This window comes from Juglans microcarpa x Juglans regia, chromosome 5S (genome assembly GCF_004785595.1).
Source record: "Juglans microcarpa x Juglans regia isolate MS1-56 chromosome 5S, Jm3101_v1.0, whole genome shotgun sequence".
NCBI lineage: Eukaryota > Viridiplantae > Streptophyta > Magnoliopsida > Fagales > Juglandaceae > Juglans > Juglans microcarpa x Juglans regia.
In genome coordinates, this window is record NC_054603.1 from 7,926,406 (window position 1) to 7,987,353 (window position 60,948).

A 60,948-nucleotide genomic window follows, 5' to 3' on the forward strand; every position below is an offset into this window, starting at 1 on the left:
TTATTAAGAGTATGTCATGTAGCACGATTGCTTGATGTGGAGGAAAGGGATGAACCCTTCTTCCTACCAAGTATATATGACTTGTTGAATTAATTTTTATCAACCAAGTGGTCATGCATTTAGAGAAACCATTGAAAATGATAGATAATGGCCTTCTAAAATATCACATGAATCAATGTGGGTACTTCTGCCAATTGTTTGGATAGATAAGATCATGCTAAATAAATATATAATAAATATTTTCGAAAAAAATATATAGCTTTTAACTTTTTATTTATTTTTTTTTAAAAATAAATATCTACAAAAAAAGTGTGAGGGAGGTGTGTGAAAGACAGAAGGGATTGCTTGGCACCAACCAACAACGCATCAAAGAATACAAACAACAGGCAGATGCATCAAAATTAATCATTTTTGGTATTTATTTATTTTTGTTTATTCAAAAACGTAGTTGTTGGCATGGACAAAAGAACACCACTGGCCTTCTCAATTATGGCCGATTTCATGGAATTATTCTCCAGCGACAGGTCAGATATATGGCTTATCATCAACTTGATAATTATAATACCTTGAGACAATCAAATGACTATGGACAGCAGTTATATATAAGGTCAAATATTCTTATGCTAAAAACAACCTATTTAGGAGAAACATTCTAAGATTTTAGTAGAAAAATGTTCAGATCTTGAGTAAGGATACGGTATGTTTTTCTTTTCTTTTAATGGCATACTTTTGACTTATATTGTAGTGTATTTTGGACCGTCACATTATTCATCTTGGTGACAACTATTTTTTTTTTATATATAATCCGTCAAAAAATTCAAGACCAAATTATTAATTTAATTATACTTCTCATATTTCTCTCTTTATATATATATATATATATATATTTTACATGTCACATGGTTATGGTATTGTATTGGGTTATTGTTCCTCCTCTTTTTCTAAATGCGTATTTACCTATAAAAATGCCGAAATAAGTTGTTGTTTTCATAAAAACTTCTACAGTGCCAGCAAGTTTCGGGTATGCCAAGAAGGCCTTTAAAGCCCAATCTGTGGCCAGCTATTTTTGCTGTTCAAATCGTCTTTGATGTCCACGGTTGTGATCAATGGAGGTACTGTACTTTACAAGAAATTGACACGGATAATTTTGTTACATATAATTATTTTTATATATTTATTATAGATTTTATTGATGTAATTAGTTAAAACAGTTATTTTATATTAAAAAAATAATACAGTCAATCGTATTAATAGAATGCGTAAAGAATATGCAAAAATGATTTGACATGAAATCTTTCTTGTAACTATTATCCCACTAGTTATGTTAGCATCAAAGCTAAACAAGTCATGACAAAGCAAAAGGCTCACTTCTAACATCTTCAAAACTTGTGAAACTGACGATAAGATATTTCCCCAATGAGAACTAAAAGTTGTCAACACAGCAATTTGAGGGATACTCAATTACGCTACTACACATTGGCTGATTTGATTTTTCTTGATGATGAAATAATTGGCAAGAGTCCGAGGCACGACTTTTCTTTATACACAATCTGCCTGTGGGTCATTTATCATTTAATAATAAAATATTTCCAATAAGAATGCCACGTAGGCAAACTATGTAATAGACATCGGGGTGCCCCGGAATCTGGTCCCGCACCCGTTGGGCGGGGCTCCTTTTCTGGACGTTGGGGCATACATCCACCGCCCACCCACGATGTAGACAATAAAATAAATAAATAAAGCAAATCGAAAATCCACAATAAAGTACAAATTCATGACTAAATAGTAAAATACACAACAAATTGAAAAACAATAAAAACAATCCTAAGCTAGTAAAATAGATATGAGTTTATAAAAAACCACGGCGATAGTCACTCATGGTTGTGAGTTTCCAATGTGGTATGGCCACGAGTACTTCAAGGAGGAGGGAAAAAAAAAAAAGTGGAGAAAAAGTTGAGAAGGAGCATGAGAAGAGGAGGAGGAGAGGACGTGGCGAGAGGGAGATCGCAGGGTGGCTTAGGTTTAACTAAGTTAAACCCAAAACGACGTCACTTCGTTGTTTACTTTTAAACAAAATAAAACCTAAGGTAAAACGACATCGTTTTGGGAAGAACTCATCCACGTTGTTTTACTAATGAATTTTCTTTTATATATAAATGTATATATGTATGTATGTGTGCGCGTGAGCGTGAGTGTGTGTATTTACATATAATTATATTCATAATAGGCTGGGCTCAAAACCTTTAGTCGAGGTGCTAGGTATGATGGGCAGTTGTGGGATGCGGGCAGGGGGCACCTTGTCCTTGCATCTAATGTGCGGGGCGGAGTGGTGGAGGCCAAGCGGACGAGATACGATGCCCCGCCTCCCACTCCTATCGACATTACCTCCAACTCCGAATTCAACTTTGAGCTCTAACCTCAACTCTAACTTTAATAAAAATACGTATTATTTATAGATTTTTTATATATATTTACATAAAAGTCTATAACTTATATAGTTAAATTCAATAATATCAATAGACTAATAATCAATTATATGTACAAACTATACATCATAGTATCATTATCATACATATTATATACATTAGGGTATATAAAACTTGACTAGCTAATAGCAAGTTATGTACCATGTATAATATATATTGTAAGATTATTAATTTATTATCTAGATTATAATATAGTAGTATGTAACAAGATTCTAATATAATATTTGGCTTGTATTTGAGTGGCTGGTTGTGTTTCTTATTTGTAATTATTCAAGAGTGAATGATTGGATGATGGACATTTCTATTGTACCATGATGGCTCATGGTTGTTCTTACTTGTAAGTTGTTATTTGGGGCCTTAGATGTTAGCTTGTGATTTGACTAGATGATTGAACAATCATTTTATTGTTTTTTGTTGATTTGGGAGTATGAGATTATAATATGAAATTATGAATGGATAGTATATCAAATATTTTTAGTTATATTTTAGGTTTTTTCATATATAAAATCAATTTCTTATTTTTTGTAATATTTTTAGTAAACTTGAAATTTGAAAGCCAAAAAAAAAAAAAAAAGGATCTATTATATATAAAGTCTTGTTTAAAAATTGGCCAAATATGACTGGAAAAAAAAAAAAAAATCCAACTCTGCTCTGACTTTTATCCTATAAATTGGAGTCAAAGTTGGATTAGAGCCTATGTAAATCAGAGTTGGATTTCTTGAACATAAACTTTGACTCAGTCTATGCTTGGCCCTAAAGAAAAATAAGATAAGAAATTTGGTTGCGAAAATAATTTCTCAATCGTTTCTCAATTGTTGTGAAAAAAAAATTCAAAAACAATTTTTATGAAGAAAAAAAATTGAGTTTTTCAAAGAGAAATGTTACTCACTATCCCTTCTTGATAAGTTATTTGTTATGTTTTATTTGTGGATAAATTATTTAATGTCACATTAAAGGAAGTTGAGAAAACAATGAAAAGAAATGATAAATATAATTTCTTTTTTTCAAAATACCATAAAATTACAGAAAAATGCGAAGTTGCCCTTGATTTTTTCAAAATACCATAAAATTATAGAAAACTTGCCCTTGATTTTGCTCCGTCAATTTGACTGGTGTGTGTTTTATTACGTTTCATTTGTGGATAAATTATTTAATGTCATATTAAAAGAAGTTGAGAAAACAATGAATTTTTAAAAAAAAAAAACCATAAAATTATAAGAAAATGCTAAGTAGCCCTTTATTTTGCTCTGTCAGTTTGACTGCTGTGGGTTTTATTTTTTTAAAATAATTAAGAAATTAACTAATATATTTTTTAAAAAATATATATTTAAATAGATTTTAAAACTATTTTTTAAAAAAATTAAAAATGAACTGGGGCCACGCCAGCTGTGTATGCTGGGCGGGCACTAGCATTGTCCATCTCCAGAATTACATGAGTGTACTGTGTACGTAATGTTGGTGACTCAGTAGCAAATCCCTAAACCCTCTGTCTTATCTTCCACATGCAGCAAAATACATGTTAGCTGGTTCAAGAATCAAGTGTCTTCTAAATCCAACTCTGTCAGCCTTCTTTTCTTACCTCATTAAACCCACTCCTTTTGCTTTCTTTTCCTTAGCCTCCAATTCCTATCCATGCAACTCCACAACTTTCCAAAACCCAAGTTTTCTACCCCTAAAACCCACAATATTTTCTCCCAATTCCTCATTTATTTTAAATCAAAATCGTGGCGTGCACGTAGAGGTGGATCCGCCGTCGTCGACCGGTGAGATTCACGCCATCGTTGGCCCGATGTTCTCCGGAAAAACCGCAAGGCTTCTTCGCAGGATTCAGTCTGAGAGCAGCAATGGCAGGTATTGGACCTCCTCCTCCTCCTCCTCCTTCTTTTTTTTAATCTTAGCTTCTGTGTGGAATGGTTGAGAATTTTGAGCTTCGGTTTTTGCGGTTTGTTGATAGATGTTGCTCTTTTCGGCGGGTGCCTTTGTTTTGTTCCAAAGATGATGTCTTCAAGTTCAATATTGAATTGGCAAGCTTGAATACCTGACCATTCGAATGAGAAATTGCAATTGTTATTCGCTAATTTGTGCGTATTATTATTATTATTATTATTATTATTATTATTCTAAAGCTCATTGTTTAAGGGGATTGCCATCTGTTTATTATCCTTTAGAACGGGGAAGGAGTATATTTAGCAATGTACTGATTCATTTGATAAAATGCGGTTTACTTATAAAAAAAAGAATTGATAACATGCGGTTATCACCAGCTTTCAGGTTGAGCATTACAAAGGTAACCTCCAATTGGATAAAACACTGAAGGGTCTTTGTGTCTCGGGAAGATTAAGGGAAGCTGTTGGGCTCTTGTGGATCACAGGAGTGCAAGTAGAGCCAGGGACCTATGCTCTTCTGTTGCAGGAGTGCATATTTAGGAAAGAGTATTTAAATGGGAGAAGAATCCATGGGCAAATGGTTGTTGTCGGATATGATCCAAGTGAATATTTGAAGACCAAATTGTTGATTTTGTATGTGAAATCAGGGCATATAGGAACTGCTCACATTCTGTTCGATAAATTGCTGGGGACAAGCTTGGTCTCGTGGAATGCAATGATTGCAGGGTATGTGCAAAGGGGGCTTGAAGAAGTGGGGTTAGATCTTTATTGCAAGATGAGACGGACTGGTTTTGTGCCAGACCAATATACCTTTGCATCAGTCTTCAGAGCCTGTGCCACTTTAGCAACACTTGAGCATGGGAAGCGGGCCCATGGTGTAATGATAAAGTGCCAAGTTAGGGAAAATGTAGTGGCCAATAGTGCCCTCATGGACATGTATTTTAAATGCAGTAGTTTATCTGATGGACATCAGGTATTTGAAAAGTCTTCGAATAGGAATGTTATTACATGGACTGCCTTAATATCTGGTTATGGCCAGCACGGGAAAGTTGTAGAGGTTTTGGAATTCTTTCATAGGATGAAAAATGAAGGTTTCAAACCAAATTATGTTACCTTTCTTGCAGTTATTTCTGCTTGTAGCCATGGAGGTTTGGTTGATCAGGGTTGGGCATATTTTTCATCTATGACCAGAGATTATGGAATTGAGCCAAGAGGGAAACATTATGCTTCTATGATTGATCTTTTAGGTCGTGCTGGTAGGTTACATGAAGCATATGAGTTTGTTCTGAACTCACCTTGTAAGGAGCACTCAGTGATTTGGGGTGCTTTACTTGGGGCTTGTAGGATTCATGGGGACATGAACTTGGTTAAGCTTGCTGCAAAGAAATTTTTTGAATTGGAACCAGAAAATCCTGGAAAGTATGTGGTTTTGTCTAATGCTTATGCCACCTCTGGGTTATGGGACAATGTTGCAGAGGTCAGGGCTGTGATGAGGGAATCAGGGGTCATAAAGGAGCCTGGTCATAGCTGGATAGAGATTCGAAATGGGTCCCATTTTTTCTTTAAGGATGATAAATCTCATAAACAATCATCAGAAATATATGAGATGCTTAGGGATATGACTTGCATCTTAAAGGACACAGGATATGTTCCTGATTTAAGTGATGACTAAATCATGTTGTGGAAAACAGCTTTTTCCTGATGGACTTATCTCCCTTGCAAAGCAGATATATTTGGGAAATATAAGAGCTGTACGCCTAAAACCTCAAGTGTTTTGTGAAAGATAAAGAATCTGGAAGATCCAGTACCCGGTAAGGCACAACACATACCATTTATTTCTTATGCGCCAAATATTACCTAGTTAGTTAAAACAACCATTATATCTATTACTTTTTTCAGGATTATAAAAAAGCTTTTGACTGCCAATCTACGGCAGGTGGCTGCATTTTCCTCAGTTTTGATGCAATTTATCAGCTCTCAAAGAGAGAACCGAGTGTCTTATGGCCAGATAACAATAAGGGCCCTAATGTGTAGTTTTCAATTTATGAACCCCATCTACAGCAGCAATACAGCTCAAATCTTTGCAAGTCCGAGCGTATAGATTACCCTGCTTTGTGTCACCATAATTGTTTGCATCTCATGCAAGTTGAGTTCTTCCATGAAATTTCCAAATTTCTTTAGATGTGCCTTCCTATGACACATGAAGTTTCTAATGAAGATATATATGGCATGGAATCACTTCCTGTAGGCTCCATATTATTTAGGAATTTTTTTAGGCAACTTTCTGGGTTAAAAGCTTCTGCTTACTAGAGGAATGGGAAAAAAACAAGCAATAGCATTTCAGATCTTTGACCCAATTTTCCATGTGTCTTGAACTAAAAATCACAAGTTAAAAGCTAGACAACACGTTTGCAATCTCATTTCTTATTATTGCTTCTGAATCTAGGTTTTTTTTCAATATGTTGCTTCAATTTAGTTGAAGATATTGTTTCTGGGCCAGTCCAAAACCCGATATAATTTTTTTTACCACAGTAGGATCCTGCTTCACTTTGGTATTTTTTTTTTTTTTTTTTTTTTTGTGTGACAAAAAGAACATTGCTTGAAATTTCTCTGATGTTGAATTTATATTTTGTTGGCAGGAGGAGCTTTGGTTCTGTGCTAGATATAATTCCCCATGCTGATTCTGTGACCAGATTAACTGATCATTATGAACTTTGTCATAGACGTGCTTTCTTCACCTCAAGTGGGGCTGGTAGAGATTTTACTGATACAGCAGGGAATGATGACAATAGATCAGAGTCTGACACTGAGTGGGAAAGGTTAATTAAACCTTTTGACCTCAAACAGCTTAGGAAGTCACTTAATCAAATCAGCCCCTATCAGCTATGTAAATTGCTTGAGCTACCCCTTGATGTGCCCACATCAATGGTGATATTCAAGTGGGCGGGTGCTCAAAAGAGCTATTGCCATTCGTTTGATGTGTATTATACGCTGGTAGATAAGCTTGGGGCGGCAGGGGAGTTCAAAGTCATAGATAGGCTGCTGGGGCAGATGAAAGATGAAGGGATTGTTTTTAGAGAGTCCCTTTTCCTCTTAATTATGAAATATTATGGAAGAGCTGGTCTACCGGGACAAGCAACTAGGTTGCTTCTGGATATGAGGGGTCTTTATTCTTGTGAGCCAACCTTTAGATCTTACAATGTTGTGCTGGATATATTGGTGGCTGGGAATTGTCCTAAAGTTGCACCAAATGTTTTCTATGACATGTTAAGTAAAGGCGTTTCTCCCACTGTGTACACATTTGGGGTGGTGATGAAAGCACTTTGTATGGTTAATGAGGTGGATTCCGCATGCTCTCTTCTTAGGGACATGACAAAGCATGGTTGTGTGCCGAATTCAGTGGTATACCAGACTCTGATACATTCACTCTATAAGAGTGAAAGAGTGAATGAAGCTTTGAAACTTTTGGACGAAATGTTTCTTATGGGCTGTGCACCTGATGTTCAGACCTTCAATGATGTTATTCATGGCCTTTGCAAGCTTAATCGGATTCATGAAGCGGCAAAGTTGGTTGATCGGATGCTTCTTCGGGGGTTTTCTCCTGATAATATAACTTATGGAGTTTTAATGCATGGGTTGTGTAGAATGAGGCAAGTTGATGAAGCGAGGTCGTTGTTGAACAAAGTGCCAGTTCCAAATGTTGTGCTCTTCAATACCTTAATCAATGGGTATGTGACCTGTGGAAGGTTTGAAGAAGCCATGGCTGTTGTGAATGATTTTATGCTAAATACCATCTGTGTCCCAGATGTCTTTACATTTAACATACTGGTTCGGGGACTTTGCAAGAAGGGTTGTTTGGCTTCAGCTCGTGAATTGGTTAATGAGATGACAACTAGGGATTGTGAGCCTAATGTGGTTACATACACAATATTGATAGATGGTTTCTGCAAAGAAGGCCAACTAGAGGAAGCTGGTGAAGTTTTAAATGAGATGTCAACAAAGGGTCTTAGTCTGAATACAGTGGGATACAATTGCCTTATATGTGCTCTGTGCAAGAATGAAAAAGTTCATGAAGCTTTGGTACTGATTAGTGAAATGTCTAGGAAAGGATGTAAACCCGATATATTTACATTTAATTCTGTAATATTTGGACTGTGCAAGGTCGGTAAGATGGAAGAGGCAATGAGAGTCCACCATGATATGTTACTGGAGGGTGTAATTGCCAACTCTGTGACTTATAACACTTTGATTCATGCTTTCCTAAGAAGAGGTGGGATCCAGGAAGCCCTTAAGCTTGTGGATGAGATGCTGTTTAGAGGGTGCCCTCTTGATGTAATCACCTATAATGGCCTAATGAAGGCACTCTGTAAAGCTGGGGCTCTTGAGAAAGGGTTGGGACTGTTTGAAGAAATGATGAGTAAGGGACTGAATATCAATAATGTCTCATGCAATATTTTGATCAATGGTCTTTGTAGAGTTGGAAAAGTACATAATGCACTTGAGTTTCTTAGGAATGTGATTCATCGGGGTTTGACACCAGATGTAGTCACATACAATATCCTGATAAATGGTCTATGCAAGATGGGGCGTCTTCGAGAGGCCTTGAATCTCTTTGACAGAATACAAATTGAAGGAATCCGTGCTGATGCTATTACTTATAACACTTTAATCCGTTGGTACTGCACAGAGGGCATGTTTGATGATGCTTATTTATTCCTGCGTGAGGGTGTGGATAATGGTTTCATACCTAATGATGTGACTTGGCATTTATTGGTCACCAATTTTGTTAGAGAAAGTGCCATGGAGAGTCAGACCTTTACCTCAGCTTTGTTTTAGTGTCTACAAGGAAGTGCTGCTCACATAAAATGATCTTTTTTCGGTATCATGAGTTGAGCTTCTTGTTTTGAATTTTCTGGGACATGCATTTGAGAGATTTGGACCCTTGCTCTCTGGCAGAAATTATTCTGATGGTAGGAAGGTGATTCCAACATGGTCTTTTCTGTGATTTTATTTGGGGGAAATGGGTATTTCCCAAAAAAGGGCATTTGGAGCTTCATTTGGTTGCATTTGATTTATCTGGACATGTTCATACCTGCCGATTGGACTTTGGGTTGGTATGCTGGGAAAAAGTCGGCTAGCTGTTCTCTGTTTAGTGCATCAGAGTCTTGCAATGTTGAAGGGAGAAGAAGGTTTTAACCATTAGATGTATATGTCGAAGGGGAAATGATCATAGTGGAGCTTGAGGTGATCATATTATCTTTTACTCGTGTGAAAACTATTTTACTGATGCATTTCTTGTACTTCTTTGTTTACTTTTAGAAGCTTTTGTTTACTTATGGAACTTAGTTGTTCTTGCACAGTCCAAACTTCATAGCTGCATTTTTTTTTTCTCATTATCAAATTAGGGAGTCAACTTTTCTCCTCCACTGAAACTTTGTAGGAAATCTTGATTGTCTGAATTGTCTTCCGAAAATCAAAAGTTTTGTTGTGGCACTCAGGGATGACCATTATAATATTCATGTGACGTTTGGAGACATGGAAGGAATTAACCGTTTACCTGTTTTAACCCACTCCTTTTTGTTTGTTTCAGTGTTCGGCCCTTGCTAGCCAGAGAAAACGTTTCAAATCCTTATCATGGAGCAAGAAAACATCTTCAAGTTTGGGACTATGTGCTCCTGAGGCTGCGATGTTTGTGTTGAAAAATCACAAATATCTGTATCTTGCTTCGTTGCTTCCATACAGAAACTCAGGAGGAATGCAGTGAAACTCGGAAAGAATGCAGTTTCGGCTGGCATTGCAACAAATATAGCTAATTTCTGCTTAAATTATACCGTTACATTTATCTCCATACAAAAGCTATTCTTTTTCTTCTCATATGATACAAAACTATTAGATGTATTCTTGGTCGCTCTTGTTGTACAACATTAAAATACAATTGTATCTTATCATTCTCGGCAGCGAAATTTCGCAATCCAATAAAACAAAAGGCAGCGGATTAAGTTTAAGGTCGTTCTACAGTCACCGATGATTCCTTCTGATAAATCCTCCGGACTGACATGACATGCCACTTGGTTTTATATTTTCTAAATAAAAAAAAAAAATACGAAATCAATTTGAAATAACAAACCGTCGCACGCACTAACCCAAAACCCATATGATGCATGCACGATATCCTCCCTCTCCCTCCGTCCGGCATTGGCCTCCAGTCTGCGCGGCAGCAGAGCTCCATTTCCAGCGCTGTCTTCCGGCTTTACACTGAAGAGTAAAATAAAGGTTTTCTGCAAATATTGGCATGCAAAATCTATTTCCTCCGTGGTATTGTTAGCTCCAATAGCAATATTCTAGAGGAGATCAATTTTAATTTGATCTTTTATCTGTTTCAGTTCTTATATATGTCTTGCACTATTTCACTTTGCACAGACCGACCTTCCATTGGTTGGAAATATAGCACCAGATTTCGAGGCGGAGGCTGTTTTTGATCAAGAATTCATCTAGGTAGCTTATAAAGCATGATAATGAAAATCGCAGCAGTGCTTGTGGTTTTCTCTTTGAATTATATTGGGTCCAAAGCACTTGGGTAGAATCTTATATTATGATATATATTTCTGGACCCAAATCCAATTCTCATGCTCTTTCCAAGTTGTAGATTTGTGCACATTTCCATATAACTAAATCATCTTCCTTTCAGGTTAGACTCTCCGAATATATTGGAAAGAAATATGTCATGCTATTTTTCTACCATTTGTATTTCACATTTGTTTGTCCTACAGGTCCGTTTGATACTGAAATAATGTTAATTGAACGTTTATGTGCTAGTGGATGCTAAAGTTTTCCCTTATTCTCAATTCTCTTATTCCTCATTTGCAGAGATCAGTGCTTTCACTGACCGCCATGCAGAATTTCAGAAGCTAAACACGAAAATATTGGGGTCTCAATTGACAGTGTGGTAAGCCATTCCCTCCATTTAATTGAAGGCTTTAAAGCCCATGGTCGACTACCCTCTCTGTTTTCCACTTCAACGAATTTGTTTAAAGTCAATAAAATTAGACTATATTTTTAGCTCAGAAGCTTATTTATAGGGAGTTTTCTGCTGGATCAGCACCTTCAATTTATGCGTTGTAGTGTTTGATCTACAAATTGTGGGGTTTTTGATTCTGATGTGTTTGATCTACTAATGTTAGGGTGTTTCGGACTGATTTGTTCAGACTCTCTACGACCTATGCAGCAAAACCTTCACGCCCTCACAGACGCCACTTACCTTTTCTCAAGCTGTCCGGAGGCTCTCTTCTCTTCTGGGTTAGTCACAATCTCATTAACTCCATGAATATACATGGTTTTTACATGTATTTTTGGAAGTGGCTTTGTTGCAGTTTGCCATCTAGATCCAATTATCTTATTTTCAATTTGGTGAATTTGTTTAATGCATGCCCTGTTGTTTGACAAGCATCCTACGAAACTAACCAACAACCAACTCCCCCAAAAATAGGACAAGAAAGAGACCAAAATTCAAGTACATAAATTATTTATTATCACACCCAAAAGCTCAAATAAATCACAATCATCTTCAATAGTTCCATATTTTGGGTCCGAGTGAAATTCAAGATGAACAACCATCTTAACCTCTCAAGGCTGGAGAAATGGCAAATTTATAGATGTTTTCTCCCCGCACCGGTAGTGAAATTCATTTATTTGCAATCTACGAACTTCAGTCTCTAAGTCTAGCCCTTGCATGTGTTTAAAGGTCTGGTGCTGTGCCTGAAGCATTGGGAAATGCAGGCTTTCTTTTATAAATTGAAGATCTGAGTATTGTTCCTTCAAAAAATCCATATGCTAGTTTAGAGATTCTCAGTAGGATGTCAACCTGAAAAAGGTAACAAAATTTCATTTTGCGTTGCTTCCTTTATGGCATTTAGAAAATTGTCTCATGCATTGAATGATACTCTGGTAACGAGGCCATCGCGATTCACATAAACACAAAGCTCTCACCAAGAAAATCTGCTAAAAGCAAGTCCATCATAGCTGCCGTAGGCATCAGTCAAGCACATAGATTCAAGAAGCTATGTCCTGGACCAACCAATCAAATCCCTCCAGCAAGCCCCTCACCAGTGTATGCACTACATCCCACAATGTTCCTGTGCCGGGTTTTGTCCATTGCTTCCAAGTTCAGTACCTGTATAAGTATGATAATTACCATTTCAAGATATTAGAAGTTAGCAATATAGTAGAAAAAATGAAATAATGAAATATATTTGGATAAATGCCATTCGTTTGAATAGAACAATAACCTCAATGAAAAAGAAGAGAAATTCAGCCTCATAAACTCATTAATACAAAAACCATTCTGTTGTAAAACGGTTACAAAAACATTGAATAATACTTGATGAATTGAATTACTAGGAGACGTTAATGTTAATGTGAATTTGTTTGATCATTTGTTAATAATGTTATTGGGTCATTTTAGAGCTTTCTCTGGCTGTGGCCTTGGTTTCTGCTGTTAGGCTGTCCTTTTGAGCATACCATCATGCTTTCCAGCATATTGGCAGGCATTTCCTGAAGATCATACCAAGATTTTTTTTAAATTAACATTTATAACCACAAATCATTGACTTCAAGGCTGGGTCAATAATATTATACATTCACTTTTCTTAATAACCACAAACATTTTCTGACTTTTCTTAAAAAAAAAAAAATTCCCTTGTATATGATTTCTTTCATATACAAGGTATTACTTTTGAGTTGATCCTTATTACTTATTTTTCATTTAGGCACAAAGAGGAGGATTGCATCTCTCGAATTAGCATGATGATCTACAGGTGTAACGCCCAAATGGAATATCCAAACTACATGGCCTATACTCTAAAAGGACTAATCAATGATATAATTGGAGTCTTATTGGAACCTTATAAAGAGCAAGAATTTTTCCTTCCCAAGTAATGTGAGATTTCATTTACCACCTATCCTTATCTTTATCATATGGAGTATCACAATCTCCCCCTTTAAATTCTCGATGTCCTCGTCGGGCCCGTCTGTTGTAGGTGGCACGACTCAAGTTCCATATTTCTGGTTGGATAGACTCTGATACCATTTGTAACGCCTCAATGGAAGACTCAAATCACATGGCCTATACTCCAAAAGTACTAGTCAATGATACAATTGGAGTCTCATTGAAACCTTATAAAGAGTAAGAATTTTTCCTTCCCAAGTAATGTGGGATCCTATTCACCACCTACTCTTATCTTTATCATATGGGGTATCACAACAGGTTTATTTATAAATGATGCAGTTTTGGTGGATATGACTATTTTTAGTATATTTTGTCTCCATAAACATGTAATGCTATTGTAAATTCCAAACATTGTTGATTAGTACGGTTTTGTTATTCTTCAGTATTTCAATTCTTTATTGATAAAGTTTGATCTTCTTTTTGTAATGAAAATGGCTGTTATATATAAGAGAAATTCCTATAGGGTGATGCAAAATGAAGCCAACGTGTTTGGCATCATTTCAGATAGACGTGTTTGGCATGGCATCTTGACCTCATTTTGAAGCAACATGTTTGGCATCCTTGTTTTTTGTTCTCATTTCTTTCGTAGGTGTTTGAATCATGTGTTGTCTCTAACTAATACCAAATAAACCAAAAGATTGGTAGCCAGGAGTAGGACCCAACCAAAATTGATACACCACGAAAGCAGCCGTTGCTTGTAACCCCCATCCATGATTTCTTAAGCTAGCCAAGGGCATGATAATAAGGCTTCAGAACTGCTCTGATCACTTGGAGAGACATGACATGGTTACAGCTAACCTTCATGCCATGCATCTCTATGCATTCAGTAGTAGGTAGCTACCATAAGTAGTGATGAAACATTTCAAATGTACAATCAAGTGGCATGAGAATGAAAACAAGTAAACTTTGTCCATTACAATAACTCCATTTTGGACCAGAGAGATATCTAAAGGGTTTAGTAGTCGTTTGATATAATTTTCATATTTTCAATATGAGTAAAATTGAAAAGTTGGAAATTAAGCGAAAATGAAAACAGTTTCATATAAAATTAAGCACGTTTAATTACATCTTGCTCACATTGTTTTCTTAGAAATTTTCAAAACATTGAAGCTACTATAAACAAACTGATATTCTCAAATTTTCTCTTGTACTTTTCAACCTTTATTTATAGTCAATGTCGAGTTGTTTGGATATCCATTGCTACTTGTATCTTTTGAAGTTTGGCTTTTAAATGGTTGATTCTCTTTTCACCATATGCTAGTATTTCCAGGTCATACCAACAGAAAAACTCGCAAGAATGCTCAGCTTGCAAAATAAACCAACACATATTAGTAAACAAGACTATCAATAGATCACGTAAAAGAATAAAATGTTTATAATCCATAAACCAAACGTATCAATGTATCCATAGGTTAGAAATAAATTAAATATCTAAATTATGCCAAATATTAATATCAAACTATCCTGCACAGTTCCAAATCTCCTGATTTTTTTTCCTAATTTTTTATAAGTAACAAAAACAAAAAAGCTAGGAAACTCAAAAAATAATCACAATTCAATCCTTCTTAAGCACTTTTGACAAAATTGTTATATATCACATAACTTCATGCCTGTCAAAACCCCAAGGCGGGAGGCCACGGGCCATGCCTTGACAAGCACCCTGTCATGCCCAGATAGCCCATCGGGGGCTCTGTTGGCATGGCTTGATTGCCCACTGTCTGAGCCATTGGAGAATGCTAGGCCATGGACACACTCAAGTAGGCAGCGCACAGTCAGCTTGAGCGAGATTGTCACACCTTGCTCAGCATGCGGCCAGACTGCACGCACGCCTAGTGTGGGCGCGCAACGCTCACACACCGCACGCATGCATGGCCTGGGAGCCAGTGCAGCACGCGCATGCACATCCAATTTGGAATTGATGGCATAACTGCCTAGCAGGCCCACACAGGTTTGCATGCCACTCAACGCCCTGGCCTTGGCCAGGGCCATGCCGACCAACGCCTAGGCCACACAACTTAAGCCATGCTGTTCAACGCCCAAGCACCATTAGCTTGGGCCATGCAGACCAACGCTTAAGCCCCTTTGGCCTAGGCCATGCAGCAGCCTGCCATGCTCAAGTCCACCATGGTTCAACACAGCATCACACCAACAATGCCCAGCCCACACAACCTGGGCCACACATGCAGGGACCAAGGACCAGCCATGACCAACCCAGCAGGCAAACCTGAATACCCACGAACACCAGCAAGCAGCCCATGTCGTGGGCTTATCTAGGCCACCCATGGCTCACCAACGGCATGAGGCCTCAACCAAAAGGCGTGGAACCAGCAACTGTTATCTTCTTTGTAATTATTGTTATTTGAATGCTAGTATAAGTAAGGCACTAGGCTATTGCATTTCTTTATCTTTGAACATTTAGACAATTTGACTTATAAGCCTTGAAGGCACTCATATGCTCTGACACTTAGGCTCTATTGGGTGCAACATGTGAATCCCAAAGGAGAAGGCTAACCCTGTGCAATTCATGAATCAGGGTAACCCATTGCTATCTTTGTTTTCCCTTTGTTAATGCAATTCTGAGGTATTTCAGTATCGTAGATTGTTGTTTGTTGCATTGCAGTTTTCCTTATTTGTTGATCATTTTGCATTACTCGAGTGGGGTAGCACGTAAGGCAGCCACAAGTGGCCATTGAAGGGCACTCAGCCTGCATCAGGCCACCATAGTTGACTTGGAGCAAGGACAGGGGCAAGCACGATAGTTATTGCTAACTGCCTAAGCCACACCCCCAGACTGAGACACTTGTCTAGCCATAATCGTCTCCCTACTTTGTAGGAAGTAACCGCAAGCATCAGAAACAATCTTAACCAACCACCCACTTAGCCAACCCACTGCCAACCACCCATTTAACCGCTTCAAACCGCCCAACTGCTCTGCACATGCATGCATGCATGCACGCCCACAAGCATCTCGCCCAGAAACATCCCTTGAACACTCATTCGAGTTAATCCAACACCATCCATAGCCATCACCGTCAAGCAAGTGGCAGATCATTTCGGTCATCATGACACAATGAGGGGTGCGGCAACTTGGTGTCTAGGGTCTTGACCGAGGTCCCTATCACCAAATTGTTGCTTTCATTGAGAGAAGCCACGTTGCTTGAAGATTCAAGAGAGGTTCTCACTTCTCTAAGAGGTAGGTAGTCCATCACTCATTCTTTGTGAGTTTGGTTGGGGGATCCACGGAGGATTCCGACATTGTTGCATTTTTTATTTGTTGTTGTTGTTGCTATTGAATTGTGAAGTTTGGGGGTTAAGGAAGAGGTCGGAGTAGATAGGTTTGGAGCGGTTGCCATGCAAGAACGTGAGCAACCCAAGGTCGGACTCACAGGTCGTGGTTGTGGTCGATCACCCTCGAAGGTGAGCAACTACGCCAATAGTTGCAAGCGTGAGTTAACATGCAAGGGAATCAATCTGTAGAAGAGAGTATGAGCACTTCTAATAGGGCCCTACTGGAGGTTCTAGAAGATCACACCAACAAGATCACTTCAATTCTTAAGGGTGTCACCAACAATATAGCAAAACTACATGTGGCCATGAAGAGTCTAACAAGGATAACGAAAGGGCCATGGATGCTATAAGGAGAGGCAAACACCACATTGGAGCAGATAGAGAGGTGACTGGCTGAAAATTGCCATGGGGCATCACACCAAGGGGAAGATGCATACGTTGATGGATTGGAAACTAGTGTGACCGAGTCAATGCATGCAGTCTCAAGGTAAGATTTGAGACATGGTGGCCGTGTAGAGAACTGCCAAGGGTATGCAGAGAGGTGGATCCCGAATCAAGCTTTCGAGGAAGAAGACCCAATGACTGACTTTCATCATGAGCATGAGCAGGGCTTTGAAGAGCCCTACCAATGTGAACAGCTAAGGGCATGGAGAAAACAGCCAAGCTGTGGCTATTATGGGCCACATTATGAAAGAGACAACTACGAGACCGAAGGGGAAATCGGACTCAAGACCGGGGACTCAAGCGGCCTAAGGTCGACTTTCTCAAGTATAGTGGCGGTGATCCCTATGAGTGGTTGGACAAGGTCCACCACTACTTTTAAACATATGATATCCCACGCCATGAGAGGGTGTCAATAGCCTGCTCTTACCTTGAAGGCAGGGCTGGAAAATGGTGGCGTTGGATAAGGGACCAGTATGATAAAGATCACCTGAGGTTGGGGTGGACAGCCTTTGAAAAAGAGCTACTTAGTTAGTTCAGACCATCACCAGTTGTCAATCACAACGGACAACTGGCCAAGCTAAGGCAAGAGGACAAGGTCCATCATTACATAGAGGAGTTTAGACAACTGCAGATTATGGTGAGGGGCTGGTCTGAAGAAGCTTTGATCGGCACTTTCGTTGATAGTTTGAAACCTTAGCTTGCCAAGGAAATCAAACTTAGACAGCTCACAAGACTTCAAGAAATGATGAAGATGGCTAAAATTTATGAGGAAAGTCGTGCTAGTGAGCGGCACCCAACCAAAGACATGGGGAGCAAGTCTTTCAATACTGTGCAAACCAAAGTCTTTTGGAAGAGAAGGGACACAGCAGCCACCACCTCCAAACCGAAACCTGAGATAAAGAAGTTGACTAGTGAAGAGGTGCATGAGCGCATTAAGAAGGGCCTGTGTTTTAAATGTGGAGACAAATGGGGCCCTGGTCACAAGTGCAAGGCAGCTCAGGCCTTGTTTATGTTTGAAGATGAGCCAAGTAATAATGAATCGGAAGGCAGCAGTGAAGCATCTAGCCAAAAGAAGAAGGCGAGGAAGCCAAATCTGATGATACACCAAAGGAGGCTGAGCTATCATTGAATGCCATGGTTGGCATTTCTAAACCCACGTCCATGAGGTTAAAGGCATGGGTGGGCAAGTATGAAGTGACATTGCTGGTGGACAGTGGTTCCACCCACAACTTCATTAATTCCAGCATCGTTAGCAAGGTTGGTCTTAAGCCCAGCCCTATTCCACCATTTGAAGTGAAGGTTGCAAGTGGTGACAAGTTCCAGTATGAAGCCCTCATTCGAGAACTTAAGATGAATGTGCAGGGAGTGCGAATTGTGGTAGACTTGCATGTGCTGCCCTTGGTTGGCCTTGACCTAGTCTTGGGGAATGCTTGGTTTAAGAGCCTTGGCAAGGTCATCCATGATTATCGTAACATGACAATGGAGTTTAAGTTTGGCTCCAAGAAGCGGCTTTGGACAGCCATTCCTAGTAAGGAAATAAATTCTTGCAAGGTTTTAATGTTTGAGAAGTTATGCAAAGGCGGGGCACATTGCTTGGCCATAATAGTGGCCAAAGAGGATGTTCTGAGGCAAGTCGAGAACAAGGGATAGGAGAACACTCACGGGGAATTAGAGCTACTGCCCATGGAAGTCAAGCCAGTGTTAGAAGCCCACAGGGGGTACTTGATGTGCCCACCACACTCCCACCTCCTAAGGAGTTTGACCACTGCATTTGGTTAGTAGATGAAGCAAAGCCAATTAATGTGCCACCTTATAGATATGCCCACTTTCAGAAGGGAGAAATTGAAAGGCAGGTGGATGAGATGCTGAAGAGTGGCCTTATCTGCCTTAGCACCAGTCCCTTCTATTCACCAGTGCTATTGGTAAGGAAGAAGGATGGCACATGGAGGTTCTGTACTGATTATAGGGCCTTGAATGAAACTACTGTTAAAGACAGATTTCCAATTCCACAGTTGATGACATGTTAGATGAGCTGCACGGGGTCAGAGTGTTTTCCAAGTTGGATTTGAGGGCCGGCTACCATCAGATTCGAATGAATGAGGAGAACATCCATAAGACAGCCTTTAGGACTCACTTAGGTCATTATGAATATCTAGTGATGCCTTTCGGTTTGTACAATGCGCCCTCAATCTTTCAAGTAGCAATGAATAGCATCTTCAAGTCATTACTTCAAAAGTTTGTACTTGTCTTCTTTGATGAAATCTTGGTTTACTCCAAGACCATTGAAGAACATAAGCAACACTTGGAAAAGGTGCTAACAATTCTGGAGGAGTATCATTTCTTCATTAAGGCCACCAAGTGTGCCTTCATGGAGAAGGAGTTGGAGTACTTGGGCCACTTCATTTCAGGAGATGGTGTCAAAGTTGATCAGAGAAAGATCGAGGCAATGGTGGATTGGCATCTACCCAAGGACATCTCGGCTTTGAGGGGATTCTTGGGGCTCACGGGGTATTATAGATGGTTTGTCAAAGGCTATGGTCTCATAGCCAAGCCACTCACAACAATGCTCAAGAATGACAGTTTTGAGTGGACAGCCGAGGGTAGGGAAGCCTTTGCAGAATTAAAGCGGGTCATGACCAAGACACCTGTGTTGGCACTGCCCAACTTTGAGAGGCCGTTTGAAGTTTACACAGATGCAAGCAGTGAGGGCATCGGGGCTGTGTTGGTGCAAGACCGAAGGGCTTTAGCCTTCATCTCCAAGGCACTCGGGCCTATGAAGAGAGCATGAAGTGCTTATGCCCGGGAACTGTTGGCAGTTGTGCATGCTGTCAAGGTATGGCGGCCATACCTCTTGGGGCGCAAATTCACCATCATCACAGACCAGCAAGCCTTAAGGCATCTACTCCAGCAGAAAATAGTCACCCCTGAGCAACAGAAGTTCCTTGTCAAGTTGCTAGGATTTGAGTACGACATAGTCTATCAACGAGGTAAGGAAAACAAGATGGCTGATGCCTTAAGTCGAATGGAAGGCAACCAACTACTTGAGACAGTTGGGGATAATGAGGAGTCATCAAGTTTGTCACTGAGCGGGGTTGAATTGAGAGTATGAGACAAGATCAGAGAGGCTACTCAATTGGATGCAAGGTCACTTAAGATGGTTGAGCTCTTGGATGCCCAAGGGCAAGGGTTTGTAGGCTTCAGTGTTAGAGATGGTCTCATCTTTTACAAGAATTATGTGTATGTGCTAAATGTTCCCAATCTCAGAAGAGTGATTCTTGATTACTTCCATAACAACAAGGAAGGTGGCCACTCAGGGTGGTTAAGAACTGATATCCGACTAAAACATTTCTTTTATTGGGAGGGGATCAAGAGTGATGTCAAGGGACTAGTGGTCGGGTGTGACATCTATCAAAAGGTCAAGTATGACTCAAGGCCAGCAGCGGGACTTCTCGAACCATTGCCAATTCTAAACAGGATTTGAGAGGACTTAGCAATGGACTTTATAAAAAGCCTACCCATTAGTGGAGGGCATGAAGTGATTCTGGTGGTAGCAGACCGGCTAAGCAAGTATGCCCACTTCATCCCTCTACATCACCCTTACACAGCCAAGTCAGTAGCCAAAATATTTACCAATAACATTGTCAAGCTGCATATGTTTCCAAGGACCATAGTGTCAGATCGGGACAGGGTCTTTATGAGTTCGTTTTGGAAGCAACTTTTTGAGTTACAAGACAACAAACTCAAGACGAGTTCCTCATATCACCCATAATCAGATGACCAATCTGAAGTGGTCAACAGGACATTGGAACAGTATTTAAGATGTTTCTATTTTGAAGAGCAACAGAGATGTGTAGATTATCTTTTATGGGCTGAGTTCTGATATAACACCACTTACCACTCCTCCATTGATAAAAGCCTTTTTGAAATGGTCTATGGCAGGCCACCACCACTCTTGGTTAGCTATGAGAATGGCTCAACCAAGAACAATGAAGTGGAACAGGAATTAATCAATAGGGACGAAGTACTTGCCAAAGTGAAAAGACAGCTCAAGAAGGCCCAAAGTCAGATGAAGCAGTACCATGATAAAGGAAGGCGTGCCGTGACCTTCCAAGTGTGCGACTATGTTTACTTGAAGTTTAGACAATTTGGGCAAAAATCGATGAGGAAGACCGCAAGTGCAAAGCTGAACTAGAAGTTTTATGTTGGAGAAACTTGGCAGTGTGGCATACAAGCTTTAGCTTCCACCAAATTCACAGTTGCATATGGTATTCCATGTTTCCCTACTCAAGAAGAAGGTAGGTGACCCGAGTCTAAAGGGGGAGGAGTTACCCACAATGGATCAAGAAATAAGCATCCTCATGAAGCCCAAAGAGGTACTCGGGTACAGGCTGCATCGAAGGGGCAGGGGTAGATCCAGGGTGTGGCAAGCATTGATCCTATGGGAAGGAATATCAAGGGATGAGGCAACTTGGGAGGACTATGATGAGCTTGCGAAGAAGTATCCTCACTTGATCCTTGAGGGCATGGATGTGCTAAAAGGGAGGGGGAATGTCAAAACCTCAAGGCTGGAGGCCACGGGCCATGCCTTGACAAGCACCCTGTCATGCCCAGATAGCCCATCGGGGGCTCTGTTGGCATGGCTTGATTGCCCACTGACCGAGCCCTTGGAGAATGCTAGGCCACGGTCACCTTCAAGTAGGTAGCGCACAGTCAGCGTGCGCACAACTTGCACGCACGAGCTAGCGAGGTTGTCACACCTTGCTCAGTGTGCGGCAGACTGCACGCACACCTAGTGGGTGTGCGCAGCGCGCATGCACATCCAATTTGGAATTGACGGCGTGGCTGCCCAGCAGGCCCACGCAGGCTAGCATGCCGCTCAACGCCCTGGCCTTGGCCAGGGCCATGCCCACCAACGCTTAGGCCACACGGCCTGGGCCATGTTGTTCAATGCCCAAGCATCATTAGCCTGGGCCATGCAGCAGCCTCCCATGCTCAAGTCCACCATGGTTCAACCCAGCATCACACCAACAATGCCCAGCCCACACAACCTGGGCCACACATGCAGGGACTAAGGACCAGCCAGGACCAACCCAGTACGCCAACCTGAATACCCACGCACACCAGCAAGCAGCCCATGTCGTGGGCTCATCCAGGCCACCCATGGCTCACCAACGGCATGAGGTCTCAACCAAGAGGCGTGGAACCAGCAACTGTTATCTTCTTTATAATTATTGTTATTTGAATGCTAGTATAAGTAAGGCACTAGGCCATTGCATTTTTGTTATCTTTAAACATTTGGACAATTTGACTTGTAAGCTTTGAAGGCACTCATGTGCTCTGACACTTAGGCTTCATTGGGTGCAATACGTGAATCCCAAAGGAGAAGGTTAACCCTGTGCAATTTGTGAATTAGGGTAACCCATTGCTATCTTTGTTTTCCCTTTGTTAATGCAATTCCGAGGTATTTCAGTATCGTGGATTGTTATGTGTTGCATTGCAATTTCCCTTATTTGTTGATCATTTTGCATTATTCGAGTGAGGCAACACGTAAGGCAACCACAAGTGGCCATTGAAGGGCACTCAGCCTGCACTAGGCCACCATAGTTGACTTGGAGCAAGGACAGGGACAAGCACGGCAGTTATTGCTAACTGCCCAAGCCGCACGCCCAGACTAAGACACTTGTCCAACTATAATCGCCTCCCTACTTTATAGGAAGTAATCGCAAGCATCAAAAACTGTCTTAACCAACCACCCACTTAGCCAACCCACTGTCAGCCACCTATTTAACTGATTCAAACCCCCCAACTGCTCTGCACATGCATGCATGCATGCACGCCCACAAGCATCTCCCCCAGAAACATCCATTGAACACTCATTCGAGTTAATCCAACACCATCCATAGCCATCACCGTCAAGCAAGTGGCAGATCATTTCGGTCATCATGACACAAGGAGAGGCGCGGCAACTTGGTGTCTAGGGTCTTGACCGAGATCCCTATCAATGCCTCAGACGGTTTTGATGTACTGGCAGTGGTAACAAAGGGGATCAGACACTTCTCCAAATAATATAATAATAAACGTTGCTGCCTTTAGTTACTAGAGCACTTAAAACACTTGTCGTCAAAACCTTTTTTGGGTTAAGAAAATTCTCAAAAAATTGTTGTCAAACGTCATGTTAGTTAAACTTGGCAGACCTATGCGGGTGGGCGGGTGGGCGGGTGAGAGGAGTTTGTGGTTGTAACCAAAGCAAATAGTACAATTAGGATGAAATTCTAGTTTTAAGAAAAGAAAATGGTTGTCATTGTCAGGGCCTTCATGTGACAATTGAATGCATAAAAGCTGAGTGAAAGCAGACAAGTATTCAATCCTGCATAAACTTTAAGACTTTTTTATATAGAAAAGAAAATGAATAGTTTGCAAACTCTCATACAAAATATAATAAAAAATTTAATTTTTTTAAATCTTAAAATAATAATAATATTAAAAAATAATATTCTAACGATATTTTATTTAATTTTCAACAAAATATTTCATCTCATCTCATTATAACCAAACGAGACAAAAGGACTTGTATTGATCTAGTTAAAAAATTTTAATTTAGACTTTGAGCTATAGTAATTTTAAATAAAATTTTAAAGTTGGAGAGTCACTATTCACCTATCAAATCTATATTTGATTCACAAATAATCAATAAGGCTTTTTATTAAATTTTTTTTAAAACTTTCAGTAGTAAACAAGGCTATATTATGTTCAGATTTTTCGAGAAATTTTTTTTTATAAACAATGCTATATTATGTTGTATAATTAGGTTGATATAAAAAATAGTTGGAAAATAATAGTTTTAAGTAAAAATTAAATTATTAATTAATATATGGAGTGTATTTACAAAATAAAAAAAAATATTTATTAAAAAACATAATAATATATTATTATTTTAACTTTGGAATGAATTGTCCGATGTAAATTAATATATTCAATAGCTTTGGTTTTAGCCATAATCTCAACTTTTAGCCAAATTTTAGACTTGGCCAGTGCTCTAAACTTATAAATAGGGGAGTGATCCCACTGCTAGTACATCAAATAAGGGGATCAAACACCAATCATGCAAGACAAAAAAAAAAGAGAGAGAGAGAGAGAGAAGAGAAAATATGATAGAAGCATACATAGCAAGTCCAATCGATTTTTACTGTGTCATGCCAAAAATAGAAGTGGAGGTCTAAAAATTTTATTGTAAAATACCATGAGGAAACCGGGCCATGCCGGAAATGGAAGTGGAGGTCTTAGAGTTTCAAATGAGAAGGACAATTGGAGGCATGGAGGCGAGCGGCAATGGTAGCATCATTGGTGAGCGGCAACGATAGCCAGTGGTGAGGGGTTGTTCGCCAGAGCATTTTCCTTAGAGTTTCAAAATGATTACCAGGGGTGTAATCAGTTCGATTCAAAAGAAGTCACGGACCAAAAATTTCAATTCATCATTTTTGTCGGACCGAACCGTTAACCATCTATCTGATCGGTCCAAATCGGTCTATGAACATTTTTTTCATTGTATATATACGATTAATGAAATTAAGTATTTTATATATGGTTAATGAATATTAAATAATTTCATTGTATATATGATCAATTGCGAGCCCTTGGATTAAAATTATATAATTAACTTATATAACTTCCATATAAAATAAAATAAAATAATATATTATATATTAAAAAGAAATTTAAAAAAAATTATATACATTCGATTGGTCTTGTTCCGGTCCAAAAAAAATATACCCAGAGACCAACCAATAAGACATCACCATTCGGTCTGGTGATTTTTTGGGTCCGGTTTGATCATCTTATGTCCACAATGATCGCAATGAGAAAGTACAAAATCATCCCATCCCTTTTTTTTTGTTTTTTTTTTTTTTTAAAGCAAGGTCACCTCTTCATATTATTTAATTCTGTAATTTTTTTAAAAAAAAAAATTATACTCATTATCCTCACATCACATATAATTTTTAATTTTTTAATTTTTTTTCTCTTATCAAATGTGTAGTATATAAATGATGAATAGAATAATTCAATTAGTGTAAGAAGAATAAAACAAAAAAAAAATAAATTATATAAAATAAAAGAATAAATATAATATATAGTGTATATTAGGGGTGCTACCCGCCCCCCTACGGGGTGGGGGCACCCCTTCCCCACACCCCGCCCCCGCATCGTGGGATGCGGGGGCATGGTGCCCCGCCTCCTCTACTTAAAAAAAATATTACATTTTATTTGATTAAAAAATTATTTTTAAGTGTAAAAGTAATTAAAAATATATTTTTAGACCAAATTTTAAATTTAAATTTTATAAATATGACTATAATTTAAAAACTATGTAATTTTTAAATTTGCTAGTTCATATTTTGTGTAAATTGAAGTGTATTAATTTTTAAACTATATAGTTTTTAAATTTGCATATGCATATTTTGTAAATTGTAATATATATTTATATATATACAATTTGTAAAATATAAATATATATTTATATTTATATATATGTATATAATATATATATATATATATATATATATAAATGTAAGAGGGGGCGGGGTGGGGTTGGGCCCTCCTCGCCACCTGCCCCCGCTAGGGTCCCTAGATGCGGGGCGGAGGGCCCTGCCCCTGTATGGGCGGAGCGGGGTTGCTCACCCCGCCATGCGGGAGTGAAGCGGAAGCGGGGCGGAGCCCTGTTACCCACCCCTAGTGTATATGGATGATAAATTACAAAATTCTTCTTTTTAACAAAAGTGAACAAATTTAAAGCTTTTTATATTTTTTGTTAAAAAAGAAAAAAGATTTATATTTTCCTCTTGCCCTTAATTATTTTGTTATTGGAAAATATCCTACCAATAATAAGCGAATTTACGACATAAAATACACAATTAAAACATCCAAGAGAGACCCATTAGTTATTGAAAAAATTTATTCATCATTTTTTTTTTCTTATCATCTTATCATCATCTTATGATGTGTCATTCAATGATAAGTTTAAGTAAAACATAATAAATAGTCTCTAATCATCTAATGTCACATCATAAAATGATGAGATAATAATAAAAAAATAAATGATTAATAGTATTACTCTAATTTATTATTAAACAAAGTTCAAATATTTTACAATGCTAGCATGCCTTCAAACATTTTTCTTAATGAAAAATATATATTGCAGCCTACTGTGTGCTGCAGCCACAACACACCCTGTGCTACGTTTTAAAAAAAAAAAAATTACATTGAAGTGTGTGGAGAGTGCGCACTCTTTTCTTAAGCAAAATAAGTTATCCACCTTATATTATTGAATTTTTCTTTTACCGTAAACAGCATATCCCTAGTTTCTCCATTATCGAGAAGCTTTAACTTGAAAACTACGGAATTATGTTGTTTTCTGGTGATAGAGAAACCCAGCAATATTAGGATAGATAAGCTCTATTACTTCCTGGAAAAAATATGCAATCAAGTTTGCTAACCTTATAAAATGTTTAAAATTTGATTAAAAATAAATTATAGACCTCTCTAGATATCAATTGCGTACTTTAAAGCTTAGTTTGGATTGAAAAATACTATTAACTTATCTAATCTCATCATTATAATTTTTATAAATTCAAATAAAATACAGTAAACAATTCAACTTTTTTAAATTTTAAAATAATAATAATATTAAAAAATAATATTGTAATAATATTTTATTCAGTTTCTAACTTTCATCTCAACTCACTATCCAAATCTAACTTTAATGTGCATAAGAGCAATGGTGCGTGCTAGATCATGACATGATATGCTATGCTAACATCTAACATGGGCATCGGGCATGCATGCAAAACCTATGCATTCCTGTTCAATGGTAAATGTATTTAAGAAAAATTTACAAGAATTTTACTTTTTCACATCTTAATTATTAATATGTTGAAAATAAAAAAATTTAAAATTTAAAATTTAAATTTAAAAAGCCTAACAAAATGAGTATTTACAAGTAAAATTACAAATATAAATACATAAAACATTACTCTAATAGATAACATGTTATTTCCTAAACAACTTGGAATCAGAATTTCAAAATCTTGTGCTCGTATACCTTCCTTAAGAGTGTCGTGTTTACTCCTTTGTCCCCTGCTGTGGAGATGTGCAACCGCCATGTATTGTTTGATTTTATTCATTTTATTTATTTTCTTGCTCGTTGTCAATATGTATCAGAACTTTCTCTTTTTTGGAAAATGCGAAGAAAAAACACGCACAGTAGAAAAATGCGGAGCTAAACGAACAGTAAAAGAAACGCACAGGAAATGTACAGTAAAAAAGCATAAAAATGCACAGAAAAAACGCGGTGAAAAAAACGCAGATAGAAAACATAAGTAAAAAAACGTACAGAAAAAAGCGCACTTGCAAAAACGTACAGAAAAAACTGAATGAAAAAGGCGCACAGGTAAAAACGTACAGAAAAAACGGGTTAAAAAATGCACAGAAGAAACGCATTTAAAAAACGTACAGAGAAAAACGAACAGAAAAAACGCACAGGTAAAAAAAACGTACATAAAAACGTATACAAAACGTGGAGAAAAAATGCACACAAAAAACGTACGTAAAAAAATGAAGATAAAAAAACACAGTAAAAAAATGCATAGAAAAAACGCACAGGAAAAACGTACAGAAAACGGATAGAAAAACGTACAGAAAAAATGCATAAAAAGTCTGAAAAATGAACTTAAAAAACGTACAGAGAAAAACGAAGAAAAAAAACGCACAGGTTAAAAAAGGTACATAAAAACGCATAAAAAACGTGGAGAAAAAATGCACATAAAAAACGTACGTAAAAAAATGCAGATAAAAAATAAAAAATTTAATTATAAACGATTTTGCGCACTAATACGCGCATTCATTCAATATAATTGGTTAAAAAGTAAATTTTATTGAAAATAGTACTAATTTGAATTTAGAATATGAAGATAACAATATTAGTACGCAGATTGATACGCAAACTTACTTGTACCTAGCAAAACTCATAAAAAAATACAGTAAAAAAAGTATAGATAAAAACGCACAGGAAAAACGATCAGAAAACGCATAAAAACGTACAGAAAAAATGCATAAAAAATGTCTGAAAAACGCACTTAAAAAACGTACAGAGAAAAACGAACAGAAAACGCATAAAAACGTACAGAAAAAACGCATAAAAAACGTCTGAAAACGCACTTAAAAAACGTACAGAGAAAAACGAACAGTAAAAAAAACGCATAAAAACGTACACAAAAACGTGGAGAAAAAATGCACATAAAAAACGTAGATAAAAAAACGTACAGAAAAAATTACAGAAAAACGCATAAAAAAAGGTACAAAAAAAGTGTAAAAAACGTACAGAAAAAACGCATAAAAAATGTCTGAAAAACGCACTTAAAAAACGTACAGAGAAAAAGGAACAGTAAAAAAAATGCATAAAGACGTACATAAAAACGCATAAAAAACGTGGAGAAAAAATGCACATAAAAAACGTACGTAAAAAAATGCAGATAAAAAATAAAAAATTTAATTATAAACGATTTTGCGTACTAATACGCGCATCCATTCAATATGATTGGTTAAAAAATAGATTTTATTGAAAACAATACTAATTTAAATTTAGAATATGAAGATAACAATATTAGTACGCAGATTGGTACGCAAACTTACTTGTACCTAACAAAACTCATAAAAAAATACAGTAAAAAAATATAGATAAAAACGCATAGGAAAAACGAACAGAAAACGCATAAAAACGTACTGAAAAAACGCATAAAAAATGTCTGAAAAACGCACTTAAAAAACGTACAGAGAAAAACGAACAGAAAACGCATAAAAACGTACAGAAAAAACGCATAAAAAATGTCTGAAAACGCACTTAAAAAACGTACAGAGAAAAACGAACAGTAAAAAAAACGCATAAAAACGTACACAAAAACTTGGAGAAAAAATGCACATAAAAAACGTATATAAAAAAATGCATATAAAAAACGCATAAAAACGTACACAAAAACGTGGAGAAAAATGCACATAAAAAACGTATATAAAAAAACGCAAAGAAAAAACGCATAAAAACGTACACAAAAACGTGGAGAAAAATGCACATAAAAAACGTATATAAAAAAACGCATAGAAAAAACGCACAGGAAAAACGTACAGAAAACGCAAAAAAGACGTACAGGGAAAAACGAACAGTAAAAAAAAGGCATAAAAACGTACATAAAAACGCATAAAAAACGTACGAAAATAAACGCACAGTAAAAAAAATGCGTAGAAAAAACGCACTGGAAAAACGTACAGAAAACTCATAAAAGAAAGTACAGAAAAAGCATTAAAAAAAGGTACAGGAAAAATGTATAAAAAAATATACTGAAAAAAAGTATAGAAAAAACGAAAAGGTAAAAACGTACAGAAAAAACGCACAGGTAAAAAAACGTAGAAAAAAAAATGCACAGGAGACAATTGTACAGGTAAAAAAACGTACAGAAAAACGCATAAAAAACGCACAGAAAAAAACATACTTAAAAAAACGCACAGTTTAAAACATAAAGCAAGAAAACGCATAGAAAAAACCCTCATTAAGAGCATTCACATTCGATTCCCTAAATTTTTTCTTAAATTTTAGCTAAAAAGGACACTTCTTATAATTTTATCCTAAATTTTACTCATTTTAAAAAAACCTTCTGCATCTCATTCCCTATCATTTCTCTCTATTCTATTAAAATAATATTCTTCTACTATTTCTTTATTACTTTTTTCTCACTTCCATTTACAAACTTAATTACTTAATATTTTTTCTTATGTTTTGAACTATTACTATAGTGAATATTTTAAACAAAAATTTAAATTATATTTTTACAGGTTTAATAATATTTTTAGAATTATTATTTTTATATTTGAGTAATTATTTAAATTATTTTTAAAATTATTATTTAAAACTATAATAAACATGAGTATAAGAGAAAATATAATTGATTAGAAGAAGAATATATTTTATTTATTAGAATAAAATATTAATAAAAGATGATTTAGGGGATGAATAGTAGTTTCCTAAATATAGGGAATCACTGTTCATCCTTTAAACTAAAATCCTAAAATAAGGAATGAGATGGGAGGAGATTTTTAAGCTTTTTCCTAAATTTTTCCCTATAATTTAAGAATAACAGTGATATAAAAATGCGGATAGGGATGCTCTAAAAGAAAAGCATTGCTGAAAAAATTAGTTTCAGTATACGAACGTGGCCCCAGTTGCCTTTTCCTATGGCCCAAGAAGCCCAGTCTTTGTCAAAATACTGGGCCACTGGCCGATTCGCTATCTGCCTCATTTCTCTTTCGCAGGTTCTCTAAGTTCGATCCCAACTCCCGAGTCTCATCATACGCAACTACATTATCGATTATCATACTACTCTATCCGCTTGATAAAATTCTTCAACAGGTCACCCGTCATTTATTGTCTTCTTCGACTTGGCTACACACTAGGGATGACGAGTCTCAATTGAGACCTAACTCATATGGCCTCAGCCGTCTGAATCTCGACTCGCACCCAGTCGCCCTTTGAAAGCATCGTATGCTAGTTTCAAACTCTAGGCTTTGAAGGTTTAAAAAACGTTCATTCCTATCGAATTTTACATTTGGAATCTGAATAACTTCTTATTCATCAACAACACTACTCAATCATGCTTCAACAGCCTGTGTTTTTCCGAAACATTTTTTCAGTACCTTGTCTCAGCAAGAAAATCCCCAAAACTACTAGAGAGAGCGCTCCCAGGCAGTTTTGTGAAACGAGGCTCGCTTGGTTTGTGTAGGACATCAAGGTTTGCCACCGGGTTCACTCCATTACAGCCGAAGACGTTGGACTCTATTTTGGATGTCGAGAGAGTGAAGGATCGCTCATCCGAGAACATCACTTCAATTTGAGATATTATAATGTCTGAAAATTTCCATTGAATTTTCTTTCCCTAGGATTTGAGTTTTCAGAAGTTCTAAATTATTTTCTTTATGGGGTTTGATCTAATAAAATAATTTCTTTGATCTGTTTGGGTGCTTGACAAGTTACAAGAAATCCGTGTATTTGTTTATTGTGTCTACCCAGCTGATTCCTCCGGATGGTAATTCAATTTACCCAGCAGTGAAACAGGAGACTTGAAAAGAAAGCAGGTCCTTTTAACGGACCATGATTAACAAATTTCAATACATGCACATTACAATTACTAGCATATATACAGATTTCCACAAATCATTATGGGACCAATTTGCTGAACTTTTGTCCGAATCATACACCGTCCATCCACATCATTCTGGAACCTATTTCCCGTGCTTTGTCCGAATTATGCAGAATTTCAAACAAAAAAAATAACTACCAAATAAATTTAACAAAAATGATCTAAGTTCGGCTTTCCATCTTCCAAAAAATATATTCAGCTTGGCATCCTGCAGTGGATCAACGATAAAGAAGAAAACACAACAGCTACTTGACCCAGATTCAAAAGAATTTACCAGACTCGAACCTATCTGCTTCAACTGTACAGTTTATTTTGGAGGAAATATGTACCAAATGAACCAAACAAAGCAGGATCCTGCCATTAATCTTAAGAGGACAAAAGTTTAAGAAATCACTTCGGATTACTTAACAATTAAAAACTAAATTCATATCATTTATAGAATAGAAACCATGGTTTAACTTCCAAAACTCTACTTCTTAAAAAGACCACCACCTTGAAGTTGGATCGAATCCGAACTATAACTCAAAACACAACCCCATCAAGACGATTTCTTTCAACCCCATTCCAATCGAAATAAACCAAATGCAAAACAATAACCAATAAAAGTATAAAAAACAACCCGATAAAAGACAGCATTTTTCTATTTCAAATAATGCCTCAGAATTGTAAAATGACAGCAAGGCCTTTTTACAAGCCATTCAGTCCCGAAAGATGGTATTATCGTATAGAATGTCATCATCGGCAATATTCAAACACCAAACACAAAACTACACAAAAATAAAAAATAAGAAGAGCTTCTGCGACAGAATGCTAAATGTCTGTCTCATGGCCAGTCCCAAATGGTAAAGGCAGCAACGCTGCTCCACAAGGCAATGGAATATGAGACCGCCCGTCAACGGAGGAGCTCCCAATAGAATTGGGAGGACCGTCAACGTCAACAGGCATTGCTTTGTGACATTAACTTGGGAATTTGCAAACATGGCAACAAAAGTTTGCTCCGCATCAAGTAAGGGATTGGATCTAAAATCCCCTGTCACATATACGACTAGAACCCATTCAAGGTAGAAGGCCACAATTACATGCGAAACACACAACATCTTCGACGAAGTCTTAAAAACAACAACCAAATTCGGTACCTTGATACTGTCTAAGACGGCAATCAGAGATTCATGATATGAGGGAATGGCAAAAAGAACAGAGAGACTAAGACCTAGAAGATGGCAAGGATGATAGATGAAGTGATGAACCCTAAGCCCCTAAGCCTCCAAGCCCGGCATCCTTTGGGGTTTTGAGGGATATTTATAGCTGCTATTGCATTGGATCTGTGCGGTTCGTTGTGAATCGTGCGGCTGAGAATAGACAAATCGTTTAAGGAAGGGCAGCTTCTGCGGCCGCTGCCAAGGAAAATTAGGGTTTACTGTCAAATGCCTCGAAAAATAATCGGGCTTAGGCTCACAAGGTGTCGGAGACATCTATAGAGGCCCAATTAAAAAAAATTAAATTTATTTTAAAAAATCGTTTTTTTTAACAAAATAACTTATTTTTGAAAAAGTAAATCTGAGAAAAAGTTTTATTTTTTATATTTATAATATATTTTTAAATGAATCATATTTTTCTTCTATATTTTAAATTTTTTTTTGAAAATCTGAAATATTTTCAATGGGTACATTATGTCAATTTTTTATGAAATTGATAAGAGTAAGATTGTTTGATAATTTGAGGGTAATTGTAAAAATCAATAGTTTGAGGATGATATCAAATCGGGCGGTATTTAAAATGTAGAAACAATGTTTTCTTTTGTTTTTATTGCATGCATCGAGGCATTATTGATATTCCTTCAGAAACATATAAACATACAATTATATATGACAACATTAATTTTCCATCAATCCATGACCACTTCCTACCACTGTTTCTCCAAGGATCCCTCAATTCAGACTTTGCCTAACCACCACTCCAAGCACCTCATAATGCATCTCTTTCTTCTTGTTGTCCTCTCTCTTTCATATTTTGGTGTAGAGGTTTATGTAACTATTTATGCCAAACATGTTTAATGCAAATTTAATACAGAATATCCATACATCCTTGCTCCACTCTATTGCATAGGACAATTGATGTAATTAATATACAAGCAAAAGATGGTTCGTGGAAATACTTTTGGATATTTTTTGAAACCCTAATTTGGTTGAAGACTGGTGGAGGATACAGTGATAGATGGATGATGGAGGAATTGATCGAAAAGACATCCGATTCAATTGCTTGTTGCATTATCTACCAATTTGAGTCTGGATCCTCACAGCGGCTATGAATCATATTCTATTTGCACCTGTTGTAAATACACAAACAAATTTAAGGCATGTGATACTACTTATGCAATATGCTTTCAAGGTATAAATTGCAATCACTTGCCATTCAATATGAAAGAGCCAATGATTTGGTATATCGTGTAATATAACTATTATCAGACTAACAAATGGTATTTTGTCCAAATGTACATTGGATAATAGTGATCCAACCAATGAGATGCATTTCCAAACGGGAATCGATGGTATAAATATAATTAAAAAATAAATAAAATTTAGAAATTAAAGAAATTAAAGAAAGTTGTTTTTAATTTTTTTTTTTAATCGAAAGATGAAACAACATAGGCCCACCCCAGTCAGTTGCTGGCTCCCTGAAATCTTGTCAACAATTTCCTCCACATTTTTATACAGTTGGTTGGAACATTGTCTAACGTACAAGAATCTTGTATATCGTAAATTTATTTAAATCAAATAATTATAAATAAATCAAATAAGATCTAATCATGAGTTTTAATTGAGGAACTCATTATTGCGCATGAAAATGGATTTAAAAGAACGTGTTAACTTTAACGGGAAAAGAATAAAATCTGTTAAAATAAAAAGTTCCGTTAGATAGCCATTTTATATATATATATATATATATATATATAGAATTATCATTCCTTTATTTTTTGTTGTCTATGGCGTAATTTTTCTTTGTAATTATTCCCCATTTAGAGATGGTACTTTATAATTTAGACAATATAAGTTTCATTGATCTACCTTGCTTTTCGTCGAACAAATTCGAAATGTAACTATTATAATTTAGAATACGTGATCAAATTTGATCAAATGAAAAGATAACCATCAATACTATAAAGCATTTCAAAATTTTGAAATTTTAATAGAATCTGACTTTATTTACCTTACCGTGCAAGTCGCCAGGCGCCAGCCATGGTTGTCGGCAAAAAATAAGAAATGAAACAAACGAAATATGATTGATTTCCTCCAATATCTTACTATGTGGGAAGAATGTGAATGAAACTACTATAGATGGAAAATAATGCCCTTTGTGATCCATGATCAAAGTCTAAGGACTCATGTCACCAACCTGCATTTTTGTTGCTAAAATTCATTACAATAATATGCTCTATGCATGCATATCATGCCCAAGTCCCATGAGTTTTCTTCCACGCAAAACATCATGCTTCTCTTTTTCATTTCTTTTTTATTTCGAGTAATGCCACTCATCATCTCTTTTCTCATTATCCCTTCATCATCTCATGATGTGGCATTAGATGATTAAAAATTATTTATTATGTTTCACTTGCGAATCTATCATTTAGGCACTCTAAGAATTAAACCTATTTGGTCTCCAGAAAAAAGGGCATAAATCGCCGCAATGAAGTAATTTTGGCTAAAAAAGTTTGCCAAAGAGTTGCCGCTTCTAAAGAGCCAAGTAAAACTTTTTCTGCCGATTTTTTAAAATTGATAGAAATACTCACCTTTACCGGCGATTAAACTAGCCGGAAATAATATACATGATCACCAGAAAAATGTTTGCCAACATTGTCTATTTAATCGCTAAACTCTATGTCGACTAGTCGCCGAAAATAATTGAATTTGCAACGATTTTTTATAACCGAAAATATTCGGCACACATTAATGGTGATTTTCCTTACACCGCTAATGTGACGTATAGATTTTGCGGCGATAATAGAATCACTGGAAGTTATTTGTGGCTGCTTTTGCGGCGATAGTAGAATCACCAGAAGTTGTTTGTCGACGATGAAAAAATTGCCGGAAGTTATTTGTGGCGGTTTTTGTATTCGCCTCTAACATAATTATGGCGATTATTTTTGCCGGAAATGGTTGTTCAAAACTTCATCAATTTGTTTGTATTTTGTCCTATGTGGTTGTTTTTTCCTTGATATTTGTTTATTTCATAACAGTTAGTTGCTTGCTAATAAATTAAAAATGCTAAATTTGGATAAATTTATATTTGATTGCCAGTATATACTTCAACATCATTCAAATAACCTCGACGTACATATTTGAAATTTACCAGGATTTAGTCTTAAGATTTACCTAGGTGTCGTTTGAATAGTGAGTTGAGATGATATAAGTTGATATGAAAGTTAAAAGTTGAATAAAATATTGTTAGAATATTATTTTTTAATATTATGTTATTTTGAAATTTCAAAATTTTGAATTCTTTATTATATTTTATGTAAAAATTTAAAAAAATTATAATAATGAGATGAGATGAAACACTTCCTGTATCCAAACCGGACTTTAATGCCAGATCATGGGATGATGAGAAAAATGATGATGAATAGATTTTTTTTCTTTTATTTCATGTGGATGTGCAAACTATTTAATTAAGTCATGTAATAGTACTTGTGCACTAAAAAAGGGGAAAAAAAAAAAAAGAAAAAGAAAAAAGAAAACATGCACAAATTACGTGTTTTACACCTGCATGCACTTCGAATTAATTAGAAAAACTAACAAATTAACTACCGCCAACCACCAACTAGCTGGCATCTTGCATTCAAATGGCGTGACAACGTCGTGATCATCGTTAGTTGAAAGATAAAATATATATGTGATTTTCTTGATCTAATCAATAGACTTTTACTAGCATTTATTTCGTATTTCAGTTTTTTCCTAAATAGTAATTAATAGAACCCATACTTGATTGTATTTTTTTTAACTTTTTTAATTTTCATTATATGTTATAAACTTTCTAATCATTTCATGCATGTAAACGAGCAATATTACTCTACATCTTGGATTTTTTCATCTGATTACACAGATTGATATAACCCATTTTAAATAATTTCATATATCATGAACCACTTAAATGAAAATCTATGTAGAAAATAATATATCGTGACAAAAGTTAACAATTTTCACTATACATAAACTTAATATCTTTTTTTCTTTTTATTTGTGCATTACACAGTGGGATGAAAGTGAGACGAGAGGTATATAACATTACTCGTTATTATAGGATATAGTATAAGTAATTTAATGATATGAAAATCTATAAAAGGATGGGTATCACACCATTTATATTTTCAAAAAAACTAAGAATTTCTTGATTATCTTTTTAAAATTGGATGGCTTACATAAGGATGTATGGATTTTTTTTTTTTTTTTTTTGGATAGATATGGATTTTGGGTTACTAATAGATGTGACAATGATGCATTACCAATTTTTATAAATTATTACAATGTCATCAGTGTAGTAGTATATGGATATTAAAATGTTCTTCTTTTTTGCCACTTGTTACTTTGGTGAATTTATTTATTTTGGGTGTTTTCAAGGTGCTTTGTTATAGATTCTGTGTCCCATGAGTGATTATTTGTAAAGAAAATTCGTTGAGAGGTTATCCATGAAACCATGTTGGGGGTGATGGATGGGAAGATCCAACAAATGAGTGATTAATCCATGTCTCTTTTGGGTTCCAAGTAATGATCTATGACACCTCGGAGACATCAAGGAAAGTACATGATAAATAAACATACAAACTAATCTAATTTGAAGTAATTCTTCAAATTGTAAGATTTATTCAATTATAAAGTAGGTCTGACGTTTCATATGAAGGTACATCAATTAATCAGTTAGATTTTGTGAAATTTATTTGTAGATCTAGTACTTTTCACACAATGTTTGACTGCTAAGAGCATTAATATTGATTTCTCTATATGCATATGTAAAATCATATTTTTTAGAAATTGATTTTACATATCAAAAAACATTAGATTATACATCTTTGAGCCAAATAATAATTTTATTATTATTATTTTTTTCTAAAATTATTATTTTTATATATTTTACAATTAGCACCACTACTTACATTTGGCATTAATAATACAAATATAATAATAAAAAATATTTTTTTATATATTATATTAAAAATATAATAAAATGATAAAAAATATAATATATTATAATAATGAAATGAAGATGAAGGTGAAGGTGAAGGTTCTCTTGTGTTGTTAGAGGAGGGAGAAGAGGAAAGAGTTGTGAGAGAGAAAGTGGGAGGAGAGAGAAAAAATTAATAAAATAATAATTGATGAGTGAATAATGCATCTCCAAAGATGTTGAAATACTGCTATGTAAAATTATAGAGATGCATAATCCAATACAGTCAAATTAAAATTCATATTATGCAAATATATATTTGCATTTGCAAATGTAGATATCAATGCCAATGCTCTAGCTTTATTTCAAAAGAGAAAAATCAGCTTTATTTCTATTTGTTGATCATATGAGAGAGAAGCAACGAACAATCAAGGCAGAACCTTAAATTTGGCAAAATATCCAAAATTCCCTTTTCAATTAGTTGTATTTTATGCAAGCAAATCCAGTTTCAGCATCCAGAAGCATTTCAGATTATGCAATTGATCAACATAAAATACATAAAAAAGAAGATTGGTATACACCTTAATAAGTGTTAATGGTTCAGGAAGAAATCTTTGTAAATATTTTCCAAAAGCTGCGAATTATTTGGCAGTACTTCACGTAGAGTAACTATTTTTGTGCTGGTGAATAAATGATAGGGCAATGAATAAGAAGAGAATGTTCATTCCACTGCATAAAATGGAACGAGATAGTTAAATAGTTTATAAATAGTAATAAAATAGTTTAAGTTAAAATATTTTATAAGATTTTTTAATATTATTTTTATTTTAAAATTTTAAAAAATTGAATTGTTTTATAATGTTTTGTTTAAAATTTTAAAAAAGTTGAAATGATTTAGTATTTGATTAGATGAAAAAGTTGATAATTTAAAATTTTAAAATTTAAAAGTGTTTGTGTCTTAATAGTATTTAGATGTTAAGACGAGATGAGATTAATTGAAACTATCTGTTAGACCTATCGGAGGGGCCTAAGACTAAACATACAAGTGACGTTGGTTATGCTAATGAATGTTCTGTTTGTAGACATGCTCATTGCTGACTGAGAAAGGGGATGCAATGCTTTCTCCAGCATAAACTCTGTTACGGAAGCATAGAAAAGTCTGGCTTTAATATCTACTCCCTGAAAGTGAAACCACAAGTAAAATGTAAACCTGTCCTTGCATGCTTGCGACCTGGATGGTTAGTGAAGACATTGTCATTGTTGGTTGGCAATTGAGGTTAGCCGAGAAATTTCTTGGCAGCCAACCTGCGAAAGTGCAGTACGACTGAGACCTATTTTCTTTTTTCTTTCATTTTTAGTAGACATGTACAGTGAATATAGAGATTCAGCTTTATGCTCTAAGGTAGGTATCTTTGGAAGAGAACTACTACTATCTAAATCTATATAACTGCATATAACTAATAACACTGTCTCTAATGCTCTAGAAATCATTAAAAAAACTGACAAAAATAAGATTTACAGAAATTCTCAGAGCAATCACTTTCACCTCCAAGCTGAAGAGGTCGCCATACACCTGTTCCTCCAACGTAGGTAGAGGGCCCCATCCTTCTCCATGATACTATAGTTCTCATTATAGAGCTTTAGTAGATCCACGACAGCATTAGTCACCGAGGAACTCAATGTTAGTGGAGTAAATTCCGCCATTTTAAGTCTTGCATTCCACTTTCCCAGCATTTCGTGCCGCTCCACTCTCTCAGTATCCTCGCAAGCAATCATGTTTACTATGTCACGGGCCACACAGTTCTCTTCTGCACGAATCCGTTGCTTGTCATCTCTTGGGAGGCGAGCCGCATCGATTGATTCAAACATGGCTGTGTAATATTCCATTGTCTCCTTGAACCTTAAAGGAAATGGGGAAGTGTTGGTGTTGGATTCTTGCTCAATAAGAGTCATAACCTTGGGGGACAAACTTTTGACCAGCCTCAATAGTCTGTCCCTATGATTCTGTGTGCTCACACTCTCGTCTGGCATGTGGTGCAACACGTATGGGAAATTAACAGCCAGGGCCTCCCCAGGTCGAACCCTTAGATTTTCTTGCTCAACCTCACAACCAGACATGGCAGCAGCATGAAACTCAAATGGTACATGGCATGACTTGGCAAACTCCAACAGCTTCTGCCCTACGATATGAAGTCCTCCACCTCGAGCATGAGCTGATTGGGAATCATCAACACCTGTGATGCGGACAAGGGGAGGCCCTCCAGGCCGACGTGCAAGAGAATGAATGAGTGACATCCACTGACTACCCTGTGCAATTTGGAAATCAATGATGTGGATTCTGGGTTCATTTTCCATAACTTCCTCAATGACAACATTTGCAGATATGTAAGCAAATTTCCAGTAGGGGCAAATATCATAAAGGATAGACATGTACGACATTAGTTCTGAGCTTGTTGGTTCACACCTCAGGGATTTGTAGATTACAGTCCCTGAACGTTCTAACCTCGCTCTAAGCCCTTCCAACATGTAAGCACTCAAACGTTGGACAGGATCCCCAGAGATTGATACCCTCTTCTCCAACACTTCCATTAGAGCATCTGCCAATGACACATCATTATGGGATACCGCTTCTGCACAGTATTTGAGCACCTCTCTCAGGTCTAACCTAGAGATCTTTTCAACCAATTGATTCCAATCCCACCTTGACATGGAAGTGAATTGGTGGATCCCACTATTGACAGAGTTATAGCAGCTGTCGGCAATATCTGGTCCAGAACCCAACAAAAGAATTTCAACTTCCCTGATTTTGTGCCTAAAGTCATAACCATTATCAGCAACAGAAGAACCACTAACGGGCGATCCATAGTTGTTGTTGGGAGAATGATGTGCATCTGACAGGTATGACTGAGAAACTTGGGAGGAAAAGGGACTTATATTAGACAAGCTGCTAGTGACAGAAGGGGAATCACAGACAGCATAACAAGCAGTTGACGGGGATGATTCCAGAGTGAAGTATTGTTCCTTAGATGGTTCAACCGAAACACTTGTTCCTTGGTTGTCAATATCGGGGCGCATATTGTTTTCTAAAATCTGGAAATGAGACAAACAATAGGGATCTTGCAAAGGCTGGTGGTACATCCCTTGCAAGTTGGCTGACCTATGGTGTTCCTGAGATGTTTGCATCTACAGATAATAATAGACTGACTTAGCCAAGAAACAAACACGAAATTGCTGGTGGCACTAAAAGCGCTCCCTGAACTTTGATATTCAACTATTTGTCGAAACATGACATAAAACTTTACAGCAAATCTTGATAAACAGTTGGGCACACAACAAATAAACAGCTAGATGATTTGTTTGTCAGGAACAGCCACAAAATTCTTTTGCTATCAGCAAGAAAAATTTTACACCAACATAATCTGCCAAGAAAGGAAAAAGATTAAACATGATCACTACATCAATGTTGAAGGAAAAAAGAACCAATGAAGACATTCAAAGAGCAATGATACTGAAGAGAAAATTATAAAACCTGAAATCAACCAACAATTGTGGTGTAAACAAGTCATAAAAAAACAACAAGAATCCATGAACACCATTGGCAATGATTCAAGATACAGATGGTAAAAGATGGAAGTTTCATTGTTTTTAAAATATCAAACAGATTAACAAAGATGCACTACCCAGAAAGTGCCAAAGTGGAAAGAAAAGGTCAGGTTCATTGAACTTTGTAATTGTTGTCCATATGAAAGACGTTAACGGTACTATTATGGACATCCTATTTGTGTTACCAAAGAGTCTTAATACAGACTCAAATGCAATAGCCAGGTGCTTTGCTAAGATATAAACAATGCAACACATAGGTCTCTTTCATAAATCCGAACCTTTGATAGGTAAAATATCTTGCGACAATGGATCTTGTTTGCAGTCACTCGAATTAGACTAGCATGTACAATCAATGCAAATACAACTCAAAGGACGGTTATGGAGACCACAAATCTTGAATAAATTAAGAATTTAAAAGTACAACATTGAACATCGACTTTAAGTTGATCAAGAGCGATACCATGTCCCAAGCCCTAGTACCTCTTCTCAGACTTGTTATGGCAAAGATCCTGTTCAACTAAATTATGCCTTGGGACAGCTATGAGTCCATTGCAATTGGGTCACAAGAGTGGCCTGATATATACATGCTCTTGCACCATGAGATCTTGGCTCTTAATCGCTCGTTCTAGGGCTATATTTGCCCTGGTTCAGGACCTCCCTAAGCTTGCGAGTATAATTGAGCCAAGCCCTTACTAGGAGTTTAAGCCACCATTCGTGGTCATGGTTATTGGATAATATTGGTAGCAGGATGTTGACACTTTTGCTTCCAACCTTGACAAAAAATTAATATGGCAACTTCTATGATAATGCCTTCACCTTGTTTCTTTTCTCTTCTTTTGACTTTTTTGGGTGGATAGTCATATGCTCGCAAGGAGTCGTCAAGAGCAACTAAAACGCTTGCTCAGGTGGAATATCTATACAAAGAACTTAGAAACTAGTTTCTGAGCAAAGGACTAAATGGCACTTCCTAATTAAATATTAGAAAAGATATAGAACTACTTTCATTCTTCCTTACCCTTCAAAGTTCAAACCATAGTCAATAGTTTCCAAAATATCATGCAGAGTACTAAAAAGAAATTTGTGCAGATCCAGCACAAATGTAACCACTTTTTTTTTTTGATAAATGTAACCACTTTCACAACACAATATAATAAGGCCCTACGGGTCCCAATCCCTAGATCACAAACATAAACGTCGCCTAAAACGTATATGTTCTATACCAACTTCAGAAACTTTGCAAGTTGAGAAACAATAGAATCCACGATTCTAATTAGACATACTCAATTTACCCCACTGTCAGATGGATTTTAATGAAGAATCTTACCTTTTTCAGTAAACAATGACAATGAATTGTGTGTCGGTGACTTCAAGCATTTACTGTAAAGGAATAAAATAGATTCTCTATAGCAATATTAATCTAGCGTGAATTCTCCATGTTATGAAAACGTCACTTTATAGAAGTAAAAAGTTACCCGGATAGAGAGAGAACTACAAATGAATTTAGTTGAAAAAAAGAGAGGAAAAAACTACCTCAAATGACAGAGAAAGTATGTCCAATCTAAGATGTAGGAATTAGAATCGATATCCAACTTCATAACAAATCAGATTTGTAAAATCACTCGAATTTGTAAAACAATCTCAAAGCAATCACAAACTCCTCAAAAAACCAAGCATGCTTTTCACACGAAGCTTGGAATTCCATCATAACATGTAATATGCATTCTTGAATAGTCATCATGAGAATAGCAATAAAGGAATTAAATTCTCAAACCTCAACCATTAAAAAAAAGAAAAGAAAACAAAGAAGGGTGATAAAAAAGCAAATTCCACTTTTAGACGCCAAAGTAGAATTCAGCCTAACAGAAAACGAAAGAGAAAATCCCACCTTGCATAAATTCAAACAAAAATTTATACAACCATAATATGAAAACATCAATTAAAACAGAACCCAGAGCTCTAAATCAATCAAAAGCAGAGAAAAACAATAACCCACGTCCACAAAGAACCAAAATGACACAGAAAAATCTGTGGCCGCGCAACAATACTCAAAAAACAAAACTTCAACGAACAACCCGAAAACCCATACAGAAGCCAACACTACCATGAGTTGATAATCACAAATAAACAAGTATATATAGTAATTCTGCACACCTGAGACATCAATCACAAACTCTCAAGCCGAGACCCTTTCGCTCTGTCTCTGAAAGATGAGATTCTCCCGTCAATACCACAGAATGAGCTCGTTCTTTCGCCTCGTGTAGGAATGCATCTGGGGCGTTTGTGTGGAGGTTTATAGAAACATATGTACAACAATTGTCCTCAACTTCTCCGCTAATGACAATATTGCCACTTTAGTGGGATGATGACGATGATGATGTGGTTTGAATTTTGGCAATGTCGTAAGCAACCGAGGCAAGTGACCTTTTGTTAATTCACAACTCGCAGCGATTTTATATGGCTGAACATTATTCATATGCTTGGCCCCAAGTTGACCACAGTGCTTTGTAGACTCAAATAGATGCTACGATTGATTAGAGATAATGAGCACATAGTCTTTAATTAATAAATAATATTACATACAGTCGTAGAATACGTAATTATTACGTAAATTTAAAAAAATATATAATTTATTATTAAAAAATTAATTTTTTTATTATATAAATATTGTATTTACTCATTTATTTTAAAAAAATTACACAACTCTTGCACACTCTCCGATTATAAATATCATTTCTTTTAATTAATACAAGAGTAAGTGAATTAATTATGTATTTATGAAGATTTAAATCATTATTAAGAAAAAATCATATTGTATAATTAAGGTATCTATTTAACGAGAATTATGATTTGATTTAAAATGAAATTATCTTTCAATATATATAATATTATGTGTAAAATTATACATATGTATAACACTATTTATAACCCATTTGATGATACTCATTTTCCTTTTAGGGGATGAATTGTCATCTCATCAATTTTATATAGATAAAAACATTATATTTATAATCCTAATTAGTCAAATAAATTTAAAAATTACTTGAGCTTTAATGGACTGATTAAAACATGATGACAGCCAGGCCTACTTTCATTTTAATTTTGTCAAATATATGTATATATAGTATATACACATATTTTTACTGAAAATTTGTAGTCCCCCGGTTATGGGAAAAAAAGATGGGTCTGTTTGAGTAATGTTTCTGTGTGCTTGAGTGAAATTGCAATAACGTAAATAAATGAAGAGATCAAGGGCATTTTCATATCGTCTCACCCTCCGTCGGAGTCTCGGACGCTCCCATTCCCCGAAGCCGCCAACAATTCTAAAAAAGGCAAAAAGAAAAGTAGTTTGGCTTACGTGTAAATCCACTTGGAATGGGAGGAATCAGGAGGTTCAAGGACCAGGGCTGGTCGCGTGAGCCCTTGGAATTTCCCTCGCGTTTCGTACCAGACATTACAGGACCGGACCCACCACGACGAGGGCTGCATTAAATATTGTTCAGTAGAAACGTGCCACGTGCTCATCCATAATCCAATTTTCGGTTTGGGGTATGAGTTTGATCGGAGATGGGATAAGAAATTTACGAGTTATATTGAAATAATGGTTTAGGATAAGGTTGGTGGTTTGAGCTATAAGATAAAATATAAAATTTTCATCTCATCTTATTATTATATTTTTTTAAAATTTTTATATAAAATATAATAAATAATTTAACTTTTTCAAATTTTAATTTATTTTTTTCAAAACTTAAAATAATAATAATATTAAAATATAATATTTTAAACTTTTAAACAAAACATAAAATTCTCATCTCATCCCTAAACCTACTATTATGTTGGATAATTTTATTAAAAAAGAGTTAAATTTATTATTAAAAAATTAATTTATCTTAATGTAAGTCTTGTATTTACACATTTTTTTTTAAAGAAATTACGTGTCGTTTGAGCTCTATATAACTGTAAATATCATTTCTCAATTATTTAAGTTAAAATGTTTTATGTAGTTTTAGCAAAAAAGAAAGAAAAAATTGAAGAAAAATTTTATAAAATTTAAATATTATTGTAATATAATTTTTTGATATAATCTTTGTTTTGAGATTTTAAAAAATTGAATTATTTTTTGTGTTTTATTTAAAATTTTAGAAAAATTGCAATGTTTTAAAAATCATTAGATGAAAAAATTAAAAATTAAAAATTAAGAAGTATTTATGTTTATAATATTTAAATGTTGAGATGAAATGAGATGATATGAGAATATATTTCAATCCAAACGAGCCTAAGAATAATGTCATGTATATAATGTGCAATTTTTGTACAGCTCGTTTAAAAGAAAAGAGAATTCAATTATAAAAAATACTTTTTCTTCAGTCATTTATTTATATTCTTTGTGTATTCTTTTAATGTAATTGTTTACGTTGCTTATTTTTAATATAAAATAACTATTTTGATAAATCACATTAATAAATTATACAAAAAATACTTAAAAGTGACATTACATATTAGATCTCTTTTAAATATAAGCAAGAGTCTTGCATACTCTAAACATATTTTCCTTCAAAATAATCCACGATAATAACGGCAACAACAATATCGTGCATTAAATAGGACTACCTACATCTTTTAGATGATATGCCAGGACAACCTTCCTACCTACCGACCTTAATGGACAGAGTTGACTCAATTGGTGTAATCAAGGTTTAGTTTAGGTGAGAGACCCTATGGCAAAGTTCTTTTAACACGTAATCGGTCTATTAATATGGCTTGCAATCTTGGTCATGTTGTGGCTAGATTTTAATTTTTAATTTCCTAATTTTGTATTAGATTTGTGTCAGATTCGTGTGTTATTACAATAATTGTTATCTCTAAATGTCATGTATCATATTTGAATCGAGTTAAGTCGAATTTGGATCGTATAACAATTAATTATAATATCATCTATTGAATTATACATGTGAGACTCTCAATCTTAACAAATTAATTTCATGTCGAGTTCACATATTTATGTAAAAGATTGACAGCACTATAAAATGTGTAATATAAGGGATATTTTGCAATAAAAGATTTTTCAAAACTCTTTTAATCCAAACATTTTTATACCATAAAAAAAAAAGTACTGCAAAGAAGCCTTACCTCATACATTTTCATTTAACCAATATGTGACTTGTCGTTTTTGTCATTTTGTTTAAACACACATATATTTAAGTATTAAGACAGAAAGAAAAAATGATAAATTACATGTTGATTAGGTGGAAATGTGTGGTATAAGACTTCTTAATAAAATTTCTCTTTGATAAAATATTATTCATCAAAATATCTTATCTCAATTTACGCAACAAACAAAAAATTAATTCAGCTTGCACATATTTTAGATAGATCACATCATTTTGTCAAAATTTCAACAAATCGAAGTTTCTCGATTCAAAGATATGTATAGTCAACGCCACAAAATCGAAGATCAAAGAATTACGCATGCAAGATGACAAACTTCTTTAATTGTTATTCAAAGGAAAAAGAAAAAGAAATAAATGTTGAAATTGTTAGGAAGGTGTCATTGTATTATTGACAATGACACCATCACCATAGTCTTAGCAGCTAATAATCAGGCAAAATTCCACATCCCAAATTGTTTTGGACAACGTAAAGAATAGAATTTTGGGAGTTTGTGGTTGAATGCATGACCATCTTTATACATACAAATATATATATATATATATATATATACATTTAAATATTATTGTCATGATTATCATCATCCCTTCCGAGGAGTTACCCACTAGAACAGAGTCAAGTGAGATCTGAGAATGACGTTGCCAAGGAATTCTAAAGAAATAAGAACCTTGCTTCTTTCCTCTATACTTTAAAGAAAGAGTGGCCCACTTTTTTCTTTTTTCAATTTTTTTCTTTTTGCCCTTTTTTTATCTTCAATGTCTGAGGCTATCAGCATCAGATGAAGCCTATGTTTCATCCTTATCTGTCAAACCCAGAGTTCTGTACCACTTTTGTGCTTTGCTTGGGATTAGGAGTGAAAAGAAAAGGCACAAGATATGTTTCAAAATATGATTTCTGTAACCTGTGGATTTATTCTCTTTCTGTTGATAGTATTTTTATAAAAATAATGAAAGATTACTATCTTATTATTAATTTTTTTGTATTTAATTATTTTTTAAAATTTAAAATTTTATTTATTAATTAAGAGAATGAGTATTAATAAAATTATATATTTTTTAATTTTTTTAATAATTAAGAATGTTAAAAAAATACTTTTAAAAAAATAATAATAAATGAATTGAGATGGTTTGTAAATAATAAAATAAAAATTAAATTATTTATTATATTTTATGTGAGAATTTGAAAAAATTATTTTAAAATTTGGAAAAGTTAAATTATTTATTATATTTTATATAAAAATTTAAAAAAATTATAATAATAAAATAAAATGAATTAAAATAAATTAAAGTAGATTTTGAATGCAAGCCAATAATAAAATATACGTCCTCGTCTACTCGCCTAGATAAAGACATTTTCTCAAATAGCAAGAATTGGATCTCTGATTCGATTCCTGATCTTTGAGCGATTTTTTCTTTTCTTATTTCCTATGTGGACTGTGTAGAATCAGACTACTTTCCGAATAACAATGGGCCAAAAAGCTTCCAACACAACCTGGTAGGTGGATTGAGATTACTTTGCTTCTTCTTTAATGGAAATGTTCAATAACCAGAGAAAAAGGAGACTTGACCGACTGACTCACTGAATCATACAGTTCACCGAATCAACGTCGCTCCTTGTGCGCGAAAAAAATAAAAAATAAAAAGAAACTTTGTGATAATAAAATAAAAAATACTTTAATTTTTGATAAATTTTCAAATAACTTTATATATTACGAAAAATTGTAAAATTATTTTTATTATAAAATAGATTCAACATATTATATACAATCATGTTAGTTTATAAATTTACTATTATGAGATTTCCTTTATATCTATAAGACTTTTTTATGAATTCTTTTTTTTTTAAAGCCAAGATATTGTATTGAAACAGAACATTGTAGCAGGCAATCATATGTTACCATTGTTACAGCCTATTACATGTGGATATTTTCTACTATGGAAATCTAAAAGATAGGAGAATACTGATAAAAGGTATACTTCCAAAAATAAAATTTGAAGTAGCCCATTGTGCAATGTTAAGTGCACATCGATATTGATCTCGATGTATTTTCTTAATACTCCAACTCTCAAATGATTGTAGAAGTATTTTTGTGTCCCTAACTAGAGGCTCAATTATCCATTCGGTAGCTTTCTCTGATTCTTCAATAGCACAAGTTACCACTTGATAATCTCCACCAATTACTATTTCTTTTATCTGTTGAGCTATAGCTTCTTCAATACCTGAGTACATAGCAGTAGCTTTTCCTTGATTAGCATTTTGAGATTTTATAAAATTGGTCTTAAACAAAGACCACATAATCATTTGGCAACTTGCATACTATAGTTATAGTGCTTCCTGTGTTCCTTACTGCTACATCAAATGTTAGAAAATAATGGCATTTTAGTATAGCCTTCCCATGCAAAAGGTTGCTTACCTGTTTATTGCCCTATGCATTACAATGATCATTGAAACTCTTTATAGTCTCAATCACAAAATTCTCGATCTTAGGAATAAAGGACTCATGCACAATTTTGTTTCTTAAAAACCAAATATTATCCATTGAAGTGATGGCAAAGATTTGGAACTGCTGTTTTTCAGAAGTGGAGATGCTAAGGGAGTTTGTGAGGTTGAGAATGCATTTTATCTAGTTTATGATCCCTTTAGAGGCAAAGCAAGAGATGTCTAGGGGCCATGGAGATTGTCTCCACAAAACTCTTGAAAAAGTACAATTTAGAAACAAATGATTTAGAGTTTCTTCTTCATAATCACAAATTGGGTAGTTAATTGATCATCATTCAATGGGACGCATTTTTTCAACAAGGATCTTATGGGAAGAATATTGTTCATGATTTTCTAGGTGAGCATCTTAAGCCTATCTTGGATTTTGAGTTTCCATATTTTCCTCCAAGTTTCTGGACTGATGGTGGGCAGGTGATGATCAGAGAACAAGTTTAGAGCAGCATGAACAAACTTAACCGAAAACTTACCTGAAGCATGTTGGGTCCAAATCACCTTATCTCTCCTCGAAGGGTAGTTATACTAGGCAAGAGGAATTTTTAAGATATCATTGACAGTGTCCTAATGGAGAGTGTTTGGAGTAGAAGGACATTCCATCTTCTGGGTTCTTCTAGAGTCAACTCAGAAACCAAAAGGCCAAGATCTTTGTAAATGGATTCAGTTTGAGGGGTGGGGAGGAAAGTACTTAGATTAGGGATCCAAGGGTCTCTCCACACTCTGGTATTGGTTCCATTGTTAATCTGGTGACATATGCTTCTCTTTATAAGGTCTCTTTGTTTTAGAATTCTTTTCCAAATCCAAGAATCAGACATTTTGGGAGATGTTTCAAGGAAAGAAAGGTTGTTTAGGTATTTATGCTCAAGAACTGTTTTCCAAATGGAATTACTCCCATTTATCATCTGCTGCCAACTTGGCTTGCAAAGGAGGGCTTTATTAAAGTTTGATGTCAACCTTAACCCCTGGTCTCTTATAGACTTTGGTTGGCAGATTGATTTCCAAGATTTTGGTGTGAAATTGTGTGACTTGTTTGGATTGAAGCCCATCAAATATTTTTAAAGGATCTGTTAATGTTTTTTTTTAAACTGATTGTGGGATCCATATGGCTAACATGAGGTAAGAGGGTATGGCACTTGCAACAAATCTAATCAAGGTAGTTCTACCCGCTTGAGAAATGAGTTTTGCTTTCCACCCAACAAGCTTTTGAGTGTTCTTTTCCCGAACCTCATTAAAATAAGTCTTTTTTGAGGTGGCGAGTGTCAAAGGAATTCCTAGATACTTTATTCTGGAATTGACAAATTTGAACCCCAACAAATCTTTGATGTTTCTTTTTTCTTGCGGGAGAATGTTTTGGCTAAATTGAATGAAAGATTTTCTAGTGTGGACTTTCTGACTAGACCAGTTTGAGTATTTTTCAATGCATCTTTGGAAAGCTTGTGCATTTTGTGTGGTGGCTTTGCCAAATAAAATTAGGTCATCAGCAAAGATTGGGTAAGATTAGGGCCAGTTCTGCTGATGTTTATACCATTAATGAGACCATGACTTTCTTATCTAGTAATGAGTCTAGAGAGTACTTCAATGCCCATGATAAACAAGGAGGGTGACAGTGGTTCACCTTGTCTCAGACCTCTTGAGGGAAGGAAGAAGTCTATAGGAGCTCCATTGATGATGATTGAGAAGTTGACAGTAGAGATGCATTCATTTATCCAATCGGTCCAAGTAGATTGGAATCCTAAACATGTGAGAATTTTAATGACAAAATCCCATTCATGAAATCAAAAACCTTTTCCATATCAATTTTGATAGCCATTAGCACTGTTTTAATCTCGTACCGTACCGGCCGGTACGACCGATATTTGCAATACCGGCTGGTATTTCGGCCTGTACCGGCTGATATTTTGACTATTATTATTTTTTTCATTTTTTCAAACTACAAGCTTATTTTTTTACCCCCAATTCAGATTAGCCTATTTATAATTTATATATATTTTTATATATAGACTATTATTTTGGAATATAATTTATATATATATTTATATATATATAATTTATTCATATAACGACAATTCCGAAACGGTACCGGTACCGAAATATTTCGTTCTAGTGTCTTAACCGGCACGACATCCGGTACGGTATTCAAAACATTGGCCATTAGACATTGTTTTCCTTTTTTTCCTTTTTAGGTGGTGGAAAACCTCTTGAGCAATAATGGTATTCTCTTGAATCACCCTACCAGGAACAAAGGTTGTTTGGTGAGGTGAGATGATCTTGGGAAGAATTGCTTTGAGTCTGTTTGCTAGAATTTTCAAAATGATTTTATAGCAAACATTTGAGAGACTGATGGGTCTGAATTCATGAACAATGTTTGGATTGCTAGTCTTTGGGATAAATGCTATGTGGGTGTAATTCATTTCATTTAAAAGTTTCCCATGAATGAAAAAGTTTCTTAGAGCAGCAATCACTTCCTTTTTAACAATGTTCTAGAAATGCTTGTAGAACAATCCAGTGATACCATATGGACCAGGGGCTTTAGAATTGGGGGTTTTCCTGACAGTATTTGAGATTTCCTCTTCACTTGGGATCTCACAAAAAATCTGATTATCAATGTCAGAGATTTTTTTGAGGAAATAATTCATCAATCTCAGTGGAGAATGTAGGGTTAGTGGTGGTGTAGATGTTCTTGAAATGGTCCAGGAATCTATTTTGAATCTCAGTTGTGTCCGAGGACCACTGATTGTTGCCTATTTTCAGATTCTCAATCGAGTTCTTTTTCCTTTTCATGGTGGCAGTCGTGGTAGAATTTTGTGTTGATGTCTGTGGTGGGAAGCCATTGGAGTTTGGATTTTTGGCGATAAAAGATCTCTTCCCTTTTTAATTGCTCATTTAAGTTACATTTTAACTCATCTTCCAACATAATGGACTGTCTAGTGGGATTTTTGGATTGCATGAGATTGAGAGATTGGGTTATGTTTTTTTATTGAAGTCTGGATGTGTGCAAAGCAGTTTTTGTTCCAAGTTTTTAAAGTTTTTTTTACCTTTTTTTAATTTTTTTGTTAGAATGAACCCAGATGTTCCTTGGAACTCAGAGTTCTAGGCTTTTTGGATGACTAGTTGGCTTGTTGGATCCCTTATCCAGAATCCCTCAAATTTGAAGCTTGAATTATTTTTTCTGCTGCCCATAGTGTCTAAGAGTATAGGAGTATGGCCAGAAGCATACGTAGGTAGGTTTTGGATAGTAGCATTTGGAAAAAGTAAAGTCCAAGAGTGATTTGCAATGCCTCTATCTAATCTTTTCCTGATGTTTTTCAAGCCATGCCTATTATTAGACCAAGTGAATTTTGGTCTAAAGAATCCCATATCAACCATCCCATTATCCTCCATAAACTTTTTGAGCCCACTGTGGGAAGAAGTGTTTACATAAGGTTTCCCACCAAATTTCTCAAACTCACCTAGGATAGCATTAAAATCTCCAATACCTAGGATTGGACTTGGAAAGTTATTGAAAATATTGTGCATGTTGTCCCAGAATTTCAATTTCAAATTATTTTGTGCAGGGCAATAAACTAAACTAATTAGCCAAGGATTGTGAGAAGGACTCAAGTACACCAAACATGCTATTATATTAACATCCACGTAGATAAGTTCAACATCAAGATCATTCTTCCACATGAACAAAAGCCCACCCCATTTTCCTACTGGTGGCATATTAACATACTTTACAAAACCAAGTCTATTAACAATATCCATAGTATTTACATCTGCCAAGTGTCTCTAATAAGAAGACTACATCAAGTTGATGTATCCTGATGTTTGCCCTTAAATTTCTAACTATACGAGGTTGGGCAATGCCTCTGCAGTTCCAAGAAATGATCATCATTTCTAATTTGGTGGCAGTTTTTGCCCTGCCACATCAGCTTCATCATCATTTGAAACTAATTGAAAATTTTTTGGTTGAGAAATAATGCTAGATTTTGAAATCTCAATTTTTTTGTAAGGGGAATATCAAGGCTTCATGGTACACCTAATTAGAGTCTCCGTCCTTTTGTTCACTTTCTGTTGAAACAGCTTTGCCATAGGCATTTCTTCCTCTGTTTTGTTGTTGCCTATCTCCTGTTCTTTGGTTTCCCATCCTCCCAACTCTTGACAGATGTGACTTTTGGCTGGCTTAAGTCTCCTTGTTCTTCTATAAGCAAGCTAGCACATTTCTTGGATGAATCTCTTATGACTGGACTAGTGTCTGTTTTGTCTCATAAGCCATTGTACTCGGTTGTTCATTTTTTTTCTTTTTTCTTTTTTTCATGATTTAGAGATGGTGGGCTTTGCTTGCTTGGAAAGGTTAACTCTATGGGTTTTGGTCTTATTGCTAAACATGCTCGCCCTGATGGGCTAACCAAAAGAGAAAGTGAGGTCTTTTCAGTTGGGCTGTCTAGGCCCATTATGCGGTCAAAATGAGCTATAATGCTTTTATAAATATTTGTCTCTAAGGGGCTTTCTGGACTTTTGAGATTTTGTTTGTCAGTAAAGATGGAAAGGTCTAAAAGAGGCATTAAAACTCTCGGTCTAGTTTTCTCGTAAGACGGCAACCCATTTAATGGGTAAGTCTGATTTGTGGCCTTTGGATTTGTGTGGGTTTCTTGGATGGTCTGGATTTCATTGAATGGAGAGAAGGGGGAACCAGATGTTACCTTTTGGGGAAAGGGTGTGTCTTCCAATATTGTTGGCTGGAAGTGACTTGCATGGCTTTTATTAAATGGTTCCTTTTCTTTTGTCTGAGGGTTTGGGAAGCTTCCACGTGTCCCACTCAAAAGTCCTGTGTATTCCATGTTCATGCAGAATTGGCTATCCCTGAAAAACTGCGACCTTGCATTGGACTTAGCTTGAGTATTGGCTCTTTGCCCACTATAAGCCATTGAATATAGCAATTGATCTTGTTTTATCTGAGATTCCTGAACGTCAACACACAATTTCTCTTTGTTTGGCTTACATGAAAAATGACCTCTAATTTCTTGAGTGTCTTGACTATGCACTGGTTGGCTAGATATGCTATTGGAGATGGTTATTGTACCAGACATTTTACCACCTAGCATTGCTTTTTTATCTTCAGAGGGAAACAACCTCCTAGTGTCATAGGTTTCAGCTCTCATCCATGGGCCAAAAGGGGACTGTTCTTGTTTATCTTTCAAGTTTGGACGGGCTTGTTGGGTATGACCTAGGCATCCACAACAACAACATAAATCAGACGTATGACCTAGACATCCACAACAACAACATAAATCAAACAATCTTTCGTATTTGAAAGATATCCAAGTTGCAGATTTCATAGGTTGGGTTAAAGGGAATCATCCTTCAATCTGTGGTTTGTCAACATTTATTTTTACCTGAACTCTCATGTATCTTCTAAGGACTATCCCAAAACTAGACATTTGTTCTATTTGTATCAAATTTCCCATAACATTCCTTATTTTTTTGGCATTACTAATCGTTATCAACTCTAAAGGCAGACCATGTGTTTGAACTCAAAAAATAAACATTTTAAGATTAATCTCTTAAATGCTCAAACCTGGAGACCATTCACATATGAGCATGTGAAATCCTTTGATATTCCATGGCCACTGTGCCAGTACTCGATTTTTCTCTTGCTGCGATGGGATGTGAACAAGAACGTGTTGATGTAAAGATCTTCGATGATAAGCCTAGCCACAAAACTCCAATTGGCTCTGGTAGTTGCATGTAGTGTGTGTTTATTCAGAGCTTTGGACTAGATAATTCTCCCGATGAGAGCATGGTCCAAAAGAAATGTTGTTGCTTCAGTCTCTGGCTCTAAGTTTAGGTTTTCCCATTCTAAAGATTCAAGCTTTTCATTGGGTTCTTCTGGTTGATTGGCCATTTGAAACATTTTCTTGGGAGAAAGGGTGGAGTGTTTTTAGGATATGGAGAGGGTTAGGTTGTTTACGGGATGGAGATCAAAGAAAGGAAAATGATATCCACAAGAGAATTGGCACAAAAATCCTGCAGGAACGCTTACGTGAAAAATAAAAAGTTGCGTTTTGCACGAACGATCCATTCGGCTTCCTTCCTCCATCTCCCTCCTCCGTTCAAACTTCAAATCCATCTCACTCTCCTCCATCAATTCTTCTTCATTCTCATTGTTAGAGAATCTTCGGAGTGCAGCCAAGACCCAAGATGAGTTTAGAGCCCAAGAGCCATCTCCCTCCCTCCTCCGTGTCGCAACCTAAGAGCCTGAGTGCTATCTCGATCTCGCGAAGGTACTCTCTCTCTCTCTCTCTCTCTCTCTCTCTCTCTCTAAGGTTGAGTCTGTTTGTTCTTGACTGAAGGGGTTAAAGTTAATTCATGACTTTAGCTTAAATTGCAACCTTTTATCAGTTGGGGATGTAATTTGGAACTGTGTTGTGATGGATCTTTCACTGTTTACATCCTGGAATGCTAATTCCACGGATTGATTTTTCAAAAACTGTATCTCTTATATTTATGCTGCACTAGCACAATTTGTAAACAATGGAGGGAGGGACTGATGTGTTGAGGGTATGATAGTAGTGGTTGCATGCCTAAATCATGGTTGATGATCAATGCCATCACCAACCTGCAGGCCCAACCCAAACGAGTTCTTGAAGATGATTGGAACATTTTGAATGTTCAGTGAAACATATAGGATCATTGACAAAGATTGAGAATTAAATGGTTCTTTGACATTTCTTGCTCACCAACTCTAAAGTTTGCTAGTTTTCTTGGGGCTTTTTCCCTTTTCGGATAGTTGGTAATTCTCAAATTTTGTTATCTTTAGTATTGTATGGTTGCTTTCTCTTGTACACATTATGTATACTCGGTTGCCCCTTGTGCTTGCTCTTACCGATCCAACAAATTAGCTATTTGTTGATTTGCTATTCTTTTGTTTTGTTTTTAAAATTTTGTGTTATTGAAGCTGCTGCAGAATCTGCCAAGAAAGCAATTGCTGCTACACAAGCCTGCCTATTTGGCGGACAGAGACTTCAATCAAGCTACTTAAGCATCTGGTCTTCAAATTGGCCAAAGTTATAAAATCCAAATTACAAATAATCCCAAAGGGGACAACATATAACAATAAAAAAAGCATAAAAAATATAGATCAGGACATGGTTAACCTATTAGTTCAGGTATAAGGCTCTGCGTATATCAAATTCATAGATGCAGGAGTTTTTGTAAAACTACACCAAGAATAAGGAACATAAATAAGAAAAGAATAGCTAATGATAAGATTGCAAAACGGATAAGCTCACAAGACCTGCTTAAAAACTGCTCTGTTGTACGATGTGATCACATGACAATCCTCTAAAGAAGTACATGATATTACACACTTGCAGAAGTCAACAATGGTGCTTTCACTAGTCCAAATTAAAAGCTACCACTTTAGCCCCGTTGCAATGTGCCAGACATACGACTTTCCCAAACGTGATGCCTTCAGCTTTGATCTTTTCCAAAGGCTAGCAGTAGTCAAGTATAGAGTCATCAAACCATCTCCAAGGGCCTACAAATGAAATCACAAGTTCAAAAGAGGAAGTGTGGCTTTGAAAATAAATGCTCAGACGCCAAAGTAGAGGAAAAATGGAGATAAATCTGAAAAATCTGATGACAGCAGGGTGGGTGGCGGAGGAGTGCAGTGCAACCCAATTGAGGAACGGGTCATGGAACAACAAACTTGAATGAGTTTTAGAAATGGGTTGCAAAAATCAGTGTTTTGCAATTCTTCTACGGGCAGGGAATGATGAACACCTATTCGTGTTTGTGAGTTTCACCTTTCCAGTTCAGTTTGCAGGCAATTGTAATCTCTTTTTTTTTCTTCTTTAGTTGTACTTGACGTGGCGTAATAACTCGTTCGTGCGCAGTCCCTATGCAAACTTCCCCGTCCATAGAAGAACTGTTAAAGAAAAGGGTTGTGAGAGTGATTTCGACCGAAGGGAAGGCAGAGGAGGATGGAAACTTCTGGATTGTTTTCCTATGAGGGTTTTGTCTCACTGGGGAGGATATTGTTTTCCTACCTTCCTCTTACATGACTATAACAGTGAGAAAATTGTCCATCCACCGGTCTGGTCTACGCGTTAAGCACAAGACGAGTCTTGATCAAATAAACACGTTGTGATCATCCCGGTTTCCACGGCAATAAAATAGAATCAGCAAACCCAAGTAATGATTATGATCTCCAAAATAGTAATGATTATGATCTCCAAAATAGATGTTCTTATTATTCAGTATTTCATCCCCCATCATGTATAAGCTTTAAACGATGCTTCAATTGCGATCATGCAACCGTTAGAGATCGAATCCAAACTGAAAAGCAAGAAAAAACGAAAATCTTTATGATAATTTGGCTCTGCAAACACCTAAGGTTAATCTGAAAATTGAACAAATCCAAGCCTATTTGCCATCAAAGTTGAACGAGAGGTTTGTGTTTTTCCCTATCTTATTGGTCTATATTGTATGCTGAATTCCACATGCCTCCACAATCTACACGTCATGGAGATAATAGCTTTTTGACACAAATTTCACATCGGTGGAATAATTTGACCTGAACTGACCAAATGATTTTTCATCCACCGCAGGAAAAATAGACTTTTTAAGAATTAATGACAGATGCCAAACAGAAAGAAATTGGCTATCCTGCCACCGTCACTCACTCTCTTCCATCTCCCTCTTCAAAACTAACCTCCATCTCCCTCGTCCGTCTTCCTCAAACTTAGAGCTTCTCTCATTCCCTCTACTCCTCCCCCATTCTTATCACATGGTAGAGAGGAACCATTTTTTTCTCATTTCTCTCCTCACCTTCCCACACGTATCACACTCTTCTCTTTACCCTTGATTCCCCTCAGCCACCACCATTATCAACCCCCAGATTTATTATTTAATGGCTCCTCAACAGACTCAGCGTGTTGAACCATGCATTATCTCCCAAAATCTAACCATTTTCTGATCTGAATTACTTTTCCAGGCGCCCCGCGGGGGGCGGGGAGGGGGGGGGGGGGGGGGGGGGGGGGGGAGAGGGTTTATGACCTTACAAGGACCCAAAACATGACTGTAGACACTGGTACACTGGTACACTTCAAACCACCATTTAGCAATTCAAAATTTCCAATCACTTAGGAAGCAAAGTTTTACGGAATTTCTTGTTATAATTAACCAAAAATATGTAAATTGGAATGCCTAAATATTAACAAAATTTATAACATTCTCGTACAAACCAGATAATATTGCTGAAGGGTCTACTGATCATTGAACCAACAGAATCATCAAATACACTAGAACCTACAAGAACACTAGATAATTACATGGGTTCTTGCTTATCATTTCAACAATAACATTTTATAAGTAAATACAATATTTGCTCCTAATGTCTCCAGGTATATGCATTTGGTGCATTACCAGTTTAGAACCATTCGTCCCAAGAATAACTCCATAAACACGGTTGAGCAATATGTTACCATGCAATGTTTGTATTCCATCAAGTTATGCAATATCTGCTGTAAATGTTTTATCCAATTCAAAATCCATGAAACAAAAAATCTACTATAAAAATATAACAATTTCTGACTACCCTAGCATTAGACCTCTCTGCAGTGAGAAAAGAAGAAAGAATGGAAAGGGGGAAAAAAACTACAGCCTCATAGCACTCTTCTAACTGCACGGAATAAACACACATCGGGAATCTAGATTTCCAAAATTCTAGGATAACTACAGGTTGGGCTTCTTAACAATTTAGTAAGCTACGATAAAATAATGGTCATCCAGGGGTGGTAAATTATGGGACTTTTAGAATTATACTGTGCAGTTTCCTAGAAACCCAGAAAATCCAGAAAACACAAAGCAAATGGATCAGCAAAGATCATCAAATTCGAGCAATATCAGATTCATCACCCAAAGAAGAAACTCCATAACAACACCGCGACTAGAGCACAAATAGATATGAAAACAACATATTCAACATTCTGATTATTAACATCATCAAAATGTATGATTTTGGGAGAAAAATTAGGGGAAATACTGTCTGTAAAGAGGGGGGCTTTTTCTTAGATTCTTCCAAAGCACTAAGAAAAAAGGTAAAAAATATTCTCGGGAAATCATCATCATTTCTTGTAACGAGCTACCTCGTCGTCATTGGGGAAGAATCCCATGATTCGACCCGCCGAATTCTGGTACGCGTACATGAACCCTCCCATCAGCCCAATCAGACCTCCGGTCACCATCGACGGTCCCCTAATCCCCGGCTTAATTCCTAGTTAGCAAAAAATTAACAAAATTAATTCCATTTCGGGCACAAGCTATCAATTTGAATAGATAGATAGAGCGAGAGAGAGAGAGAGAGAGAGACCGGAGAGGTAGCCGACGGTGACGGAGACGCCAGTGATGGTTGTGAAGCGGAGGTAGTCGAGGAAGTTGAAGTTTCCGACTACTTTGGTGAAGGGAGGGTTCCGATCTAAGACCGGGTACTCTGGCTTCGTCGACGCTGTGATGTCTGTGTTCATCTTTCTCTGCTCTCAACAACGCTGTCACTATCCTCTCTCTCTCTCTCTCTCTCTCTCTCGCTAACTCGCTCTGCCCAAGCGCAACGACGGCTGTGTATGCCAGTAAACGAGAGAGAATAGAACTTTGGGCATAAAGGGCCGAGTTTTATAATGAAAAGATGATAAAGCTTCAGCCTAATGGGCTGAGTTCGGCTTTTTAAATATCTTTGGACCTCATGAACAATGGTGTGAATAATCTACGTTTGAAAATACAACTATTTTTAGATATTTTTAAATTATTTTACTATTATTTTCATATATTTTATTAATATTCATAAATCATTTTACTAATATTTACAAATATTCTAAGATACTGTTAGTATCCAAACGTTGGGGCTAATAAAAACGAGGAGCTCACTTAGGGGTTGTTTGGATTGATAGAATATCATCTTATTATTACAATTTTTCTAAACGAGAAATGATATTTGTAGTCGTGCAATGCGCAAGTGTTGAATAGTCCCTTTAAAAAATATGAGTAAATACAGAACCTACATGATAAAATACTAATTTTTTAATAGTAGACTCCATTCTTTTTTAAAAGGATTGCGTGACGCTTGCTCACTCCACGACTACATTTAGCATTACTCAAGTTGAGAATAGCTGTACAAGCAAAAGCAACAAAACTAACCATATGTTTAGGAAGTTGTCAAAGTGAAGAGAAACTTACCGTATTACCATTATCATTACTGAATGAAACAAGACCATCAGCTAAAATATTGCTCTGCTTGTAAACACGATGGATATTTTAGTAAATCATTATTAAATCCAAATACATACTTATCTGGATTATCTATTAATCTTTCTAATTTGAAACAAAAGTTGCTGTTAGAAAAACTAAATCAGAATGCACAGCGGAAGCGATATTACCTCTTTGAAAATATCTTAGCTCTAGTGCTGTTGTTCCACAGATTCTCCAATGTCGTTATTTGTCCACAATCTTCACATCGATGGTGGAGTGTGCTACGTGGTAATACCAGAACAACACTCACACGTTCCATAACCTAGATGCTGTGACTAGAGAGAACCATTTGAGAGAGAGATCGTTCTTGATGCAAGTGTAACATACAAAGGGGAGAGGGGCTAAATAGCCCCTCTAAGTGTAACCCCCGGTTGGCCCTTAATGGCCAATCATCAAGTCTCATGAAGTGGTTGAAGAACCACTTCATAACCACCAAGAGAAGGTGAAGGGGTGCCCACTATGGGTGCCCCTTTCTTACATCTCCCACTCACACATAGTGGGCAAGACCTCAGGTCTGCATCCTTCAATATGTTCTCAATCTTGTTCATATTGACAAATAGGCCGTGCGACCATCGAACACATCTGTAAAAGAAAATGGGAGCACTATACTAAATCTCTCGAAGAGATGACTAACATAGTAACATCTCTAAAAGTGTCTCGTTATGCCCCGACTCATTTGGTCACATCAGACTAAGCATCCATAATCCCTCTCAAGTCTGAATGATTCAGAGTAATGCTCAATCTCCATAAAACATGATGTACTCATAGCTATGTTGCAGCTTCCAAGAAGCAACATAACTTGCCGGCAATGAGTACGCATCATTATCGATGTGTTACCAAATAGTCTTCCCTTCGCGCTCATGTCATTTAGTTTCAGTCCAGTCGCTTTCCCAGCAATA

General features: G+C 36.0%; 3 protein-coding genes and 1 non-coding gene across 6 annotated transcripts; 1 reads left to right on the forward strand and 3 right to left on the reverse strand.

The window, feature by feature from the left end:
• Positions 1-3,955: 3,955 nt before the first annotated feature.
• On the forward strand, positions 3,956-10,377 carry LOC121268298 (pentatricopeptide repeat-containing protein At5g64320, mitochondrial-like). 3 transcript variants are annotated; one of them, XM_041172510.1, is made up of 3 exons: positions 3,956-4,337; positions 7,012-9,616; positions 9,963-10,377. In XM_041172510.1, the coding sequence occupies exons 1-2, from the start codon at positions 4,003-4,005 to the stop codon at positions 9,206-9,208; spliced, it is 2,532 nt and encodes an 843-aa protein (XP_041028444.1). In that variant the 5' UTR covers positions 3,956-4,002; the 3' UTR covers positions 9,209-9,616; positions 9,963-10,377. The 3 variants fall into 3 exon arrangements, with proteins under 3 accessions (XP_041028444.1, XP_041028446.1, XP_041028445.1); XM_041172512.1 differs by lacking the exon at positions 9,963-10,377 and adding an exon at positions 4,751-6,183 and having other exon boundaries at positions 7,012-7,149; XM_041172511.1 differs by lacking the exons at positions 7,012-9,616; positions 9,963-10,377 and adding exons at positions 4,751-6,183; positions 6,272-6,902.
• Positions 10,378-31,997: 21,620 nt separating this feature from the next.
• LOC121268707 lies at positions 31,998-32,090 on the reverse strand. Its single transcript, XR_005941220.1, has one exon. It is a non-coding gene; the product is annotated as a small nucleolar RNA SNORD96 family (small nucleolar RNA).
• A 6,733-nt stretch (positions 32,091-38,823) lies between these two features.
• Positions 38,824-43,405, reverse strand: LOC121268300 (scarecrow-like protein 13). Its single transcript, XM_041172513.1, has 2 exons — positions 43,253-43,405; positions 38,824-40,917 (listed from the first exon to the last, which is right to left on the reverse strand). The coding sequence occupies exon 2, from the start codon at positions 40,679-40,681 to the stop codon at positions 39,041-39,043; it is 1,641 nt and encodes a 546-aa protein (XP_041028447.1). The 5' UTR covers positions 40,682-40,917; positions 43,253-43,405; the 3' UTR covers positions 38,824-39,040.
• Positions 43,406-58,712: 15,307 nt separating this feature from the next.
• On the reverse strand, positions 58,713-59,391 carry LOC121268301 (NADH-ubiquinone oxidoreductase 20.9 kDa subunit). The gene is made up of 2 exons (XM_041172515.1): positions 59,118-59,391; positions 58,713-59,021 (listed from the first exon to the last, which is right to left on the reverse strand). The coding sequence occupies exons 1-2, from the start codon at positions 59,269-59,271 to the stop codon at positions 58,873-58,875; spliced, it is 303 nt and encodes a 100-aa protein (XP_041028449.1). The 5' UTR covers positions 59,272-59,391; the 3' UTR covers positions 58,713-58,872.
• Between the last annotated feature and the right edge of the window lie 1,557 nt (positions 59,392-60,948).

What these genes read in the sequence shown, in the direction of transcription:
- LOC121268301 (XM_041172515.1), bottom strand. Translation starts at nt 59,271, where the DNA reads ATGAACACAGACATCACAGCGTCGACGAAGCCAGAGTACCCGGTCTTA. An exon ending in CACCGTCGGCTACCTCTCCG is followed by an intron (nt 59,022 to 59,117) that starts GTCTCTCTCTCT and finishes TTTGCTAACTAG; the next exon opens with GAATTAAGCCGGGGATTAGG.
- LOC121268300 (XM_041172513.1), bottom strand. Translation starts at nt 40,681, where the DNA reads ATGCAAACATCTCAGGAACACCATAGGTCAGCCAACTTGCAAGGGATG.
- LOC121268298 (XM_041172510.1), top strand. Translation starts at nt 4,003, where the DNA reads ATGTTAGCTGGTTCAAGAATCAAGTGTCTTCTAAATCCAACTCTGTCA. An exon ending in TCTGAGAGCAGCAATGGCAG is followed by an intron (nt 4,338 to 7,011) that starts GTATTGGACCTC and finishes TTTTGTTGGCAG; the next exon opens with GAGGAGCTTTGGTTCTGTGC.